General features: G+C 39.7%; 2 protein-coding genes and 1 non-coding gene across 4 annotated transcripts; 2 read left to right on the top strand and 1 right to left on the bottom strand.

Moving 5' to 3' along the window:
* Window positions 1–1,169: 1,169 nt before the first annotated feature.
* Avl9 (AVL9 cell migration associated) lies at window positions 1,170–49,839 on the bottom strand. The gene is made up of 16 exons (XM_038318736.1): window positions 49,553–49,839; window positions 42,265–42,385; window positions 40,906–40,991; window positions 39,481–39,552; window positions 35,915–36,004; window positions 34,937–35,003; window positions 33,848–33,888; window positions 32,903–32,941; window positions 27,960–28,029; window positions 26,391–26,929; window positions 16,887–17,021; window positions 15,045–15,264; window positions 12,463–12,580; window positions 9,986–10,039; window positions 9,464–9,552; window positions 1,170–5,898 (listed from the first exon to the last, which is right to left on the bottom strand). The coding sequence occupies exons 1-16, from the start codon at window positions 49,643–49,645 to the stop codon at window positions 5,783–5,785; spliced, it is 1,950 nt and encodes a 649-aa protein (XP_038174664.1). The 5' UTR covers window positions 49,646–49,839; the 3' UTR covers window positions 1,170–5,782.
* LOC119808519 lies at window positions 29,244–29,350 on the top strand. The gene has a single exon (XR_005284456.1). It is a non-coding gene; the product is annotated as a U6 spliceosomal RNA (small nuclear RNA).
* Window positions 49,840–57,365: 7,526 nt separating the features above from the next.
* Lsm5 (LSM5 homolog, U6 small nuclear RNA and mRNA degradation associated) lies at window positions 57,366–60,514 on the top strand. 2 transcript variants are annotated; one of them, XM_038319788.2, is made up of 5 exons: window positions 57,366–57,478; window positions 58,390–58,485; window positions 58,966–58,993; window positions 59,853–59,925; window positions 60,289–60,514. In XM_038319788.2, exons 1-5 carry the CDS (start codon window positions 57,433–57,435, stop codon window positions 60,319–60,321), a joined length of 276 nt encoding a protein of 91 aa, XP_038175716.1. In that variant the 5' UTR covers window positions 57,366–57,432; the 3' UTR covers window positions 60,322–60,514. The 2 variants fall into 2 exon arrangements, with proteins under 2 accessions (XP_038175716.1, XP_038175717.1); XM_038319789.2 differs by having other exon boundaries at window positions 57,401–57,478; window positions 58,373–58,485.
* The last annotated feature ends 11,575 nt before the right edge of the window (window positions 60,515–72,089 follow it).

Raw genomic sequence — 72,089 nt, forward strand, 5'->3', positions numbered from 1 at the left:
GAGTTTGGTTCCCAGCACTTACACGGTGACTTGCAGCCATCTATAACTCCAGTTTCAGAGGATCCATACTTCTGGTCTGTGCAGGCACCAGTTACGCATGTGGCTCACATACATAATACCTACAACAACTAAACAAAAAAACCCTGGAGTCCTATAGCCCAGTGCGGTGATGCATGCCTGTTATTCCAGTATCCACAAGGCTGAGGCAGAATGGCTGAATTTCTGGCATTGAGAGCAATATACCAGCAAGGGCTACTTAGTAAGACCTTGTTCTAATATCAATCATTTGAATCTTACTTTATATGTTGGAATGCCAGTGGCTCCTGGCAGCTGTTCACAGGATCAAGAGCCAAGAGTACAGTCTTCTGACTTCTTGCTAAGGCTATTCTCTGACTCCTGACTCCATGACCATGAAAGCACAAATGTGTGCTGGATGAAGGTTTGGTGATGGAGAAACTAGTTCAGTGTGTTTCCACAACCTTGTGTAGACTGTTTTAGATTATCCTTCATAAAGACCTAACCCTTAGGTCATGTCTGTTCCAGATGCTAACAAATTCAATAACTGTAACTCTTACTGTCCTGTCAGAGTGGAGACTAGGTAGCTCTTACCTGGGTGGGACAGGGACTCAGATTGAGTAGGTCCCCAGGATGAGAAAGGAGATGGTAGTGGTCATCTCAACATCTCAAAAACCATCACACGTCCCCAGGGAAAAGATATCATCTGCTTATTCCATGAAATGTATCACAAAGGCCTTGCTATGTACAACAGTTGCAACGAAACCAGGGTGCACAGAAAATGTGTATGGAACCCTCAGTGTAAGATTCTGAACCTTGAGAGTCCATGTGGAGAAATGGGCTGCCTTAGTGCAGTGTGCTACTTCCCTGGCCTTGTCCATGAGGTGATTTCATGACCAATCTCCTTAGTACTTGTGCAGCATCATGCCTGTGGAGTTCCACAGACGCTGTAGAGCTCTTCCTGCAGAGGGCAAAGCTAGAAAGCTGAGGTTCCACCATAAGCAATGTCAGGAGGAGGCTAAAAGGGCGGTGAGTCCTTGAGTTCACCTATGTGCTGCTTTCTTGACAAATGAAGACTGCACTGTTGCCCAGATGTGAAGGCCAAAAATCACACAGACAACACGCAGATAAGTCTAGGAGATCAATAGCAAGTGTGCAAGAGAAACAGGATAATTTTATTATCAGGTTTTGCTTAAAATAACGGTACAATAGAATCTCTATAGTTCAGCATGATTAGACATGATTATAACTTGAATATTCTTTAAGAAACAAACGACAACAGAAATGAACCAGCACAAACTACAAAATTACTAGAGGAAAGGGAAGCCATTTGTCTGATAAAATATGTGCTATAGCTAAACTTCCTTAGAAACTACTTCCCAACCACTAAGTACCTCACCAAGTCATTAATCAAATGCTTCCTATATTTAGACACTGATGATCAAGTGGACTGAAACATGTAATGCTTAATCTTGTTTTTTTCCATTTATAAAAGAACAGTATTTCAAGAAAATAAAATATTTTCTAAGCACAGTTTTCTGAAAACTTCAATGACCTTTTCTGGCTCAGTACCTGACTTGAAATGTTCAAATGTTTTTATTGCACACAACAGAAACTTGAGCAGCAAACTATGTGCACGAGAAGCTGATGAGAAACAAGATTGGAAACCTCTTTAAATTGTGTTCCATTTACATGATTTAAATATATAGTTCTCTATATCTTTAATCAGTATAAGTAAAAAGGTAAATTTCTGAACAGCACAGAAATACAAACATATTTAGAGCTTTACAAAATATATCCAGCCCCTTAGACATGCACAACCTTTTAATTTTGGAGTGTTATACCATACACGGGAACCAGTTTCTTCTTCATAATGTAGAAAGTCATTTTTATGAAGTTATCTTATATTAAAAAATAAAGATGCACATTCCTTTTCTCTGTCTCTGAAAAAAGTTTGTGGAATGTTGGAAATTATGGAAAAGCAATTTCAAAGCAATGAAGTCATAAGACTTGGAATGACAAAGTCTTGGCGGCTCATTATGTTATGAGGAATGATGATCACTGTTAAGTGTTTTGAGGAGTATTTTGTCATAGCTAAAAGCTACCAAGAGATGGCATGGAAATCCATGAATCCTGGGCTATTTTTCATCAAAGAACCAGAGTGTATAAATGTTGCCACTCAGGAATCTCAAGCAATGTCCCAATACACGAACAGGCTGGTGCAGTTAGCACCACAGACCAGAGCCAACAGCTTCTGCCCTAGCAGGCTGCCCTCTGTGGAAGCTGCAGCAGACATCTGCCTGTGGGTATAGATCAGGATGCTGACCTGCAGGACTTCCAAACTTACCAACATGGGAGGGAAAGGGGCCTCCATAGAATATATAGCTTCAATAAAACCTGCCTACCAGAAAAAGAATGTTACAGCTTCACTTAGAAATGTAAACAGCTGATTACAATTCTAACTTCTCTCTAAAGAACTCATACCTTAAGTAGGTTAAATACTGATGTCAAAATACTCTCATTCAAACTTTAAGTGCCCTGTTCCCCAGCCATATAATATCCCATTTTTTCCTAATTTGCTTTCTTCTTAAATTTCTAAGGAAAGCTATTCTAAAAAACAGTAACTGCTTAGTGCAAAACCTGGAAAGCAACAGGATTGAGGAAGCCCCTCTTGTGTTCAAGAAAGCTCCTTTTCATTCAAAAGGAGAGGAGAATTGCTCTTAAGCTTGGGAGCTAGCTAGTGAATCACGAATGGATTTGGGGTTGGACAGTTCATATTGGTTATGAATCAAATGTACACATAAAATTGCTCTCTGTCTCTTATACACAGCTTCAGAGTTTTTACTCATCTAGTCCAGACTCACGGCTTTAGCTCTCTCCCTTATCAACGTCACTGTCATTATGCTAGGAATGTAATGGCTTCCTTAAAACCACCTGGACAGCAGTGCAGCTACCACCAATGACTGCATCCTGTAAACCTGAAAAATTTTGGTTGACTTTTGCTCCCTCAGGCCCTTAGTTACACTAAGTTCTTAAACACATAAGCATTGTTGATCACCAGAGAAAGTGTGGGCTCCAACAGAAACATCTCTGGGGGCAAGAGTCAAAAGACCTGCTGCTGGTTCCAGGGCTCCCGTGCCAGCTTTGGAGATTACTCATCAGTTAGTCTCTCACTGGTGTGCGGGACTCCCTGGGCTAGGGCCGTATGTCCTGTTCTCCACAACACTGGCTACAGCAGTGCCTGTGCCAACAACAAAATGGTCCATGGCCCCTAGAAAAGTCAATGTTTCCCTGAACCTGAAGGAAGTAGACATATGGTCTTTTGACTATTCTAAGATGTTTTATATTCCCAGTTATTTTATGCTGAAAGCCAGTTAAGTGATCATTTTAAGAATTAAGTTTTAATTTACATTAAGATTAAATTAAAATATACACTTAGGCCTGACAGAATGGTAAGATCCTATAATTCCAGTTATTTGGGAGACAGAGGCAGGAGGATGGCAATTTAGAGACCTGTGTGGTAAGACTGTGAGATCCTATGCTGGGGGACCCATACATACACTCAAATGGAAATGTGATACAAATGCAACATTAAATTTCATTTAATTTTTTTCCTCAAACATATTCCAAGGTGAGTATTGCATTGCTTTTGTTTAAGTGACAGCAAGCATTTACCCAGTCATAAAAACCTGGTGCAAACTAAAGAATTATCACTTACTGGCTAACCAGGCAGGGCTCCTAGCAATATCAACTACCATAGGCCATCCTCATGCTGCAGCCACATGAGGAACACCTAAGAATCCCAACAGTCTCGGCACATCAGTGATGAAAGAGCCTTTCAGTTGAGTGTGGCTTTGCTTCTTCTCTTTTCAAATATTCCCTGGCTGAAGCAAATGAATGGTGTTCCCCCATTAATCAATTTATTTATCTCCCATTAGTCAACTGTCACTGGATTCTTTTGAGTTATTATGCTCAACTGGAAGCAGTTTGTATTTTGTGTGAAGTTCAAATTGCAAAATTTTAGAGATATTAGATTATGCCCTGTGTTCTTTACATAGTCTATAGGGCACCTTATAAGGAATGCATGAAATATAATCAGTGTCCTTAATTAGGCCCCTTATTTTCCCACTGCTGGTTAAATCAATGTGAATATAATGGTTATTCCACATGTCTTCTGTTACTAAAGGCAGACTGCTTCCCATAAGTAGTCCCTGAGAACACACATTAAAAATCCCCTGAAAAGCAAATGACAGTTATAAATGACAAACACATGGGCTCCAGCTGTGTACAAACTGTGAGAGGTTGGCCAATTCGTGCCTGCAGTAATATAAACTTTACCAAACAAGTGACTCATGGCATGGGTATGGGCTCATTTTCGTGCTTCTTACATTTCTATCATTTGAGGTGCGTGCGTACGTGCACGTGCGTGTTTGTGTGTGTGAGTGTGTAAGCATGTACACAACACACTGCCCACACAGAGGTCAGAGGACAATCTTCAAGAGTTGGGTCTTGTCTTCTACTTTGTTTTGAAGCAGGGTCTCTCTTGCTTCTGCCAATTCATTGCATACTCCAGGCCAGCTGGCTTGTGAGCCTCCCATCTCACTGTAGGAACACTGGATTGTAGATGTGGCCTTTCATGTGGGCTCCAGGGATCTGAACTCAGGTTGTCAGGCTTGCACATTCAGCAATTTTACTTACTGAATCATTTCCTTGGCCCACTTCTTGGTTTTCTAAATGTGAGCTAAGTTGCGGTTTACACTTAACCTTTATTGGTCACTTTGTCTGTCTTTTGAAGGTGGTAGAACTGACTAAAGGAGGCTTTTCAGTCAGGGCAGCAGGAAAGTCAAGTACCTTTGAAAGGCTCAGTGCAGAGTAAGACTAGGAGAAGGCCTGCAGATCTGCCCAGATCCAATGGACAACCGTTGACAAGAAACAAGGCACACATTTTAGATAACAAGGTGCTGCTGATTAAGACTGCAGCATAACTGGGGCTCATCATGCTAGCACGTGAGTCCTTAAACTACTGCTCTACAGCCATGTGCCAACTCTCCAGTGCTGCTGAGCCACCACTGCCTGCACAGTCACTGCCAGGAGGAGGGACGCAGAGTGGCATCTCTGCTGCCTCACATCAACTTTGTCAGAAAGAAATTCATATGAAATGACATCTTATCCTCAGAGTTTTTCCCTCTTGACTTTCACAGCTCTGAAAAGAAATGAGCTGGCAAATGTGTTGAGTGGGTAGAAGGCCCCCTCCACACCCCACCCCCACAAAACTTCACCCTAGAACTCAACAAAGTAATATAGGCTGGAATGCACATTCCCTACACTTTACAAGTACATTTTAGGGTTAACTTCAGAGAAAGTAAAATAGTAATATAACTTAATTTTAGGCAATATAAATTACTATGACTATCTAAATATTTAAACAGCAAAATAGAACAAAATATACATATGCAAAAAATCTAAACAAATGTACAATTCCAGAACTTAAAATTCACTAGAAGGTTCATTGTGTGCATTAATTAGGCTCAGAATGAAGTAAAAGTAGTCAATTTCACCCCCAACCTGGAAAGCCATTCCTGCTATGGTTGTGATTTCATCTGTTCAGCATCCTGTAACATTCATTTAGACAGAGTGCAACCGTCCATGTAAACAGTTTGTTATCTTGCTCCCTGGGTACGGACTCGTAGACAGAGGAGACCCTAGGAGCAGCAGATGAGGAGGGAGCATTACCCTTCAGAGAACACAGTAACTTCTCCTGTTGGCTTCAGGGCTTCCCGTTGGGTGGCTCAGGAAGACTCTGAGGGGTAGATGTGGTGAAAGTAGACAGCCATGAAGACATAGCTGTTTTTGCACTGGAAAAAGCTCCTCCCACTGACTGGCCTGTGTGAAAATAAAAACAAAAGAAAAAAACATATGAACTTAGTAAAAAGGTTTAACTCTTTTGCATCCTGGGAATGGAACTCAGGGAATCGTCTAATACCGAACCAAACCTCCAGCCTATACTTACTATTTTGTTAAGACAATGCAAACCCAACAAACACGAATAAGGTTAACTCACTGAAACACAGTAAAATGATACAGCTACTAAAATACCACTTAAATTTTTAGTTCAAAATAATCTTTGCATGGAAATGTCTTAAAGAAATCTGAGTAATTTCTTACCACAGGAGCCACACTAGGCACTCTGTATGTGTTAATAATAAATTTTATAGCCACAGCACTAGCAACTCTGTGAATTAGAATTAGCTGGAGAACTTAAAAAGTCAAACACGGGGATGGAGAGATGCCTCAGGAGTTAAGATCATTTACTGTTTTTCCAGAGGACCCGGTGCAGTTCCTAGCATCCATATCAGGAAACCCACAACAACCTTTAACTCCAGCTCCCTCCCAGGAATCCAATGCTTCTGGCCTCCATGACATACACACACACACACACACACACACACACACACACACACACACACATACATATACCTGCACATACTCATACATATGCAGAAAGAAAGACAGACAAAAGAAAGAGAGAGAGAGAGAAAGGAGACAGAGATAGAGAAACTTAAAGCAATCTGCCTGCCTCTGCCTCCTGATTTTGGGATAAAAGGTGCATGCCACCACCACACAAAGAGGGACTCTTAAATGAGAAAATGCTCCTAACAGATTATTCTGTAGGCAAATTTGTAGGGCATTTTCTTGATTAACGATGTAGGAGGGCCCAGGCCACTGTGGGAAGTACTACTCCTGGGCAAGTGGTCCTGGTGGATTAAAAAAGCAGGCTGAGCAGGGCACCGAGCAAACCAGTAAGCAGTGTTCTTTAATGGTCCTGGCTTCACCTCCTATCTTGGCTTCTCTCAATGGACCATGTCCCAGGACATGTAAGTCAAACAAACCCTGTCCTCCCCACATTGCTTTTGGTCATGATTATCACATCAGCAGAACCCTAAGTAAGATACCCGATATCTCAGTGTCTGTGCTCCAGTAACTCTAAGAACAAGGGCAGTGGACCTGGCAATTTGAACACGCCAAAGAAGAGCTATAAGGTGATTTCTTTATATAAAAAGGTGAAAGTAATTCAGTGACAAAATATATTCATATAACTTTTACTACAATAAACTGTTATAACTATCTCTTCCTATTATTGCTGTTAATCCCTGACTTGGCTAATTTACAAGCTAATATTTCATCACAGGTTATATGTGTAAGGAAAAACATGGCACGTCCACAGTTCTGAGTATTCTCTGGGATTCTTGGAATAGATCTGCTTTGGATGGGGGAACACTACTATAATGATTCATATGTCTACAATGTAGCTAAACTTTTCTATTAAGAATAAGTGTCGTGGAAGATTATTTTAGTTTCCTTTTTTTTTTTTTTCTTTTTTCCTCTGAGAAAGGATTTCTCTGTGTAACAGTCCTGGTTGTCCTGGAACTTGGTTTGTACAGTATTATTATTTGGGGGGGTACTTTTTTAGGGGGGGGGGAGTTTGAGACAGGGTTTCTCTGTAGCTTTGGGGCATGTCCTGGAACTAGCTCTTGTAGACCAGGCTGGCCTCGAACTCAGAGATCTGCCTGCCTCCCAAGTGCTGGGATTAAAGGTGTTATTATTATTTTACCTAGGCAAAGATGAGTTACATTGTTTCTATTGCCTTTGTTAACTATTGATGTAAAGCTGCTTTACATTTGTTTAATTATGTAAAGATGTACGAGCTAGCAAGAAACAAGCCTAAGCTAAGGCCGAGCATTCATAACTAATAACAAGTCTCCATGTCATAATTTGGGAGCTGGTTGTTAGCCTTCAATAAAAAGCATGGTACAATAAGAATTTAAAATAATAAATCAAATGTATAACCATACAGAAATAAATTCTTATATATAAATTTCCATTCCTCTGGAATGTAGTAAAGCTATGTGTTCTATGCATTTAAATGAGTCCACAGAGTCCTTCACCATCTTTCTACAGGTATAAGGACTATTAGCTACCAAGACCACTAAAAGGCATTTTCATATGGGACTTCTGAGCTGTGTTCAATAAAAGTTAGCTAAATAGATAAATAGTTCAGTAAAAGTTATCTCTGTTATGCGTTAAACATAAAGTATCCCAACAGGCTAATAGGTTTGAATGTTTTATCTCTGCATGATGGAGCTGTTTTAGGGAGGATATAGGACTTGGGGACCTGTAGTTTAGCAGAAGTGAGTTCTTAGGTAGGCCTTGGAGATTGTATCTATTTGTAGCTCTCTGCTTCCTGATTCACTAGGATGTAAGGAACAGCATACGCTCACACTGTTATGAATTCCATTATGATTTGCTGACTTGATGAACTGTACCTTAAGTCACAGAAAACTTCTCCCTTGAGTTGCTTCTGTAGAGTATGATCAAAGTGGTGAGAAAAGTAACTACTATGGTTTCTAGGTTTGCAACTGGAACAAAACAACAAGTTAAAAATACAGAAAAGAAGGGCTGGGTGTGGTGGTGCACACTGTCAATCCCAGTATTTGGAAGGCAGAGGCAAGATCATCTTTGAGTTCAAGGCCAGCCTAGTCTACATAACAAGTTCCAAGTTAGCCAGGGCTACATGGTGAGACTACATCTAAAAACAAAACCACCAACCAAAACAACAAAAAGACAAACAAACAAAAAGGAAAAAAGGGAGAAGAGAAAATAAAGAAGTTATTTTTTTATTCTGATTCAACAAGGAATAATCTTAAAACATTTTAAGTGGAAAAAAAAGCTAGGCTCAGAAGGATATATGTAATATGCAATGACTTACCTAGCTTTGGGTATCTGGTTAATACTGGCCTCATAAAATGAGGTGGAAAGTATTAGCTCATTCACGACTTTCTGAAAGGTTTTTTATACAATTTATGCTATTTCTTAAATGTCTAACAGAATTTCAAAGAGAAGCTTGTACGCTCAGCACCTAGGATGCTGAGTTAGGAGGATCCAGAGTTTGAGGCTAATCTGGCCTACAAAGTGAGACCCTGTCTTGACAAACAAGAAGAGGTTGAGTTAAGAGAAAGAAGAGGGCAGGAGGGAGAGAGGAAGAAAAGAGGAGGAAGAAAGAAAAAGTGAAGCTAACATGGGTGTGTTTAAATTAGAAACCTTGCACCAAGTTTTAATTTTTTCAGCAGATTCAGAGCTATTCTTGTTTTTAAATTCCTTATTAGTTTCTGCCTTTCAAGGAACCTGTCCACCTGTATTGTCAAGTCTGCTGACAAGTTACTCCCAAGCTTCCTTTGTCCTGTCAGTTGTTGTGAGTCCCCAGTGGTGCCACCGCTCCAGGATCTCTTTTACCCGTCTACTTGGAAAGCACAAATGCCTTCTTGAATTTTAAGACTGAAAAAAGACCCTTTTTTATCATTATATAATCCACAAATATTTTAACAAACTACACACTGAAAACAGAAAATGGATACATATGACAGCAGCTTCTGCTGAGGGTGTGCCTTACCGACAGCTTTTCCTGTTTGTACCACATTCCGGCTGGTTGTGACCATGACATTACCAATTTTTTTGCCACGTTCACTGTTCTGAACAGAACTAAGAAAAGAAACAATTTTTAAAAATCTTAAACATTTATGAACACCCACAACCAAACCACTTTATTATCATCCCAAATTAATATTGGAAAAATAAAAAGCAACATTATTATGAGTTAATACAGAATATGCTAAAAGAACACAGAAATGAGCTATGAGTGAGGACATAAAGATGCATGTCCTTGACAGACACGGTTTGCTCAGAGCAAGTCATCAAAGTAAGAATGGCTATATCCTGACATGTTTCCATACTACCGTGTATGGACAGAGTATTTTCACTTTAAAATGCACGCTGCTGAACTACAGAATGTTATGCTCATGGGGCTATTATTTGAAACACAAGTCCATCAAGAAGATAAACTTCCCAACTGGCAATGAAGCACATGGCATATACTCAGACAGAATAATTTCCCTTGCTTTCTGTGAGTACTCACTGTGAGAATCTGAGTTTCATGTCTGACACCGAGTACTGGCCTTGAAAGGGATGGCTGTAAAACAAAGCTTAAGTTTAGATTATGGGCATCGCAGAGCTGCAAAAAGAGCAGTCACAAGAACTGAAACCAACAGTGGGGTCCCATGCATCACTCCTAGTGAGCGTTAGAAGATGTGACTCAACAGCTTTGAGCTCCATCTTCTTTCCCTGTGTAATGGATAAACGTGGTTAGAGGGGGACTTAGAGGGGGACGTGTGTGCTGGGGTGTGTGCTGGGGATGGAGGTGTTAGCACTATCCCAGCACGGTGCTAACAACACCCATCCTTCATCTGGGATGGAGGTGTTAGCACTATCCCAGCACGGTGCTAACAACACCCTTTCCTTCATCTGGGGTGGGGTTCAGATCTTAATCCAGATTAAAAACACACCAGGAAATCAGGTGTGTAACTGATTTAGGCCACAGTGATGCCTGTACCTTGATCCTGGTTACCCTGTAAAGACTGGAAGAGCGAGGAGAATAGACAGTTCTTGTCTTACACTCGGGTCCCTTTTCCAGTGCTATGAAGAAAGTGAAATTCACTTTTTTACAAAATGCTATAGTTTTATTCAAATGACAGCAAAGTGTTGTGGGTCAAAGTGAGCATATAGAACAGGTCTTCTTTTTACAGATCTCAGGACTAATCTAACAAGTCACATAAACACGCTGTGGTTGTAGCTGGTATATCACTTGTCTAACATGTTCAAAGCCCCAATTCAATACCAAACAGTGCAAAATCACAAAAGCATCCCCAATCAGTCTTTTTCCCTGTTTCAGAAAGGCTTGATTTCAGGAGTGGCATGTGTCTGATGCTTGGTAATTTAGAGGATTCCTTTGTAGGAGCTGAAAAAAAAGTGTCACAGATCTCAAAGAACAGTATTTGGAATGTTTCAAATTACACTTCCTGATAATGAAGACTATCACTCCTACTTTCAATCTGGTGAAAATGTTTAAAATCTACTATCATGACTGCCTAATTACTACCCAAATAGGCCTCTTTGTCCTCAATCTTCTCCCCTTTTTGTTTTAAAAATGTAAGAACAAAGTATCTTTATTTGTTGTTTTCTCTATGTAGTTTAAAAAATATTTATTTTTTAAAATTAAAATATAATTACATTGTTTCCCCTCTTTCCTTTCCTCTATCCAACATTTCCAATGTAAATGGCCTTTCTCTTTCAAATTCATGACCTGTTTCTTTAAATGTGTACACACACACACCTTAGACTGCACAATGTTAATTATATGTATATGATTTCAGGTCTGGGGGCTCTTCCCTGGAGATACTTTTGTTCTCAGCATTCTGTCTGTAGTCTTGGTCTGGGTTTGAAGGCCCAGGAGGTTTCCCCCTTTTGTGTTAGCATGTCTATTGGCATCATCCTTGTTTTTTTGGTTTTGAAGACAAGTCTTGTCAGGTAGCCAGCCTACAACTCTCCTACTTAGCCTCTTGAGTGTGGGATTACAAGCATGTGCTACCATGTAGAGCTACACTTCAGTCTGCTTTTCAACTTCCATCATTTTAGTTTCATTATACATTTTGTCTGGGTACCATTTTATAATCCTTTAAAGCCCATTCTAGCTAAGTCTATGTACTAGCATTAAGATCTGTAGAGCTGGTTCAGGTTAACAGCATCAGATGCTATGATGGAGATGGAGCACATACTGTGAAGCTGACAATTAGCTTGACCCACCTTACAAGCAGAGTCACCTCAAGTGTCCCCTGCAAACCAGCTCACATTTCCCCCCACATAGCCTGGAAGATAGACCTTGTAGTTAGCAAGCAGACTACATTGAACTCTTAGTTCCTTCATTTAATGGCACTAAATTGATACCTGCTTTTAAACTTTTTAATATATTCAGATGACAATATAGGTTGTACTAGAGCCAAAAAAACCAAAATCACCAGTTAGAGTTGAACCTATTCATTTTCTTTGAGAGATAATATAAAGATAATAGATGTGTTCATCAATTGCTCTGAAACTACCTCCCTATTCAGTTGCATCTAGAAGTTGATACTGTTTAATCTGTACGTTGGAAAGTGTGTGTGTGTGTGTGTTTATCCTTTCTAGCATCAGTTAATCACATTTCCTCTCTAGCTAAAAACAATAAACTATAACACCAAATACAAATTTGATTTTGTATCTCTTTTTAATATAAAGTTGAATTTGTCCATTTCTTACCAAGAAATAAAGTTCAAAATAAAACGAAAAGAGTCAATGAATGCTTGTATCATTAAAAATAGTATTTCAGTTAGGAGTGGTGGTAAACACGTTAAATCCAAGCACTGGGAAGGCAGAGGCAAGTGGCTCCAAGTCTGAAGCAAGCCTGGTCTACACAGTGAGTTCCAGTTTAGGCAGGGCTACACAGTAAGACTGTCTCAATAACAGAAAGACTCTTTGTAAAGCAACCGCTTTCCATCCCACTAGTCTACAGGATGTGCTTACTTTGGGTTTATCTCTGAAAGTGCTGGGTGCTTATTGCTGTTCCATACCCTGTAGTTGTGAGTATTCTTCCAGGCGGCAACAAAAGTTGTCCCATAGTCTGATAACATTTTTTCATTATCTGCCAAGTAAAAGGTTGAAAAGAAGTTGAGCTGGACCACAGCCATCTGGGCATGAAGATTAGTAACCACAAAAGGTGAAAGCATAGTTTGAAATCCCACGCCCACATTGTGGGGACACAGCCTACAGGTGTCAGCAAACTTGGGTCTAGTTCCAGAAATCCTCTTAAGAAGCTGTGCAATCTTCAATAAGTCACTTCATCACTCAGAACTTCATTTTCTTAACTAGAAAATACGAGGACTGAGCCAAACATTTCCCAAGGCTCTCTACAATGCCAAAATGTTTTCATGTTTTTTTACTGTTACAAGGATCATATGACTTATTAAAGAAAAACTACAGACTTGACACTGAGCAGGCATACTGGCATAAGTATACGACAGGGCACTTAGGATCTCTTCACAAATATCTACAGAGTTAAGAACAAGCATGTAAACTGCTTCTTTACCCACGTTTTCTTTGTTTGGACTTTGTGTCACTATTTGGTGCTTCATGCTTGAGTAAGCATTGTACTATCAAAAGTCCTTAACACAGGATTTTCACATTAATGCTAAATAGCTCTTGCCTTTCTTGATACCACAGGGAAGTGTCAACACAGAGCATTTCTGCTTGGAGGGACAGAAAAAGTCTGGAGAACTGATCCAACTAGCTCTTGCCTCACATTTATCACAGGCATGCAGGTTTGCTATTTTATTTTTGAGACAAAGTCTTGCTATGTACTCAGGCTGGCCTCAAACTCTTGGGACTCTTCTGGTCTCAGCTTTCTTCTGCCTAGGCAGGTGATATCTGAGGCGCGTGCCACCATGTCTGCCTGTGTTTTTGCTTTGAAGGTGAAATGCAAGTAGCTTTTGTTAGTAGGAAAGGACTAGGAGACACACAGTTCCATCTACAGCATCAAGGTATGCTTCCACAAAATATTTCTGCAGTTCACACTCCATCCCTGATTGTGCTTGAGAATGGCCTTGAGCCAGGCAACAGAAGCCTCTCAACCAGATGGGTGTGCAAGGAAGGGCTTTAAATTGGAATATCTAAGATTATTGTTAAGGTAAAAACTAATTACTAGCTACAAAATGAGCTGGGCAGTGGTAGTACATGTCTTTAATCCCAGAAATGTGGGAAGCAGAGGCAGGTGGATCTCTGAGTTTGAGGTCAACCTGGTCTACAGAGAGTTCCAGGACTATCAGGGATACACAGAGAAACCATTACAAAAAAAAAAAAGAATATTAGCTATAAAATTAGCTATAAATTGTTCAGAACAGACCTTACAAGTATTAATTTATTTTTTTAAGTTGATTACTCATGAAGTAAAAAAACCTGGTGGCTATCTGGGTTTCCTTTTTTGATTAGTAAGTAAATTTAAGTTACAAGATTTAATTTTGATGCCTCTGCTCCTATATTTGTAGAGGCGACAGATACTTAAAAAATTCAACTAATACATGAGAAATTGATCATTAGTTTTGCTTTATAATGAAGGACATCACTGAAACCTGGATTTAAACCACCCTGGCAGGTGGGAGCGACGAAGACAACACAAGTAGCACGACATGGTGGACCCGCACTTTCACAGATAGTACGAGAAGGTAAACTGCATGCTGCATATATCTCATTGCTAGTTTTTTAAAAAAGTAATGTCATTTTCAGTAATGAATGACAAATGAAAAATATTTTGAAGTCTACTTTTGCTGCAAGTATTTGCCAGAGTTCCAGGGTAGAAACGGTCATTGCTAAGTTCCACTTTTGGCTCATATTATTTTCTAAGTAAAATAAAGCAGTTTTACCCAGGCAGAAAAAATATTTTTTTAGAATGGGTTAAAACTTTGAAGGCTTAGCCATTCAGAATATGATTTGCAATATTTTCTTTAAAAATATTTATTCAGAACCTGAAAATGTGTAAGCAGTTTATAAACAACTGCCAAATGCCATCATTCCCCTTGATACAAAATAGCCAGCAGTCCAGTTGGAGAAAACAATTAATATTGACTTAACATATGTTCATGCTTCTATCATAAAAAAAGAGTAAAACTGCCGGGCAGTAGTGGCGCACGCACGCCTTTAATCCCAGCACTCAGGGAGTCAGAGGCAGGTGGATCTCCCTGAGTTTGAAGTCAGCCTGGTCTACAGAGTGAGTTCCAGGACAGCCAGAGACATACATAGAGAAACCCTGTCTTAAAACTCCTCCCCCCAAAGGAGTAAAATTTAATAATAATTAAAAAAAGAATGGTCAGAGAACATGCTTAAATAGACTCATCTTTGTAAAGACTACTGTAAACCATAAAACCAAAGTCCAAAACAAATGAAAGAAAAGGGTTTGGCATTTTGGATCAAGTACTCAAAATGCCAGAGTTGTCACATCTGTGTGAGTAACAGGTGATTTTCTATAATGAATATCTCTTTTATGCAACTCAAAATATCCATAAGCATCAGAACATGAAAATTTATAGGAAGAAATGTGGCTGTGTGCTGCTTACCTAACTGCAGTGTAGCAGCCAGCAGAGCATGGATATAGACTGCAAACTGGGCCCGGATCCATTCGTCGCCTCCCTCCCAGCCTGTGCCATCCAGGAAGACGTCATCCCGGTTCTCAGTCACGTGCCTCACTAGGTAATCTGCGAACCTCAGGTCTGCAGTGGTTGGGTTAAGCAGCTTCCTAAGTTCTGGATCGTGGATCTGGATCAGTGCTTCTTCTACCTAGAAGAGTACCCAGGTACAAGTCAGAGCTGGGATACTCACACAGATATCCATGCCACATCTTAAGAAGAAAACTTTGGGAAACTGGAGTTGGAAAGAAAAAACAAAAAAAAAAAAAAGTAACAGTATTCTCAAAGATAAGTCTGAGTCAGGTTTTTACACTGACGTTTCTCTATTTTTATAAAAAATGCCTTTTTATTTTTAGAAAATATGGATAGCGGAGTATAGTTGACTCAGAGCACTTGCTGCTCATGGAGAGGATCTGGGCTTGCTTGACAGTGCCTACATGGTGGCTTACATCCATGGGTAACTTCAGTTCCAGGGGATCTGACACTCACTTCTGAACTCCACAGGCACCAGGTGTGCACACGGTACACATGTATACACATATGCAAGCAAAATAAGCTCATACAAATAAGTCTTTAAAAAAGAGTGACTTACAGAAAATACAAGTGCAAATAAAAACTTTGAACTATAAAAGTAATTCATGCCTTGAAAAATCTTCGGTAGTGTAAATATTTGAGGAAATATAGATTTATACACAATGAAACTTGGCCTTATAATAACACAGAAAAAAAGCTTAGTTGTAAGTCCTTTAAAATTTTCCATTTTGAGGGCTTGGATACTTCAGAATATTTTAAATACTATAACATTTTATGTACTTGTGAGGTTTTGCTTTGTTCTTTAGCTGCTGATGATTAAGCTTAGGACCTTAGGCATACTTAGCAACTGCTATACCAATATACCAACCTCCAAAAGGTTAATTTTGAATGAAATAATAAAATATCTATCTAATGACTTCTGAATGTTAAAGCACTCTGTGGTTCTCTTACCTGCACCCTCCTATCTGGTATATAATGTTTTTCCCTTCACTCAAATTTGGGATAATAATATAATTTTGAAAGCTGGATTTTTCAACTGTTATATTTCAACCATTTTCCCATAAAGTATGAAATTTCTGTCAGTAATTATAAAAACCTTAATGCAGTTGGTTCACTCAGGCTGGAATCCTTGCTCAAGCATTTACCAGTGTTTGAGAATGAGGAAAAAAAAAATCACTTAACTTGTGTGCCTTAGCTTATATATGTGCAAAATATAGACAGTACTTATCTTATAGGGCTATTAGGAAAGTCAGATCAGTTAAATAAAGTAAGGAGGCATAATGAGGTTCACCTTTAATCCCAACATTTGGGAGGCAGAGACGGGCAGATCTCTGAGTTCCAGGCCAGCCAGGACTACACAGAGACCCTGTTTTAAAACAAAACAAGAAATAAACCCCAGGGACTGGAGAGTTGGCTCAACGGTTAAGAGCATCGCCTGCTCTTCCAAAGGTCCTGAGTTCAATTCCCAGCAACCACATGGTGGCTCACAACCATCTGTAATGAGGTCTGGTGCCCTCTTCTGGCCTGCAGGTACACACACAGACAGAATATTGTATACAAAATAAATAAACAAATAAAAAAAAGAACTAAACCCCAAACAAACAAAAATATGTAATTAAAACTACTGGAATACAGAAAACATTTTCTTTATTAGTGCTGTTACTACGGCTTCATAATTATATTTAGGAAAGAAGTAAGTGAGTCAGTAGGCCAAGTACATACACTTAGACATAAACATACTTCCACAATGGCGTCACTGAGGTGCTTCTGTTGTCGAAAAAGGATGTTAGTAGCTCCAGCCACAAATCCCCGAACAGTGACATCAGAGAGAAGATGATGCTGCTGCAATGCCATGTAAGGCAAACACAGATATCCCTATGGATTACAAGAGCAACAGGAAATAGACAAGTCAAAAAAAAACCCAAACTCAGCTACTTCTCTTTTCAAGCTAAAAGCAGAAGAGCAAAGAGTAAAAGAAATGTCTACTTTCCCCTGCCTGTCTAGTTCATCTTGACTCACTAATATTCACAGAGGAATGTCTTGCCTTGACTGCAGTAAGTCCAGCTACTGATTCAGTAATTTGCTTCACAAACTGTCAAACCCCTGGCAAGGCTGTCTTACTTGATCACTTTATTTTTAGTTCAATTTAAATAAAGTCTGACTTTTTTAATTTAGGAAATTAAAAGTATTACATCCAATAAAAAGTATGTTCTTTAATAGGAAGCAGTTAAGAATTTTAACACATACCCCTGTACACAGCCACCAAGGTGCAATGAGAATAGCAAAGCATCCCATTTATTGTCCAGTGGCAAAAATGTCAAAATATTTGCTACAAACTAGTTAAAGCACAAGTTACACCGACAGTATCTGTGTTTAATTTCCTTTTGAAATAGCACTTCCTTAAAATTACAGTAAATCACTAACCCTCAGCAGGCATTTAAGTCTGCAAACCAACCAAGCAAAAGCCAGCCCAACACTACACAACCCTGAGTTAAAGTTGACGTTAGTGGTAATGATTTGTGCATGAAGGCAGGGCAGAACTGCTCAATTTTATTTTTAGCCTTATGTAGAACATAAATCATAACGCTTACTGAAAACCTATTCTAATTCAGAATCTTTCAGCAACAGGTTCTATTTTCCTTTCTGTGACTATTTCAACTGGGTTACTTACAATGAACCTTGAAAACACACACACATACACCCACACACCCACACTTCTTTTGCCCGGTAGTTTACCTGAATTTATTCTGCAGACATACCTGCTCATCTGTTGATATATATTTAAGTTATTTAATATAGCACTATAACTTCATGAAGAGTGGAGTAAATTTCTAGACATATAACATTCTTAAATCATCAAAAGTGATAAAGTTCAACTCCCAGATACGTAATATGTAATATGAAAGTGATTAAGGGGTTGAAAAGGATGGGCACAGACTGCCATTATTTGTGTAAAAGGGGTGGGGAAAATCTGTGGGAAGGCCTCACTGGTCAGAGGCTGCATTCTATCATAGCCTGGCAGCTTTTTTCCAAAGCTAGGGACAGTGGGACTCTCACTCCCTTCCCCAGCAAGACTTCTTGTTCTCTACCTGCCCTTATCTGGAGAATGTCCCTGGGCCTAGAGCTCCCTGAACCTTATCTGAAAGCTGCCTGGCAGGCCTGTTTATCTCTAGGGTTACCCTTGACACACTTTCCTGATAGAAGCCTCCCCTGCTGCACACAAGTAACTAAGACTTGTGCCAGGAGCTTTGTGATAGGACCCTGCTGCCTTGTACAGAGCCTTATGATAGGACCGTGTCATCTAATGCAAATTAAGATTTGCCCCCAGGCTCCCCAATCCTATATACTTCCTATACTCTGGAATTAAGCTGAGCAGATTCATCAAAGTTGTCTTTTAGAGGGCTGTCTGCATCTTCCCACAGCCGCTCAAACCCTGTTCCCCCACTCTCATGGACCAATGCACCAGCGATCTGGAGGAAGAAGAGGAACCACAAAACTCTATGCATTTCTTTATGCCATAAAATATCAACAGAAGGAAATAAGACATTGGTAATGTTAACAGCCATCATAGAAGGCAGATGGGTAGAAAGGGATGGATTAGGAAACATTTATTTTTGGTTCTAGAGATTGAATCCAGGGCTGTGTGTATTGCAGGCATACATTCTATATTCTCAGTAGAAAGTTTTATTACAGGTGCTTTGGACATTTTTATTATTGAACTATATAGAAATATTACATACTGATAGCACTGTTCAAAAGAGTTTAATATGTTGTCATTATTTTTCATTTCATGATGTTCAATTTAGCTAAACTCTTTGGGAGGTATTGGAATACAGTTGCAGAAGAATATAGGTCTTTTTCCAAAAAGCAGATTCCACACCTAAACCCATTCCTGGCTGACAACTTAACATCTGTATTTGAAATGACACAGTATTGATAAATAAGACAAAACCCCCACAGAACAATTATCATGTATAATTAATATACACTAATACACAAATTACAACAAATAAAAATCCCAAGCGAACAACACTGAGATATAATATATGCATATTTATATTCTCAAAAATATTCATAATGGTCAAGAGGTGGAGGTAATGAAAGTATCTACCAATGGATAAGTGAAAAATAAAGAGTAGGGTAGAATAATATAAGGAAATATTATTAATCTCTTCTTCACCTATTCAAACACTAAAAAAAAATACTCTATATATTCAGTTGTAAGTTGGGAAGTTAAGTGACTTTGTTTTTATTTTCCAAGACAGGATCCTAGTATATATTTTGGGCTGGTCTCAAAAGCAGGATTCCCCTGACTCAGTTACCAGCTGGGTCATAGTTATGTGCCACCAAACATGGCTGAGATAATTAAATTTCATTATTTAAAATTTTTTGCTTTAAATTGATAAATAGCAATTATAATGAAGTAACTTCTAATCATAGTTTTTATAGAACCTCAACTGATTTAACTAAATGACGTAAATGGAGAAAAAAGCTGACATATGAAATTAAACAAAAAGCAATCCAGTCTTTTCTAGCCAGCTCGACACTAACTATGGCAGGACGTGCCTGATTCCAGTACAAAATCGGGGGAAATGTTAGACCTAGTACTGAATTTTCACACCCTAAAATACTTCTGTCTCCTCTCACCCTCCCCCACACCAGTGCTTCTCTGCTCATTAAGGTGCATAGCAGCAGAACATAAGCTCACAGGCATGATTTAAATTTTTTTCTACCACTCTTGGTATCTACAATTCACTTCCTATCACTCCATGGGTCTCCTGCTTGACAGTTGCTTCTAGACTCATCATTTCCTCAGCCCCTCTGTTACTTCTGCATATTTCATAAATCAGCTCTCAGGAAAAGGTCAAAAACATTTGGCAATCTATTACCGCTACCGTCTACATAATAAAACTTACCTGTAAAGATGACACGGCATCATCTTTATCCAAGTTCAAATACTATAAATTAGGGAACTGGCTTAGCATGGCTACAGCCCAGTGATTCCCAGCACTTGGGAGGCATAGACAGGCGAATCTCTAAGTTCAAGGACAGCCTAGTCTACAGATTGAGTTCCAGGACGGCTAGGGCTACACAGGAAAATCCTCTCAAAAAAAAAAAACAAAAAAAAAAAACAAAACAAAACAAAAACAACAACAGAGCCCAGGCTATTAGCAGGTTCTATATGGTGGCTGATAATCCTGTCACCCAAGCTCTAGGGCTCTAGGGTATCTGACACCCTCTTCTGGCCTGAGCAGGCACTGCATGTACACACACACACACACATGCAGGCAAAATCTTATATGTAGAAAAATAAATCTAAAAGTAAAAGAACTCCCGAAGGAAAATAGCTTAAAGACAATCTGGTTTTAAGAACATTTCATTTTCCAAAGTTACTGACAAAAAGGTTCAGTATTTGTAGTTAGGAGTGCTTAAGATTAAGCAACAAATTGGGTTTTACTCAACACATAATAAAAGCTAAAAAAAAAATCAAGAAAAAATTGTTTACTTATCATAGTAAAGTGGTGAGTCTATCACATATATTTGTTTGTTTGAGACAGTTTTTCTCTGTGTAACAGTCCTGGCTGTCCGGAACTTGCTCTGAATTCAGAGATTCAACCTGCCTCCACCTTCCACCTCCTGAGGGCTTGGATTAAAGGCGTGTGCCACTATGCCAAACTCGATGTTGGTCTTCTAAACACAACCAATTCTTTAGCTCCAGCTGACCACTATCACTGTCCCAGCAAAGTAAAGGTTTCACTTTAGTGGTTCTGGCCTCTTGTTAATTGTACTAGATTCTTTACCCCAGATGACCAGATCTACATTCTTAACTCAAAATAACAGATAGACCTGCCAGTCTTTAAAGAGTCACTTAAATTTCCCTCTAAAAATTCACAAGCCAGTCCTCCATTGTCCACAGTGCTCTCAATATTAATTTCTAAGCTCCCACAACAGCTTATTAACTTCTGAATACTCAACAGCTTTTCCAGCCCTAAGTTCCAACGTTCTTCTATTGTCCTCCGCAAAACATGGTCAGGTCTGTCACAGCAAAATCCCATGAACCTCATACCAATTCTGTATTAATTACGGTTTCGATAGCAACTCAGAAAGGAAAGGGTTCATTTCACCTTACAACTCTTGGGTCACAAACCATCACTGAGGGAAATCAGGGCAAGAACCTGGGAGCAGGAAATGAAGCAGGAGCCATGAAGAATGTTGCTTATTGCTTTGTTCCTCGTGGCTTGTCCAGTCTACCTTCTTATACAACCCTGGTCACTTGCCCAGTGATGGCATCTCAAGCGGGTTGGTCACAATCATTTATAAGAAAATGCTCTTCAGTCTTCCCTGCAGGCCAATCTTACTTTTTAGTTAAGATTCCCTTGTCCTAGATACAACTAGGTTTTTCTCAAGCTGACAACAAAACAACAACAACAACAAAACAACCAACCAATACATGCAGACAAAACACTCATACAAAATTAAAGTTATAATTTGAGGGGCTGGAGAAATGGCTTATCTGTTAAAGATATATCTACTACTTAGTTTGATGAGCTAAGTCTGATTCTGGGAACCACATGGTAAAAGACAAACATTTCTACAACCATCCTCTGATCTATTCTCTCTCTCTCTCTCTCTCTCTCTCTCTCTCTCTCTCTCTCTCTCTCTCTCTCAAGTTTTTTTTTAAAGCACAATTTGTGACTACTTACTGAACTTAGTCATTTGTGAGGTGTAAGTTTTCTCCCAAGATTCTCAGATTTCAGCTTTAAGAACTATCTTAGTTTATTCAAGAAACTAATAAAGAATAAATTTAGAATCCCAGAAAAGCCAAAGAATAAGTAAAGAGAGCATTCTCTGATAACTCTTCAATACTGATTCAAAGGAACCACTTTTAGGAAGCTGAATAACAGCATTTTCCAGGAAGTATATAGTATAAAAGATATACAATGTTTGGCTTATGGTTCTAGATGGATGAGTGTTCATTATGGTGGGGAGGAGTGACATTATATGGCAGGCCTGGTGGTAGGAGCAGGAAGCTGAGAGCTTACATCTTTAATGGCAAGCAGGAAGCAGAGAGAACAAACTGGAAAGGGTGCAAGACTCTAAAAACCTTCCCCAAGAGAAGCATTTTCTCCAGCAAACACTACCTAAACTTCCCCCAAGCAGCACCACCACCTGGGACCAAGTGCTCAAATACCCGAGGCTATGGGACGCATTCCTTGTTCAAACCACCACTCCCTGTCCCCTATAAACTCACAGTCATATCATAATGTAAAAATGAATTTAGTCCAATTTTAAGTCAGCATAGATTTTCAACGTTTCAACATTATTTAAAAGTCTAAGGTCTCTTATAAAATCTCAAAAGAATCTCTTAATTGTAACCTCTTGTAAAATCAAAACATAAATTATATGCTTTTGATATACATTGGCACAGAATATACATTTCCATTCAAAAAGAAGAAAAGGGGGCATAGTTAGGAAATACTGAACTAAAGCAAGACTGAACCCCAGCAGGGAAAACATCAAATCCTTTAGCTCTATGTCTGATGTTGTTAACTTTAATTTCAAAAGGCTTAGATGGCTCTGCCCTTCCAGCTTTACAGCCTGTAACATATCTCTCTCTGTTTAGGATGGTTCTACTCCCTGTATGCAGCTCTCCCTGGCAGATGCCCTATGGCTATGGCATCTCTAACAGCTTGGGCTTTCCACTCCAAACCAGACTTCACTTTCTCAGCTTCATGCAGACCACAAGCTGCCTGGCCTTAGAAGCTCTCTAAAGCCAGGGAGGGAGAACCCATGATCCTTTACTCTTATAACCCCCATGCCTCTAAAGTTTGGCTGCCAGTTTGGGATGGGCCCTGGTCCCCTTAATTACATTAAGTAGCAGACTTTTTTTGGATATGATATAGTTTTAATATCAAAAATTATTTTGAAAGATTGAAACAGGCTTTATGGCCATGGCTACAGAGACTAGGGATTTTTATTAGAGCACAATAAATATTTCTCATGTATTTTCCCTAAAGATGAACATCTTAATCCAGAAAAGTAACAGTCCTGTTAAGCAGGGACACAACATTTTACCCAGATCATCTATTTTGGATGAACTACTGTAAATATCGCAATTAGGTTTCAAGATAAGGTCAGTCCCATACCCAGATTGCCACTGTCTGTGGACTGCAAACAATGGTCAATCAGGATAATAATACAGCATCACAACTGACTACCTGATTCCACATTAAGTAATCTCAGTTGAAGGGGGTAAGCTCTCACCCTCAGGCCAACCTCTCACTTCCAGTAGCAGACTTTTTTAAAAGCAGAAAAGGCCTTAGGTCTTCTTTCACAAGTCTGAAGTTTAGCTGGGTAGAGTCTTGCCCGAGGGCACCCTTGCCTTTATTATAGGGCAGAGCTGGCCTCTCCTTAATGGCATTAACTTCCTTACCTCTTTCAACACAAACCTTGGCTGCATTATTAAATTTTTTGGTTCACTTTAAACTGCACATTTTGTATTTATTTCTGCTCTGCTTGCTGATGTTAATCGTAGACCTGCATAAGAGTTATCAATATCAAGTCCAAATGGATCAAAGACCTCAACATAAAGCCAGTCACAAAGTGGGAAGTACACTTGAACGCACTGGCACAGGGAACCACTTCCTAAATATAAGCCCAGCACGACAGACACTGAGAGAAACAATTAATAAATGAGACCTCCTGAAACTGAAAAGCTTCTGTAAAGCAAAGGACACGGTCAACAAGACAAAACGACAGCCTACAGAATGGGAAAAGATCTTCACTAACCCCACATCAGACAGAGGTCTGATCTCCAAAATATACAAAGAACTCAAGAAATTGGACACCAAAAGATCACATAATCCAAAAAAAAAAAAAAAATGGAGTATAGACCTAAACAGAGAACTCTCAACAGAGGAATCTAAAATGGCTGAAGGACACTTAAGGAAATGTTCAACATCCTTAGTCATCAGAGAAATGCAAATCAAACCAACTCTGAGATTCCATCTTACACCTGTAAGAATGGCCAAGATCAAAAACACTGATGACAACTTATGCTGGAGAGGTTGTGGGGAAAAGGGAACACTCCTGCATTGCTGGTGGGAATGCAAGCTGATACAACCTCTTTGGATGTCAGTGTGGCAATTTCTCAGAAAATTAGGAAACAACCTTCCTCAAGACCCAATAATACCACTTTTGGGTATATATCCAAGGGATGCTCAATCGTGCCACAAGGACATGTGCTCAACTATCTTCATAGCAGCTTTGTCAGAGCCAGACCTGGAAACAACCTAAATGCCCCTCAATCGAAGAATGGATAAGGAAAATGTGCTACATTTACACAACTGAGTACTTACTACACAGCAGAAAAAAAATAATGACAGCTTGAATTTTGCAGGAAAATGGATGGAGCTAGAAAACATTATTTTGAGTGAGGTAACCCAGACCCAGAAAGACAATTATCACATGTACTCACTCATAGGTGGTTTTTAAACATAAAGCAAAGAAAACCAGTCTACAAACCACAATCCCAGAGAACTTAGACAACAATGCAGACACTAAAAGAGACTTATATAGATATAATCTACATGGGAAGTAGAAAGTAGAAAAAGACAAGGTCTCCTGAGTAAATTGGGAGCATGGGGACCTTGGGGGAGGATTGAAGACGGAGAGGAGAGGCAGGGAGGGGAGCAGAGAAAAATGTAGTGCTCAATAAATATCAATTAAAAAAACAGATAACTCTTCTTACTTGCAAAATTTTTTTTAAAAAGTTATCAATAACAACAATGCCAGATTCAATATTACATTGCTTTGAAATTGTCAAAGAAATTAGTCCATTACTTTAAATTTAGATTCACACAAGTTGTTAGGACAACTTTTCTGCTGTGATAAAACACCATGATTAAAGCAGGTAGCAGGGATAAGAAACTGAGAGCTCACATGTTCCATGGCAAGTAGGAAGCAGAGAGAAAGCTGGAAATGATACAAGGCTTTTAATCTCAAAAGCCCACCCCAGTTACACACTTTCTCCAGCAAAGCTGCACCACCTAAACTTCCTCAAACAGAACTGCCAAGTGGAGACCAAATGTTAAAATACCTGAGAATCTTAAGGTCAATTTTCATTCAACCACTACACCCATTTACTTTGTTTTCTATATAAAGTTTTACTTCATGAACAAAAGATGAGTGATGTATACAGAAAAACCAGGCTGTGCTCTAATTACCTGGAAGGCATATTTATCTTTTGAGGATAACAAGAATTTATGATACTTAGCATACAGGACAATAAATATGCATAGAGTAAAAAATGGAATGGATTTTTTTCTGTTACATTTTGAAAAATAATTCACAAGTAGCAATGGAAAAAAGTTTCCTGAATAATTTGAAAAACAAAACCATTTCAAATGTAGCAGTCCCAGAGTTTATCTTGGCACCGTTACTGGTTTGTGTCATCTTCAATGCGGTACTGATGTTTAAAAATGATCCTGAATCAAAGACTCAATTTATTTCAAACATACTCTTTGGGTGTTTTTTTTTCTTTTTCTTTTCTTTGTTTTGTGTTTTGATAGGATCTTGCTACGTACCCCAAGCTGACCTACAACTTGGGATCTTCCCAACTGCTAATATTACAAATATACATCATGATACTTGGAATGAAAGATTTTTCATAAAACAATAGTTTGGGGATATAATTACATACGTAGCAAAATAAAGTATATAAAATATATTTTAATAAGTATGTATAGTTAATATAAATTAGACATTTAGGCATTTTTTGTTCTAAAATGGAGGCTTTTAGAATTATTTCTTTTTTCTAAGATTGTCTCTCTATGCTGTCTAAGTTGGCCTTAAACTTCTAGGTTTAAGTGGTTTTCTGCTTAGTCTCCTTCATAGCTAGGGCTACAGGCTATAAGCACAGTATTTTAATACAAACTTAAAGTTCAGTCAGGATTGTGCAGACTTCTTGTTCATGGACTTCAGTTCATTCTTTGTTTTCAAAGAGAAGTCTGAATAGTCAAGAATAGACCTAATGCAATGACTGCTGGCCTTATTACCCACTGGCTTCAAAACTCTTTCCCTCTGAGTTATTTCCCCTTAGTTTTAAATATGGTCATAGATATAATAGCACTATACAGTCAGTATATATTTTTCAGTTTTTAAGGATAATTTTTAGAGCCAAAAAATGTGTTCAAACAGTTAAAGTTACAATTAATGTCCTCAATAAAGGATACTGCATTTTACCTTTGTAAAGATGGCCAGAGGCATGCCATATTGATCCTCTTCCAAACCAGAAATGAGTCCTGGTATCAGGACTACCTGCCTGGTGTTAGCTTGAGGTTGTACAGTAATTGGAGCACTGTCTGAGGGCACAGAGTCTTTCTGAAATAAGTTTGTCTGGTCTGACCCCATCTGTTCCTTTTCTTTCAAAGACGAGTCCTCTAAAACACTAGGATCCAAAGTTTCCCAGTCACTTTCTGAAGACTCTGGAGATGGACGAGGTGGGAGTTTCAAATAGCGGCCAGTATCATTGGGTTCTTGCTTTTTGTTGTTGTTATCTTCTACTTGGAAGCAAGGCTGCTCCATATGAAGGACAGTGTCTCCTCCATGGTTTCCTGAAATGATTTTTGTGACAGTTCCCATGCTGGTATTTGAAATATCAGAAGTGGACTCAGAAATAAAATCATCTACAGGGTGATTACTTTCCTGAAGCCCAACATCTTCAGACATACTCTTTCGGGGTCTATACTGAGAACAGTCACTGAGTCCATGTTCAATCATTCCTAAAATATAAAATATTGAAGAACAGCTTGGATTCTAGTAATCTAGAAGAAAGTAAGAGGTATATATCATGTTCCCGTACCCCTCCCCACACAAGGTTTCTCTGTAGCTTTGGTGGCTGTCCTGGAACTAGCTCTTGTAGACCAAGTTGGCCTTGAACTCACAGAGATCCCCCTGCCTCTGCCTCCCGAGTGATGGGATTAAAGGCGTGTGCCACCACCGCCCAGCTAAATTATGTTTTATAGAGTGGAAATCTATAAAATTTTTTCAAAAGCTGTACTGCTCCCGTTTTAATGGAAATTTCTATTACAAAAGAAAAGCTGAGTGTGACAGTATATGAATTAATCCCAGCACTTGTTAGGCAGAGGCAGGCAAATCTCTGAGTTTGAGGCTGGCCTGGTCTACAAAGTGGGTTCCCAGACAGCCAGGACTACATAGAGAAATTCTATCTTGGGGAAAAGAAAAGCAAGCAAGCAAGCAAGCAAACAAAAAAAGAGGTTAAGATGAGTGCCCAGATTAAGGATGCTTGCTGCCAAGTCTGAGTACCCACAACACACACACAGTGGAAGAAGAAAAGACCCTTCACCAGTTGTCCTCTGACCACCAGCATGCCATGGCTTATAAACACCCCCTCCCTACGACAAACACTAAATAATAAAATTTAACAAAAAACATAGGCTTATTGCGGGATATTTGATCACACTGTGTGAGATGTGTCACTGTTTTACCTCACCTGCCTAAGACACCTTCTGATTGGTTTAATAAACAGGTTAATTTAAGTTTTAAGAGCTAGCTGGAAACAAGCCTAAGCTAAGGTCAAACTTGCATAATTAGTAAGTCTCTGTGTCATTATTCAGGATCTGGCGGTCCAAAAAAAGACCTGCTACATTAGCAAAACAAAAACAAAAACAATCTATTGCCAAAAGAAAAATTAAGCAGAAATGTTACCCCTAATGAGTTTATCTTTGTATACTACTAAAAATCTAAATCCCCAATAACATTAAACAAAAGTAGCTATAACTATTCTCTTACCTGGAAAAAGGGACAACACGGTCATTAGTGCACCCACCAATTTATTCACTGGAGAAATGTAAAAAAGAACCTGAAATGGATTCAAATGAAATTAAATTAGAACATTCACAAGACTGTAATAATATAGAAAGGATTCTTTGCAATATGAGTAAATACTTAAAAACAAAACAAAACAAAAAAACCCTATGAGTCATGACTTAAAACAACTACAACAACAAAATCAGCTTTCCCACCCACCACAATTCAGGCAAAATTTGAGGTCTGCTGATGATTCAAAGGATAAAGATGTCTGGTAAGCTGGACTTAGTTTAATCTGTGTGTCCTATACAGTAGAAGAGCAAAACTACCTCCGAAAGTTATCCTTTGACCTTTATACATATGCTACAATAACTGTGTGCACACCAACATAAACCACACACACACACACACACACACACACACGCAAAGAATTAACTAGATTTTGGATCTGGTTAACTTCATATTTTTAAAAAAAATTTTAAAGTTTTTTATAATAAGTTTTAATAATTAAAAATAAAAATAAATATAAAAATACCTCCAGCAGACACTGAAATGACCATCGTAGATTGTTGGACAACAAAATATTAACAATATGGTAGATTTACTGTCCCATAAATTTTGATTAAGTTGGTCTGTCACCTTAACCAAATGATCAAATTTCATCTTATCAGAACAGAACAGTTGTGTCGTATTTGGAAGTAATGTTATCACTGATCTTGCTAAAAATGCTTAAATGTTTAATCTGAAACTAACCACAAGAAAAAAAATCAATCACATATTTAGTTCTATAATACTTGTAGATTCTTTTATTTTGGGTTTTTTGATTTATTTATTTACTTATTTACTATTTACTTACTTACTTATTTATTTATTTTTTGTTTTTTTTTGTTTTTTTTTTTAAAGATTTATTGATTTATTATGTATACAGTGTTCTATCTGTCTGTATGCCTGCAGGCCAGAAGAGGGCACCAGATCTCATTACAGATGGTTGTGAGCCACCATGTGGTTGCTGGGAATTGAACTCAGGACCTCTGGAAGAGCAGTCAGTGCTCTTAACCTCTGAGCCATCTCTCCAGCCCCATTTATTTATTTATTTATTTATTTATTTATTTATTTATTTATTTATTTTTTTTTTGAGACAGGGTTTCTCTATGTGACAGCCCTGGCTGGCCTCAAATTCAGAGATCCGCCTGCCTCTGCCTCCCAGGTGCTGGGATTAAAGGAGTTCGCTACCACTGCTCACTAGATTCTTGAAAAGCGCCAATTGAACTCACTTCAGCAGCACAGATACTAAGACTAAAACTATACAGAGATGATAAACATGGCCCCTGTGCAAAGTTGACATGCAAATTCATGAAGCATTCCATATTTGAAAAACATGCCAATCATGAGGACTGGAGTTCAGGTGCCAGGGTCCACGTAACAAGCTTGGCAGCACCCTCTGTGTGCTGTAATACCAGCTCTGAGGCAGGTAGAGCCTAGGGGACTGCTGAGGCTTGCTGGCTTCCTGTATAGCTAAAGAAATACAAGCCCCAGGTTAACAGAGACCCTGACTCAGAATGAATAGGTTGATTGATGAGGATATCCAATACCCTCTGTTAGCCTCAGTATGCAGGAGGTGCTCATAATTGTACATTCACCCACACAGATATATACAGTCAATTAAAAAGTGCCAATGTCATGAAATTAAAAAAAATGGGGGGGAAGAGGCAGGACTGGGGAGATAAGATGGCCCAGTGGTTAAGAAAGTACATTAGTTTAGCAGAGGGCCTGAGTTAGGTTCCCAGCACCCACATCAGGTGGTTCACGAATGCCTGTTATTCTAGTTCCAGGGGATCCAAAGCTCTCTCCTGAATTATGAGTGTACCTGCACTCATACATTCAGACACATGCTCACATATATACATAGTTAGAAATGAAATAGATCTAAAAAAATAAATGAATAAACAAAAGAATATGAGGTGATGAAACAATTAGATTTGGAGTTAGAGATGCTACCATTGAGCCATGAGGTCTCCTGAAAGAACAATTTGAGGTTAAGGGGAGCTAGAAAAGATAATATAGGATCCCTGACTGTTTCCTAGATGAAAATGAACAATTGCCTATGCATTTTATAAGTTAATAAAAGTCCCCTCAGTTATTTATTATCTTTACAAACATATTGAAAACTCTGCTCCTTACCATTCTTTAAACTGCAATTTTTATAGAAGATAAATTACTAAAAGACTGATGGGATAGGCCAGAGGTATCAGAGAAATAAACGCAAAGGCTAAAGTGCAACAGAAACAACATTTAGGATGTGAATTCTCAGGTAGTTACTCTGTAGTCCAGGCTGGTCTGAAACCTGCCACCATTCTCCTGCCTTAGTCTCCCAAGGGCTGAGATTACAAGCATGTGATACTGTCTTTTTTTTTTTTTTTAAGATCACCAGAATTTTTAAAAATTAAATTTCACTTAATGTGTATTTTGCTTGCCTGTATGTCTGTGAACAATGAGTGTGCCTGGTACTTGCTGAAAGGCCAGAAGAAGATATCAGGTCCCCTGTACTGGAGTTACAGATGGTGATGAGCCACCATTTGGGTACTGGAAACCAAACCTGGTGACTTTGGAAGAATAGCCAGTGTTCTTAACTGCTGAGTTATCTAACTCCAGTCCCTATGCCTGGGTTCCTAAACTTTATCTTGTGGTTCACATTTATAGCTGCTCAAGGACGTCTAAATGTGTGTGGAGGACGGAACGCAACAAGTATCTTTTCCAGTTGCTTCTCTAACTTGTTATGCTTTCAGACAAAGTCTCTCATTGAACCTGGAACGCACGACTGGCTTGCTGAGCTAGCCAAAAAGCCACAGAGACCCTTCCATCTCCTTTTCTCCAGCACAGAGATAACAGGCGAATGTTATTGTGCCAGTTTTTCACATGGATGCTGGGGATCCTAAGTAGAATAGAAATCCACACTCCAAAGTTCCCACAATGACATTTAACCGTTCTAGTGACAAAACATTTCTCTATTTCATAGTATATTATAATTACATTATTTCTGGACAAATTTTATTAAAGTTGTAAGAAATCAAAAGAAGAAATCAGCTTTTAGGGACATTATTATAGTTAGGAGTAGTAATGTATGCTTCTAATCCCAGGATTCAGAGGTTAGGGGTAGGGGCATTATGAGTTTTCAAATAGCCTGGGCTACATTAGAGATCCTGTTCGAAGAAAAAAAAAAAGGAAAAAGGACATAACATGTAGGAAAACTTAAGAAGTCTGTATATTATATTCTCCAGCCTTGTTGTTTCAATGACTCTATATTTGTTTATAAAATTAGGATCACAGAGGCTGGAGAAATAGCTCAGTGATTAAGAACACTCGCTGCTTTGGCCTATAAACCAGGTTCAGTTGGTGGCACCCATACGGCAGCTCATAATCATCTGTAACTCTAGCTCCAGAGGACCTCTGTGAGCACCAGGCACACATGTATTGCATACTCACATACAGGCAAAACACTGACATTCATAAATAAAATGTAAAAACTGGATCACAGTCTTATGGTTGGATAGCTTTTAACCTAATGTGCCTTGAAACATCTTGACAATAAAAAGTATTTGGGGATTTTTATTATTTGGAGTTACATGCAACACAAAAAACAATTAGCTACTCATTTTAAGTGGTTCTGTGATGTACTCTTTCAGGTAGTTTTGCATGCAATTCAGATTAACTCTGAAAAAGAAATTCTTAGTAGGAGAATTATTGGGGCAAAGGAATAATTGGCTTAAGGTAATGAGCCATATAAGCATAGTGCATGGCTGATCCCTCAACAACCTTTCTACCTTATTTGCACTAAATGCAGTTAATATGGGTTATAAAACTGGTTGTATTAAAGGACTAACTTCTGATTAGAATACACCAGAATTTCAGAAAACTTTTTCCATAAAGGATCAGACACATTTGTTTTGTGGGCCATATGATCTCTCACATCTAGTCAACTCTGCTCCTACTGGGTATAAATAACTACAAATAAGCAAATATTAGGTATTCTTGTTTATCAATAAAACTCTTATCATAGCTCAATAGTTAAGAACAGTTGCTGCTCTTGCAAAAGACCTGAGTTCAATTCCTAGCACTCACATTAGGTACCCTGTAACTACAGCTAGAGTATCTGATGTCCTGTTTGTGACTTCCACAGGTACTTGTATACACGTGCACATACTGACACACAAGACACACACACAAACATAAATACACACATATAAATACAAATAAAAATAAATCTTAAAAACAACAAACTTCTATAAAAGTAAGTAGTAAGCTAGAATTGGCTATGAGGCCCAGTTCATAGACCTGAAGTCTACAAAGATCATGGCAATCCCAAATTCCGTCTCTTTGTAGAAAAGAGCTGTCTGGAACCCAAATTTAAAGCAATTAGCGTGGGCAGACTTTTGGCAACAATTCTGAATTTAGCGGTGGGCATGCTGCCTGATGTGCCCAAACAATCTGAAGGGACAAATTCATATCCAATGGTTTGGAATGTGGTATTACGTCTGAGAAAGCAAACAGCTAAATTACTGCTGGCAGTTTCATGTATACAAGAGAGATCAGCTCTGAGTAAAATTAACTGAACTGTAGGACAAAGAGAAAGCACAAAGTTGTGATACCCTGGAAGCACCAAGTCTGACTGAACCAACACATTTCCTTTTCTATTTAAGTTAGTTTAAACTTCTTACGGTGACAGTGTAATTGAATACGCTATCAAACTGCCAACAAAAAGAGCACACAAATTTGTATGTTTACGACAGTAAAGAAAAGAATTTTGTGTTTCATTTGATAGACAAAACATGTCTTAACTCTAATCATTAATTCCCGTTATATAATATATAAGCAATGTCAATAAAAGCTAAAACATCTGTTCTTTCTTTCATCTTTCTATATCTCACCTTTTTTTCTAGAAGAATTAGCTTAAACAGGATCAAGACCTGCAGAAAGAAAAAGAAATGCTATGTTACTCAGGTCTATTATTAATGACTTGCCATTTTCTTTAATAAAATATAATCATGTTATATAATATTAAATAATTATAGTACTTAAGATACATGAGAAATTATGAACTTGAAGTGAAAAATTCAATATTACCTATGTCCTCTAGAAACATGATAATCATTTAACCTTTAATTGAAATAGTTCTTTTGGAAGAAGCAGTGCTATCTCTGTTTGAAAAATTTAAAGCTTCTGAAAAGGCATATATTTGAGGCTGGGGAGTGGCTCAGTTGGTAATGTGTGTGCTGACTATGTATGACAGCCCTGTGTTCAGATTCCCAGAACCCTTTAAGCTATGTATGGTGGTGCACACTTGTAATTTCAGCAGTCAGAGATGGAGGCAGGAAGATCAGAAATTCATGGTTATCTTTAGCTACACAGTGAGTTCAGGGATGGTCTGGGATATATAGCATTTACATGAATATTCAATAAAGGTTTGGTAAATAAATGATTAATGTGTGTATGTCCTAGAAAACATATACTTTAACAATAAAGATCATGATGTCTGGCACCAAAAACCAGAACAAAAGAAAAAAATAATTTGCATGGAAAAAAACCCCACTTTTAGGGAACAACTTTTCCCCACCCACACTGAGTGAAAATGCAAAGACTGCGAATAAAGGAATCAAAAGCAAACCCTATCCAGCAAGAGGTAATCCCAGACTTTTACCACACAAATATTCCTGAGGCCTCCAGCTCTGTATGGTTCAGAAGCTGTCTTAGAAGAGCAAAACCACAATTATGCCATCAGCTGATTGTAATGCTGCCCCAAGTTCACAGGAAAGGAACCCAAGAACAGACTTTCCCATTTCAGTACATTGCAAGTTGCAGGATTTCTATCACACCTTGTGTCGAAAATGAAGGACAAGATCTCGAGGAGACAGACCTACAATGTAAACAGGAAAGCTAAATGTGAAAGGAAGAGAATATCTAAAAAAGAAAATGAGAACATGCAAATATTTAAACATTTATGTAATACTTGGTGAAATACATATATACTCAGAAAGAGTATTGTCTTACACAATCTTCCCCAAGGATGAAAATGTTTAAAATATGCCCTGTCAGACACATTATCCACTGAGGACTTCAAATGTGGCCTTTAAATTTTATTAACTGAAATACAAATACAGTTTTATCTATACATTATTAGTGAATACTTCTTTAGACATTGGGTCTAACACTTACAGTCTACAAAAATAAACCACAGAAATTTAAAATCATGAAGCTTACACCTCAGTGGCAGCCAGTCATTTAAATGGGACTTCTGGTCAGTGTATTACATATAGTATTATTTCTGAATCACACTGTTTTCCAATCATTCATTTCAAACACCACAGTAAAAGAGAACACAATTTATAAGCACATTCTTATAACAGGACTATCAGGCTGACTTTCTGCATATGACTACACTGGTACTGGCTACTTCACATTGAAATGGAAACTGAGAATGTACACATTGCCATAGTGTTACAACCATTTCTTACTACAAAAGAATATTTAATGACTACCTCAGGCAACAATTGATTTTTTGAGCTGTCAAAATAGTGTACATTTAACAAATCCCCAAGTTGAAGAATCTCAGTCAAGAACTAAGCAGTACCCCACCCCTACCCTGGTAATTACACATATCAGCATTAACAGAAAAAAGTCCAGTACATTCTAAAAAGTTGAAATTCACGTGTGCAATGCCCATAACTGTCAGTACCAGTAAAAGATAATGATCAATCTCATAAGACGGCTAAGAGGGTATTTAAAAAAGAAGCAAATTTAAGAACTTAGATCCCATACAAAGATTGTATAAATATCTAATTATTTGTATAATATTCAATGAAATGCACATATGCTTAACAGTTCTGATCATGAAGAGCTACACATAACCAAATTTGGCCACAGACAACTTTGAGGACATAGCTTCTGACCTGCAAGTTACTTACCAAGATACACCTGAGATCCTTCTAATGAGGCCCCTCCTAAGGAACTGTTCATGTGCTCGTAGAGTTCCTGTGGAATGCAGACTGAGTTTAGAACCTTACACTGTCACTTTAGAGACTAAGCTCCTAGAAACACGATCAGAAGAGAGCTGGATAGGTTATTCTGCTACCTACTAAATTAAGCAACCATGGTCTCTGTAACCTACTAGTTTTCAGCACTCAGCTCATTTCTTCTCTTGTAAACATGAACAGTACCAGGAGAGTAGCTGAGCAAAAAGAACAAAAAGCTACTCAGGATAGTCTTTTGTTCTGAGCCATTTCAGAGCTTTAACAGGGACATAAATTACCTTCCCTCTGCTTTTATACTAAATTCTCCCCAGGGTCCAAGACAGATCTAGAACTGTATACTGATGCCAGTCTTGAGAAAAAATATGCTACCCTTCTTCAATAAAATACCAGGAACTAGAAACCAGATACTCAAATTCACAGTGCCATAGCAAAGCCCTTGTGTTTCACACTAGTTGTTTAGTCACTGTTTCCTCAGGGACAGTTTGAGTTTAGTAGCTGGGCAGCTCTCGCTATATAATCAAGGTTTTACGCAAATATATTTTAAATATTTATTTTTATTATTATATTTTATTTATATATTTAATAATATATTTATTATTTATTTATTATATTTTAAAGATAAATCTTAACATTTTTCTTAATGTGTACGTGTGTCCCTGATGAAGCCAAAGAAGACATCAGATCCCTAGGTCAAGGTTGTGAGCCATTTAATGTGGGTGCTGGGAACCAAACCTGGTTCCTCTGCAAGAGCAACAAGTGCTCTTAAGCACTGGACCTGGAGCCCAAGCAAATGGATTTTAACACCATGTTTTTCTTAAGCCACCAAGGACTATCCTGCACAGTACTACTATAAGAGCTACTTGATTCATTAAACTACTTTTCAACAAACACAAGTGTAGGGAAATTAGTTACCTTTAGAATAGAAATTTGGGAAAAATCTTTCTCTTCAAAATATGCATGTGTAATGAGTTGAAGTTTTGCTTGAAGTAAGCCATAAAGAGGCTAAAGAAAAAGAGAAACCATCATTAGGTTGATCATAGTAAACAACAGGAAAAAACAAATCCCTGTCATCTTTTAATTTAAAGATATCAGGGAGGAAAGTTAGTAACACCAACTGAGGGCCTACATACATAGCTGGAAGCTGTGATATTACACATTCTCACTCTTTGGCAGCAGGTGAAAACTATCTTGGCAAGGTGGTGAGTCAGGCTCAGACTCTGGGCCTTGGCTCCATCTTTTATCTGATTAATTAAGGGCCCTTAACCTTTCCATACCTCCTCAGTAAGCTGATCCTGTATGCAAAAAGGTGGAACTTCTACGGCCGTGTTAAGAATTAAATAACAGATAAAGCACTTAGCAGAGTCTGGCGCATACCAAGAATGTCAATAGTTATTGCATTCATTCTGTTGCGGTACTACCTAATCATCCTCAAGAGGTCTGCTTACAGAAAGTTGAACGTTGATTTAAGTTCACATCTTTTGTTTTCTGTCATTTGTGAAATGTGAGATCACCTAGTCTATTTCTTCTACCATAATATTACTTTGTATACTTGAACAAAGTTATTCTTCAACTGTTATTTTTTTCTACCCAAAATGGATCATATCCACCTTTCATTTAACATTCTTAAGACATTTTCTCATTTATGTGCCTCCTTCAGAATGCAAGTCATACTGAACTAGTTCCCTGTTGCAGAATATTTGTTTAAACTGTGAAGGTGCATCTTTGCCAAGGTGCCTTCTGACTGGGTTTAATAAAGAGCTGAATGGCCAGTAACTATCTATGCAGAAGAGGTTAGAAATTTCCAGGGAGAGAGGGGACTCTGGGAAGAAGAAAGGTGGAGAGGCCAGCCAGTCAGACTTCAGGAGGTGCAAGATGGAAAAGAGGTAATGCCATGTGGCAGAATGCAGATTAATATAAATGGATTAATTTAAATTATAAGAGCTAGTTGAGACAAGCCTAAGCAAAAGGCCAAGCATTCATAATTAATAGTAAGTCTCCTTGTTGTTATTTGGGAACTGGCTGGTGGGACAAAGAAAGACTTGTTACAGTCCCCATCCCTGTAAATATGAGTATTATTATTAAGTACAATATCATTACATTTCCATACCATTATAATGCACTATGAACAAGTGAACCTTTCTGATTAACTAAGCTGTTCTCATTTCATATGTCTCTTTTAGAGGCAGACAAAACTGGATTTTTGCCCTATTTTTATACTTAGTAATCTTACATATGAGAATTAGATGTTATTATTCTAAAATGTTTATTTATAAAGTTAGACTATAGCAAAGATATCTCAAGATTGTTAGGAAAATAAAAAAAGGCAGTGTTATATGAAATGTCTGGTAAGAACTAACACCTGACACAGATAGACACTTGGTGGTTTCTGTTATCCAAATTGTCCTCTGAAGGTGACTACTTGGGAAGCCTTCCCATAAGTATCTACTTTCACATATGATAGCCAATGTTTCGGTTAACTGGCCCTGTATACAAATTAACTGAGGTGTATTTTTCAGGCTATCCTTCTAGAAACTGTGAATTATTATTATAATTATTAGAGTTATCATGACATGCTGGTGCACATCATTAATCCCAGTATTCATGAGGCACAGGCAGAGGCAGAGGCAGAGAGGCAGAGAGGCGGAGAGGCAGAGAGGCAGAGAGGCAGAGGCAGAGGCAGGTGGATGGACCTCTGTGAGATCAAGGCTAGCCAGGCACACACTAGTGAGATCCTGTTTGCTCCTGCAAGGAAAAAAAGTGTATTATATATTATAAATTATTATTGTTCATAGTTTCTCTTCACCCACTTCTCCATCTCCTTTTCCTCTTTAGATAGTAATAAATCCCAAATAAGTCCTATCTTACAAACCTGGATTTACATTATTAAAGACTCTTTATTTGGAGTTTTGAGACAAGGTTTTTTTTTGGGGGGGGGTGTAGCCTGACTGCTGACTGTCCTGGAATTTGCTCTATAGACCTGGTTGGCCTTGAACTCAGAGACCCACCTGTCTCTGCTTTCCACAGTGCTGGGATTAAAGGTGTGTGACACCATCACCAAGTTAAAACTTTTTCTTTGTTTTGAGACAGAATCTCATTATGTACTTCTGGTTGACTGAACTCACTATACAGACCAGGCAGGCCTTAAACTCTCAAAGATCTGTTTACCTCTGTTTCAAGTACTGAGATTAAAAGTGTGCCACCATCATAGTCTATACAAAGAGTATTTAAACTGCCTGTGGATAAGGAAATTAGATAAGAACACAAGAAATAATCAGACAAAACCTACATATATCTGGTAATTTGGTCAATAAATCATTTTCAATCTTGGTTTGGAGTGACTGCAGAATGGTTACGATAGCAATCATAAAATATAGATAATTAACATAATATAGATCTAGACTCTTCCCCACAATGGAGATTTTTGGAAGGAGGAGGGGAACTAAATTTTACTGTAGAATTAGGCATTTGATATAAAGGTGTTATCATCATATTCATCATAATAGATACTGAATATTGTAAATTATTCAACTGAGGACTATGAAAACCAAAAATGTCACTGAATTTGTACTTCCTTCTTTCCTTCCTCTGACCCTTTTCCCCAACTCTTCTTTTGTGGTGGTGAGGAGCAAAACTAGAACTTGAATAACAGATAAACATCTCAGCTACTTATTTTCTTTTAAAAAATAAAAATAAGCTGAGTGGAGATAGAAGCTAGAAGTGGAGATAGAAGGATCAGGAATTAAAGCTATATAGAGTTCCAGGTCAGGCTGGGCCATGAGACTCTGTCTTAAAAACAAAATGACATTAAAATGGGACACTGGCATTGGCCTAACTGATACAGGTGTTTGCAACCCGATGATACAACCATGATGACCCAGATTTGATGCCTGGAGCCTACATAAAGGCAGAGGGAGAGAAGTGACTCCACAAAGTTGTCCTCTGACCCTCACATGTGCACTGTGCATGCACTCCTCCCCCACACTAGCAGTACAATTTAAAAAATAAATTACATGTTTAAGTGTGTAATTGTTAATGTAATGTCAACTTGAAAAAAATGTACGTAGAAGAAACACAGCTCTGAAATAGTTATAGTATGTACAGTTTTACCATGTCATTGGCTTTTCTCAAACACTCAAATTTAAAGTATATATTAAAGTTATTAAATGTCTTCACTGCAATAGTCATGAACTTCTATATTACAAATAAAATTAGAGCAATTATGATATTTGTAAAGTTATTAAAACAGCATTTATCCAAAGTCTTGGGGACAAACAAAAATAGATAAATGAAATATAACGCTGCTCCATTTGGATTAAATGTCAATTTGCCCAGCAGAATACAAATAAGAGCAAACTGCAGGAAGCAGAGGGCCCAGGAGCACATGGGCAAGCACTCAACTAGCTTTAGCAAGTCCTTATTCTAAAAACACAAGTTCTGCTTTGAATGTTTATATGTAAGAAAGTTAGAAGATCTCTTACCAGCTTGCTCAAAACACAGACACTTTTCTGAACAGTCTCTCTGGTGATGTCGGCTTGCCTTACTTTTAATGCCTATTATGAGTAAACAGTTATTTATTAGAAATACTTCATAGCAGCATTTACAAAACAGTTTCGATATGAACCTAATAATTAAATAGAAAAAAAATCTTGCATTCAGTTAAATTAAAGAACTTCACAGTTAATCTCACATACATTAGTTGAATGTACCTGCTAGCCTTGCACTGAATGTCATTAGCTAGGCACTGGGTGGAATAGTAAATGGACAGCCCCACTGTCCTGGAACTTACAGGTAGATGGAAACTGCTTTATGTTCAAGTCACACACCAGACCAACCATTCAATGAGAACAAACCCATAAAAACTGACTGAATTAAAAAAGATTTGTTATCTCTCAAAAACATACCTATCAGAAATCCAAAAATTGAGAGTCACAGGATGGAAATCAACCTACCAAGCAAATGGGAGCCTTCAAAAAGCAAATCTTGCTAGATTCATAGCTGTGAGAGTAGACTTCAAAACTAGTCAGGAGTGATAAAGAAGGTCACCATACCACAAATGTGTTGTTAGGAACTGATACTCAAATTTACTTCTGGATGTACTTCCTCTTTTCATTAGTAAAGCTATTGAAAATGCTGTGATATTTTCTTTTTGTACATTTCTATACAATTAAACACTTCCATGGAGTTTAATTTTTAATATGATTTTGATGCCTTCCATTTTTCATTAGTTCTCATTATGTAAATTTAAATATGCTCATAAAAATAATGCATGACAAAAAATCCACACAAACAAATCATAACAAAGCCGGGCGGTGGTGGCGCACGCCTTTAATCCCAGCACTTGGGAGGCAGAGGCAGGCGGATCTCTGTGAGTTCGAGACCAGCCTGGTCTACAAGAGCTAGTTCCAGGATAGGCTCCAAAGCTACAGAGAAACCCTGTCTCGAAAAACCAAAAAAAAAAAAAAAAAAAAAAAAAACAACAAACAAACAAACAAAAAAACCAAATCATAACAAATGCTGGTACCTATGTGGAGAAAGAGAAATCTCGCTCACTGCTAGTAATGGCGCAAATTATTATGGCCATCAGTATGGAGGTTACTCAAAACCCTAAAAATTGGGAGCTGGAACACTGGCTCAACAGTTAGGAGAGCACACTGCTCTGCTCTGGCAGAGGACCCCAGTTCTGTCCTAGAACCCATGTCAGGAGGCTCACAACTACTGATCACTCCAGCTCTATAGGACTGAACACCCTCTTCTAGCCTCTTCAGGTACTTGCACAGATATACTACACTGAACATAAAGACTGTGATGCCTGAAATGACCAACATCTGGGCAAGGGTTGGAGGTGCTTTTTCCTGCTGCTGCTGCTGCTGCTGTTGCTGCTGCTTCACCAGCAATTATCATACCTTGGCTTCAATTTGTCGATAGCAAGAGATACCATATACTGTGGCTCCATTTCCATTTCTGGGTGGTAAGTGAAAAAACACAGTATCTAAGAGATACACAGAAAAATGTAGATAGTGATGTTAATTACTCATTACTGAACAATCAAATGTGAAGTTTTAATGCAGACATTAACACACAAATGATGACACAACCAGGTGAGACTTCTAACATCACAAACTTTCCCCCAATCTTTATAGTACATGTCTGTCACAAACCTATGAGATAACAGGTAAAATCGACTGTACAATTATAGAAAATATATGCAGGAACTGTTCCAGACTAAAGGAAAGTCAAGTCATAAAAATTGATGGCAGCATGTAAATGTTGAGTGGATACAAGAAATTCTGGGAAAACTGGGAAAATCTGAGCACACACTGGATATGAGATGATATTATAGGATTATCGTTAGATCTTAGCTGTGATAATACATCTGAATGCTAGGAAATTATTATATCCTTAGGGGGTGCATGTACTAAAGTATTTAGAAGTCGAGTGTCTGTCATTATTCCAAATGACTTTGGAATAAAAAAGAGACAAAACTAAATATACACATAAATATAAAGAAAATCTTAATTTAACTTTCCCACTAGACTGAAAGCATCCACAGCAGAAAAGTTAAAATGAAAAGTATTTCTTAGGTCTCATATCCTGTAATAAAGCTCATTTTAAGCTGCATAGTAAATTTTGATTTATTTTATAAGGTAAATATTAAATATTGCAATAGGAAAACAAGTAGTCAAATTACATTGAATTTAGTTTAATCAAAGTAAAAAGGTACTTCATTAGGTCTGGCAAAGCACTCTTATATGGGTGTAGAAGACTCAGTGAAAATGTCATTACACTCTTCTTTGAGGACACAAACATTCTCCTCATGCAAGCAAGCGACTTTTAAAGCACAGGGTTGAGCAATGAGTCAAAGAATCAATCTCAGCTGTATTCAGGTGGGCACGAGAGAACAACCTAGTAGTCTGAAGCTGGAGCTTTCCAGGCCATGAGTAGTTAGTGCAGGTAAGTCTCCATTTCTACCACTGAGTGGAGTCTGAAGCAGGATATAATTGCAGGCACAAACCCATTAGCAGCTGTCCTGTTCTGGCTATACCTGAGTGCTCTGGTCAGGAGGAGAACCAAGGGTCACTGACTACAGCCCCATCACTCTCTGAAGCTTCTCTAGCGCACACCTCACCTCCAAACAACACATACACATTTTATAAATAATCACAATAGGCTCAAAGGCTTTCATTTACCAAAGAATTCAAGACTGTTACGGAAAAAATTTCCAAAACTGCACCTAGTAATTGGTCTACAATTTAATGACATACCTTCCTGATAGTTATGCGCACCATCTGGTAAGGCGAGGAAAGGCAAATACTTCCATTCTTCAGGTAGAGTGTGACTGTCATGTCCATCTCCTGGAATCAGTGGTGGGTAAGAGAACTCAACCTAAATTGGAAAAATATCTTAGCCAAACAGAGACCAAAGGAAGAATTTTATACTAACAAACAGTAATGCTCTTGAACCCAAGCACAGGAATTTATAGAGTATTTCCTGCTTACCTGAAATGTCTAGTTGTAACTCAAAATGCGGTCTAAAAGTATAAAGCTAAGCCAAGAGAACTTCAAGTATCTCACTTAAATAACCAACCCACGAGGCCAGACCTACCCTGATTCCAGTCATTTCACACATTTATTCTGAAGTGATAACAGGAGGAAAGACTGCAACAATGGCTGACTTCTAAAAAGCAGAAACAATGACACTCTAAATCACAAGGAATAACCTTTTCTTTCTCGTTTTATGTGTACAGGTGTTTTACCTACATGTATGTAAGTATACCATGTGTGCCCTTTTCTAGTGGTTACCAAAGAAACAGGAGGTGGGGTCCCAAGCTGAGTCTGAGGGAAAGAAGGCCCTATCCTCAACTGCCTCCAAGCCTGTTAATTCCTATCTAGCTATCTAATAGGAAACATTAAGACTGCCATGCCTTAGTGTTTAAAATAATATAGAAAATATAGAAAAACAGTGAAGGCTATGTTGAGGCCCATTAAGGGAAAGCTACTTTCTCTGGGTCAAAATAATAGAATCTGAATTATGCCTGTGGTGGAAGACATGATATTCTGATAAGCTCCAAAGATTAGAACATTATATACTCCAGGGCCAATAAAATGATTCAACAATTTGTAGCCAAAACTAAAAACTTAAATTCAATCCCTGAAGTCCATGTATTGGAAAGAGAACTGGCTCCCCAAGTTGTGTGCCTGGTCTGTCAATCACCTTGCCAGAAGACTGCTCCTTAGGAAAGCTGGTTTACCTGAAGGCTGTGGCGATGGGAAAAATGATCTCCTTAAGATCATGTACATCTCCCAGAAGCCACACTCCCAAAAAGTTGCTTACTGCCCTTCCATTATGTAGCACTACTAAGTCTGCCAGCATTTCTGACTCAATCAGTATAACTTTCCCTTTTCTACCTAGTTCTTCTTTGGATACAGTCCAAATGCTGCAGACTCTCTGGGCCTTTTTACTTTTTATGAAGACTCCTCCACCCCCATTTATAGCTGCTTGCAGACTTCCATGGCTCAACCCTCCTGGTTTCTTGGACTCTAATTTGAAAGGTATGTTTTTTAGAGCCTATGAGATGGCTCAGAAGGTTAAAGACATCAAGTCTAAAGACTGGAGTTTAATTTCCAGGACCCTTAGGGAGGAAGGAGGGAACTGTTTTCAAGTTGTTTCCTTTAGACGTTGCCTGAAATCAGACTATTTGACAAGAAATTATGTGTTTCTACAGTTAATTTGCTAGTTATAGTCTAGACTTTTATTTGTTCTAGTACATAAACTATAACTGTTAAATTGCCATTGCTTTTTTTTAAATATTACTTATTTTAATCAGAGTCTTACTATGTAGACCAGACTGGCCTTGAACTCGGAGATTCACCTGTCTCTGCCTCCCAAGTGCTGGAATTAAAGTTAAGTGCCACTATGCCCAGCTCTTTTTTTTTTTAAAAAGTCACTTCATGAGTACTGTATTTACATAATTTCTACCCTCTCTCACTCTCCATTCCAACTCCTCCCATGTCCTTCCCTCTCCTTATGATTTTGTCTTTATTAATGTTACTTTACACACACACACACACACACACACACACACTCACATGTGTGCATGTTTTCAGGCAAATGTACATATAAATATAACCTGCTGAGTCTATTTAGTGTTGCTGTTGTGTATACGTGTTTAAGGCTGAGTCCTGGGAATGGGAAACCTATTAGGAACTTGTCCCTGGAGAAGACTGATTCTCCCTCTCTAAGCACCCATTAACCACCTATAGCTCTTCATAGTAAAAGGAAAGTAAAACCTCCATGAACATATATAAAATTAAAATGTATTTTTTTAAAAAAACAAGGCAGGGCCTTTTCTCTTCCTCTTCTTCATCTCCCTTCCTTGGCAGCAGCCAAATTTTATAGCTTGTTGATCTTGTTTGTTTCTTTCCTTTCCCTTTCTTTTCTTTTTCTTTTCTTTTTCCTTTTGGAGACAGGGTTTCTTTGTGTAGCCCTGGCTATCCTAAACTGGCTCTGTAGACCAGGCTGACCTAGAACTCAGAGATTTGCCTGCTTTTGCCTTCTGAGTGCTGGGATTAAAGGCGTGTGTCCTATTTAAAACCATTCTTTTTTTTTCAAACTCTAAAGAAAAGGTCCTTAAACTTCCTTCTGAGTCAGTTTCTAAATTGTTTTATTAAAAGACTAAAAACCCACAAAAGGAAACCTCAATTTCCCTGGTAAAGTTCCAAATGTTTTGCAATTCTGCTTTTTCTTCCCCTGGAAATAGAGGGGGGCTAGAGAGATAGCTAAGAGGTTAGAGTACTTGCTGCTTGTCCAAAAGCTCAGGTTTGATTTCCAACACCCACATCAAGCAGTGCGCAAGTGCCTGTTACTCCATCTCCAGGAAATCTAACACCCTCTTCTGGATTCCACAGGCACCTGCATGCATTATGAATATATATACTCTCTAGCACATAATCTACACACAACATAAATAAATCTTGGGGGAAAAAAAGAAACACAGAGTCTTGAGGAAAGGGTCTTAAGGCCCCACCCATCTCTGAGGAGCTACTGGCAGTTATAGTTGCTGTGGAATGGGAAGGGATCTTTTTTATTTTTTATTTTTTTTAGCAATATAGCCATTAAGCTGCCCAAGTTTCAGTGAATTACTTCCCCATCCATGCTTGTGCAGTGGGTCACACACACAAAAACAACAAACAAATCATGAAGGAAGACTTGTTGAGAAGAAAGGGTTCAGTGGAGGGAATGAAAAAGAATAATGGATGAAAATGACCTAAAGACTTTACATACTTATGTGATGCTGTCAAAGAATAAAGTAAAAAAAAAATAGTTTGGTAAAAGCATTCAAGAGTTGAAGTTGAGCTGTGAGGTGATGGCACATGCCTTTAAATCCAGCACTGGGGAGGCAGAGGCAGGAGGATCTCTGTGAGTTTAAAGCCAGCCTTCCTATAGAGTTCCAGAACAGTCAAAGCTACAGAGAAACCTTGTCTTGAAAAACCAATAAATAAATAAATAAATAAATAAATAAATAAATAAATAAATAAATAAATAAAGTTGCTAGCTATGTATACAGACCAGAAATTCTACCAGAAAAAAGGTCAAAAGCAAAAATTTAGGGTGGTCAGATGGCCTAGTGGGTAAACATGCCTGCAGCCTGACAGTGCGAGCATGAAGACCCGGATTCCATCTCTGCAACCTATGTAAATGCTGACACAGAGAACTACACCACAAGCTGTCTTCTCACTTCAACACATGGATCATGCCCCTTTCCATGAACACTGTATACACAATAACAAACTACTGCAGAATATTTGTGTACATTATAAAGATGTGTCTCTGCCCAAGGCACCTTCTTATTGGTTTAATAAAGAGCTTAATGGCCGGGCGGTGGTGGCGTACGCCTTTAATCCCAGCACTCGGGAGGCAGGGGCAGGCGGATCTCTGTGAGTTCGAGACCAGCTTGGTCTACAAGAGCTAGCTCCAGGACAGGCTCTAAAGCTGCAGAGAAACCCTGTCTCGAAAAAAAAAAAAAAAAAAAAAAAGAGCTTAATGGCCAATGGCCAGGCAGGTGGTTTAGAAGGGAGTTCTGGGCAGACAGAGAACTCTGGAAACAAGAAAGGTGGAGTCACCAGCTAGAATTGGAGGAAGCAGGATGGGCAGTTCAGAGATGACGTAATGCCATGTGGCAGAGTGTATATTAATATAAATTGGCTATCTTAAATTATAAGAGCTAGTAGGACAAGCCCAAGCTATGGCCAAGCTTTTATACTTAATAATAAATCTCTGTACTGTTATTTGTGAGCTGACAGCCCAAAGAAAAATATGACCACAATAAAGTAATTTTAAGGTTTGGAAAATAAATGCTCTCAACTGAATTTTTAAAAATTAAAAACTACAAAATCAAAGAGCTTGCGTGATACATACTTGATTATTTAACAAAAGATTATGGCAATCTGATTTGTGGACTGGCCCAGCCTGGTAAGTATAGCTCTCACTCCTCAGAGAAGTGCCCCTCCCCAACCTTTTTGCATCTTTACAGAAATCCACAATATGTCAGCATGTACAGAACTGACCATGAGGTACCCAATCCCAGGTGACAGATCTACAATACAATCCCTACACCTAATGCTCAGGGAACATGGTAGAAGAGGAGTGGAAACATTCTAAGAGCTGGGCAGTGGTGGCACACACCTTTAATCCCAGCAGTCAGGCGGCAGAGGCAGGCAGAACTCTATGAGTTCGAGGTCAGCCTGTTCTACAGAGGGAGTTCTGGGACAGTCAGGGCTACACAGAGAAACAGTCTTGAAAACAACAACAAAAGTCAGAGGACAAGGACATCTGCTGTGAGGCAGTATCTTAACAGGGCAGCCACACACATGAAATCTCAGTAACATGGTTGCCTAAGCAAGATCTGTACAATGCCAATGCCAAAGCAGATGGGGGAAATCTCACTAGGCCCCACCCCTAGATGAAGAGCTAAGGGCAACTGAGCTGAGATGAGGAGACAGTCTTCTTTGGGGACTAGTTCTTGGTAGGTTATCTATTCAAAGCGCTCCACCCTAAAAACATATAATGAAACATAAAATGAACTCAGCAGGTTAATTGTGTGTGTGTGTGTGTGTGTGTGTGTGTGTGTGAGAGAGAGAGAGAGAGAGAGAGAGCGCGAGGGAGGCAGGACACAGGCTTGCAAACATGTGTAACAGTAACAAAGTTGAAACATGAATTAGAGGAGGAGAGGCACAAGAGGAATTGCAAGAGGAACAGGAGGCTTAGAATTATGTAAATAAGTACTCATGTATGACATTAAAAAAAAGAGCATGACATGCTGAGAAAAATATTTTTATTTGTTTGTTTTGAGATCTCTCTACAATGTAGCCACAGCTGTCTGGAACTGACTGAGTTCCAGGCTGGCCTTGAACTCACAGAGATCCACCCAAAACCCAGAACCTTGTATTCACTAAGCAAGCACTCTACCACTGAGCTACATTCCTCCAGCCCAGGATTAGGTTCTTGGTGCTTTGTTTCTACAATACCCTGGGAAGGTACAATTTTACAAAGGTGAGTAATAAAACAAGCTAATTTGAGCATCAGTTGGGGAAAAACTCAACTAGAATTTTTTCATTGAATGAATTTATAATTCATTCAATTATTATAAATTATCTGGCAAAAAAAAAAAAGGAGAAGGGCAAATTTGGGAGCTATTTGTATTTGCTGGTTTTGGAGTAGTGCTATACTTCTGCACAGAACTCTGTTTACAGAAGCAGTCACGTTTACCTGTGTGCTGTAACCAAAACCTAAAGGCAAAGAAATGACACAGGATGCAGGGTGCTACTGTACTGTGCCTTCCCTTTTCTGCTCTCTCGTCTTCATGAAGCACCACATATGGTTTCCTCTGCGGAAATACAGCTTACCAATAAAACCAGTGAGTCAGGCAGAAAACATAATAAAATCTAGACTTTCAAATGACAGCAAGAATTAGGAGACTCTACCCTATCTCTACCAATATTGATGTTTTCTTCCTTTTCAGAGCTCCACTGTGTAGCTTTGAAGCACATTTCCACATCATTCTTTACCTAGAAAGACCCCACTGGCACACACAATGAACACACATGACACAGAAAGCATTCTGACTCCAGGGCTGGGTGTTTTGGCTTTTGTTTTTGTGTTTTTGAGACAGTTTCTCTTCGTAACAGTCCTGGCAACCCTGGAACTTGCTTTGCAGACTAGGCTGGCCTCGAATTCACTGAGATCTGCCTGTCCAGGGCTGTTTTTTAGTATGATCTCAGCAATTTTTCCAGTAAGATCTTTGTCAAGTTCTGTTACTTTACTCCTATCTTATAAAGCAACTAGTGAGTTCAATGGCTATAGTCCTCAAGTACTAAATAATCTTCTTTTTTCGAGACAGGGTTTCTCTGTAGCCTTGGAGCCTGTCCTGGAACTAGCTCTTGTAAACCGGGCTGGTCTCGAAGTCACAGAGATCTGCCTGCCTCTGCTTCCTCAATGCTGGGATTAAAGGCTGTGCCACCACTGCCTGGCCAGTACTAAATACTCTTAACATCACATGCGATAATGCTACTTTCTCGTTAGTGTCATTCTGTCTTTCTAATCTGAGGACAAAGGAACATAATATCTTAAAGTTAACAGTCTTTTTTGAAGGGCCTAAGTACTCTGTCCAACTAACAGAATCCTTTTACCTCAGACTCCCATTTGCCACCACACTGGGCTTGAAGTTAATAGCATGCACACACCCACACACCACACCACACCACACACACACACACACACACACACACACACGCCACTATCACCTCTTCACTCCCTTCACTATTGTTATCTTCTAACAAACTGTACTTTTGTCAGTAAGTCTTTTAATGTTACATTCTCTGTGAAAAAAGAGAAACCAAATACTTCGTTATCTACTAGTAGTAATTGTTTTTTCGGTACCTTATTAAGTATTCAATCTACAGCCACTAGCACATTATGACATCATTGCCTTCCCGAAGGTGTTTGTTCTATTTTGCTCCTCTGCGGTCAACACAAAGCAAATGCTCTTTTCCCACGGTGGGTTGAAGAGCCAGCTAAGAAGCTAGTACCAGTCCATCTGCACTTACTGCTTGCCAAATTACATTTTTATTTACCGCAATTGACTTGGAGTGTCAACCTAACGAAAAGAATAGCTCTGGGCAGGATCAAATCTTAAAAGGCAGACGAGAAGGGGGCGGGGCCGATCGCCAACCCTAAACTACAGAGTCTAAGGCTTGCAAGAGATAAACAAAGGAAGCTGATTCTCCTGTGCGGCGCCTGCAAGCCCGTCAGCCTACTTGAGCATTCGCGTGGAAACCCACAGCTCACCACCTCCCGGCGTTCAAACGCCGAGCTGTTCTTCAAGACTTCCTTTATGGGTAGCCACCCGGCAGGTCGGTGAGGACTGACAGATCACCGAAGGCGCGACCGTCACTCTTTCTCTCAGCCCGAACCCCCACTGCTCGTCGTGCAATTCTCGGAGGAAGACCGCGCGGCAGGCCGCGGGCGCCAAGCAGGGCGCGGGCCGGTCCTCACCTGGCAGCCCTTCTTGTGGTGAAAGCCGACCACCACGATGTGCAGGACGGGCCCGCAGGGGGCGCCGTCGCCCTCGCGGCCAGCCTTCTCCATGGGCGTCCGCCGCAGGCCCGCACCGCGACTCCAACCGCCGAGGCCGGCCCGCACGACCCAGAGCGGCGGCCTTCAGATGTCAGCCTGAGCGCCGCATGTGCGCCGAGTCGCGGGCTCCGAGGCCGTCGTCCAGCTCCCACACCTCCGCGCAGCCCCACGGGGCCACCACCGCTCTGCTTCATCCGCTTCCGCAGCTTCCGGGCTGTCACCTGACGCTACGGCCGCCTCTGGCGGCGTGGGGCGGGACCCGGACGCCTCCGTCCGGGCGGGGTCTGAGGCGGCATGGGCGGAGCCCGGATGGGGGCGGGACCAGAGGGAAAGGAGGCGGGGCGGGGGCGGGGCTGTATTGCCGGAGGGGCGGGGCTCCCGGGCGAAGGCGCGGCTGGGCGGGGTGGATGCTGACCCTCTTGGACCCTTTTGCAGTAGTTAGTGGCGAGGTCTAGGGGTTGTGTGTGCTTGAGGGTTACACCTGCTCCTTTCTTCTATGTACTTTGTCAATTCACTTGCTTCTAAAATCTATTTTTCCTTCTTGAAATCTCCTTCCTCCTTTCTCAGCTTGACTTCTTTACAAACGTGTTTTCTCTTCACTCTATAAATCTTTTTTATTTATATTTATTATATTTATTTATTTATTTATAAAAATTTCCACCTCCTCCCATTTCCCTCCCATTTCTTCCTCCTTCTCCAGTCCTAAGAGAAGTCAGGGCGCCCTGCCCTGTGGGAAGTCCAAGGCCCTCCCCCCTCCATCCAGGTCTAAGAAGGTGAGCATCCAAACAGACTAGGCTCCCCAAAAGCCAGTACATGCAGTAGAATCAAAACCCAGTGCCGTTATCATTGGCTTCTCAGTCAGCCCTCATTGTCAGCCACATTCAGAGAGTCTGGTTTGATCACATGCACTCTATTAATCTTTTGTGGAATCTCTCAACCTTGAGTTTTAAATGTTTAACAAGGAGGTGTATTTATGAGGTGTGGTATTTTGTGTACTCAACGTCTAGATTAAGTTGCTTTCTCGCTCAATGTTTTCTTTGGTTTCGTCCTAGAGTTTTTTTCATTTAATTTTTATGTGTAGTCCCATGTAGTGGCATCATGGATAATGCCAGAATTTGATGGACTGGGGTAGGAAGGTTGCAAGTGTCAAGCCAGTTTGGGCTACATAGTGTTAGAAATGTGCTCACAAGGTAAAAGATTACAACTCCAACTTTAGTGAACCAGCAACACTTTGTAACTTCAGATCAGGCCAGACTTGGTGGCACAGGCTTTAATCCCCGCACTCCAGAGGTAGAAAGGCAGGAGAATTTCTGAGGATGAGGCCAGCCGGGTCTACAGAGTCCAGAGCGAGTTCCAGGATGGCCAGGATTGCACAGAAAAAATGCTGTCTTGTAAAACAACAATAATAATTAATAACAATAATTTCATATCAGTAGAGTCATAGTCCAAAAATCATAGGAGCAAGCACGGATCAGGATGGCCTCAGCCTTCCATTCCTAAGGCCAGGTAGTGGTGGTGGTGGTGGTGGTATGAATGGTGGGGCCTTAGCCTGAGGTTTGATTTCACAGTCTACTCCTGATCTGCTAATTTAGAAAGTGATCAGAAAAGGAGAACAAAGGCAGAGCACAGAGTGGGCAGTGTTTAAACCCAGTACACCTGGCTAAAGTACCTGGGGCCGAGAACCTGTTCAGAAGAAAAGGCAATGGAGAGTTTAAGGTTAGTCTAGGCAAACAGGCCTGCAAAAATAAATACATAAATGATATGTAAGAGTTTGGAAGCAATTTAAGCCTTGAATCACAATATCTTTGACAAAAAGATTTACATTTAAAATGATTATTCTAGTACCATGACTAAAAAAATGTGTGTGTGCCCATTTTTCATTGCCTATTTACTATAACCGGCATAAAATAGGTCAGTTGTTCCAAGGGTTTTTAAATGCTTTGCTGAATGAGCTACAATTTCAAAAAGCATATTGCTTAAATGCTACTAAAACTATTCAATGTTTTTCAATATGTTACTATCCATATCCTTTTTATATTACAAAACTATTGACAGTGCTCATGACTTCATAAAAATATACTAATCCCAGCATATAGAGTACGTCAACATGTATGTTACACTTTTATGTTAACTACTTGATTTTTACTATTTTAGTCCCTTTTTAAAAAACAATTTATTTTTATTTTATATGTACTGGTGTTTTGTCTGCATTCATGTTGTGATGATGTTAGATTTGGAGTTACAGATGGTTGTGAGCATCCATGTTGGTGCTGGGATTTGAACCGTGGTCCTCTGGAAGTTGTGAGCATCCATGTGGGTGCTGGGAATTGAACCCCCATCCTCTGGAAGAGTTGTCAGTGCTCTTAACTGCTGAACCATCTCTCCAATCCCTCATTTTTACTATTTTCTTGTTGTGAACTGTGTTACTATTTTCCACAGTTAGCATAGCTAAAGTTAAGTCTGATTTCACATTTTTGTTTGAAATGTGTGAATAGATTTCTGTCTCCAGTAAACATCAATATTTAATTCACTGTTTGGGAGACAGAAATATGTGTCACTTTGCTTCCTAGAGCGATCTTGTGAGATTAAATCATCTATTTATAACTATTATGCTTAAACGTTCTAAGAACATATTTAAAGTCATGCTGTATTTAGTTACCATCTGACCAGATGCTGACCATAAGTGACTTAAAGAAGACAGGATTTATTTCAGTTCAGGGTTTGAGAAGATACAGCACACCAAAGAAGGAAGAGACAGAAGATTTCATGGGCTTCAAACTGGTTCATGTAAAAGTTTAGAAAGGCACCTCCCTTTTATTAGGTTTTTTATGTGTGTAGTTACATGTTCATGTTCATGTATGTGTGCACATGTGTGTGGAGGTCAGAGATCAATGTCAAACATCTTTCTTCAATTGCTTCTCCACTTTATTTATTTACAGGGTCTTTCACCGAAGCTAGATTTGACCCGTTTGCTGAATGGACCAGCAAGCCTTAGAAATCTGTCTCTGCTTCCCCAGCACTGGAATTACAGATGTGAGTCACTATTCCCAGATTTTCTTACATAGGTGCAAGGTGATGAACTCAGATCCTGCTGCTTGGTGGTAGACACTTCACCAACTAAGCCATTTTTCCAGACTCTGCATTATTTTTTTAAGTAAATTGCATCACTGTAGAATAAATTCATGACCAGGATATTATTCCCAAGGACAAATGCCTCCTATTTTCAAAAGTATTGACTTGGGAGAGGATCCCAAGTCTGGAAAGAACTAGTTAGCGAAAACCAAGTATGTTTCTGTACTTTGCTTTGACAGGAAATTTTGATTGTGTTTATATAATGGCATGTAATGTCGGGGGGATTTAAAATGCTTTTCTGAATATATAACATCTTGAAAAGCTTTTCCTAGGAGCATATACCTTGTGATGATTCATAAATTCCATTTATACCTGCTCTGTAAGGAACCACGGTGGGGAGTGTTCTTTGAGACAGGAGCTCTGGCGTGATTTCCAACCCACTGGAGTTGTAACTGGAATCAGCTGTCTGCTTCTTGCCTCAGGAAAGATCATGATGGCACAGAACTGCTCCCATCCAGTAATCTTGTTCATTCCACTGTGTAAATGCTATGCACTCACTTTTCAAAGGTTTTTTTTCTTCTTTTTTTGTGGCATTAAAAATTGCTAATGTTGCTGAGCCCAATGGTGCAGGCCTTTAATTCCAGCTACTTGTGAGACTGCAGCAGTAGAGGAGAAAGTTCAAGGACTGAACTATAGAGTGAGTATAAGGCCAGCTTGAGTAGCTTAGTGAGATGCCTGTCTAAAACAAAACAAAGCAAAAAACAAAACGTGTGCAAAAGCGCGCGCACGCACACACACACACACACACACACACACACACACACAAACAAAACAGGTTAGGAACATAAAGCTTAGTGGACTCACTGGTAGAGGACTTTCTCGCTATGTATGAGGTCTCTGCTTTCATCCCCAGCACTGCAAAAAGAAAATTGCTAGTGTTCTTTTTGTTCATATCATGGGAGACTTAAAGCATTAAATGTATTATTCTTTTCCTGTGAAAATTAAACAGGAATAAAGATAGAAAAGAAAACCCAGAAAAGAAAGAGTCTTCATAAATGAGCCTATATTTAGAACCTTACAAAGATTAAGGAGTCTGCCAATGGGCATAAATGAGATAAGAGAAAATTCAAAGAACATTGTTTAGACCAGATCTAGGCATGTGGTAGCTTTAGTGCACCAAGCAAGATACATTGTTACCTTCATGCAGTTTATGGCTATAAAGAAATCTTTTACATTTATTTTGCCTGTGGGCATGCGTAGGTTGGAGAGGAAGGACAACTTTTGGGAGCTGGTTTACTTCTTCTACCTACTGAGCTCCAGGTATTGAGCTCAGGTCATCCAGCTTGGCAAAATGCAGCTTTACCGATTGAGCCGTCTCACCAGTCTCCAAACAACAACGTTTAATTAACAAGCAATTGATAATGCTATTGTATGTAGTCCCTACCCTAAGCCAAACATCATGTTAGTATTAGGAAGCAAAGATCAGTAAGTAACAATACATCAACTATAATACAGTTTGCTATGCACTAGATCTCGTCCTGACCAATTTTCATAGGTTATTTAATTTAATCTTTCCCGTAGGCGAGAGAGATGATTCCATGGGTAAGAGCACTGACACCTTTTCCAGAAGGCCTGGGTTTGATTCCCAGCATCTACATGGTGATTCACAACTGACTGTAACTTAATTCCCGGGGATCTGATGCCTTCTCTGGCCTCCATGGACACCAGGCACAAATGTGGTACACAGACATTGGGCTTGTTTGAATAAGAATGGACCACATCGACTCATATATATGAATGTTTAGTCGCCAGGGAGTGGAATTGTTTGAAAGGATTACAAGGATTAGGAGGCGTGACCTTGTTGCAGTAGGGTGGCCTTGGAGGAAGTATATCACTGGGGTTGGGCTTTGAGGTTTTCAAAAGTCATGCCAGGCCCAATCTCTTTCTCGTGGCCTGTCAGGATGTAGCTCTCAGCTCCTACTCCAGTGTCATGAGTGCTGCCATGTTCCCCCGCTGGGATAATAATGAACTAAACCTCTGAAACTGTAAGCAAGTTCCCAATTGTCTTGGTCATGGTGTCTCTTCATAGCAGTAGAACAGTGATTAAGAGAGACATACAATGAGCAAAACACCCATAAACACAAGGAAGTAAATAAATAATGAAAAATATTGTGCTTGCCACGAACACCACTGTTTCTAATAGATAAATTGAGATTTTAAAAAGCTTAAGTAATACACCCATAAATCAAATAATTAGTAGAAATTGTGATGGGCTAATGAGATGGCTCAGTAGGTAAGGGTGCCAAGCTTGTTCACCTGAGTTTGAGCCCTAGAACACACATGCAAGAGGAAAGAACATATTCTTTTAAACTGTCCTGTTACACACACACACACACACACACACACACACACACACACGGATATGTTCACTCACATGGTGCACGCAAATGTAATCCTAAAAACATTTTTAAAGCTTTTTAAAATTGGGATGGTTGAATTAGTATAAACATCATTAAATTCAGAAAAAATGGATTTAATCTCAACATTCTTAGTCTTGAGGAACTCAGTCTTTTAATGGGAGGTAGCTTTGCTAAATAATTATATAAAAGACACCAAAATAGCTCTGACAACTATTAACACTGCTGCCAGCCAGTGATAGATAACAACAAGACCACACAAGTCAGAATATATAGATTATCTCTGAGAAGGGTGTGGAAACAAGAACATGAACAACATCTTTACCAGGACATGGAGTAATATCATAATATCATAAAGTTAAATGATAAAAAAATTGGTGAAGATTGGGGTTGTTAAGGAAATATATTTGAGAAGGCACGTGTTTTATGCTAAATGTAAGAGAAATGTGTATGGTTTAAGAACAAAATCAGTAAGAGAAGCTTGGAAGTGACACATACCAACTGCACATAATGTCCCCTTCACTTGGAATGCTACCTTTGTCTTTTTTTTTTTTTTTTTTTTTTTTTTGGTTTTTCGAGACAGGGTTTCTCTGTGGCTTTGGAGCCTGTCCTGGAACTAGCTCTTGTAGACCAGGCTGGCCTCGAACTCACAGAGATCCGCCTGCCTCTGCCTCCCGAGTGCTGGGATTAAAGGCGTGCGCCACCACCGCCCGGCGACCTTTGTCTTTTTAATCACCATGCAAGATTAGGCTCCTGTCAATTCCTCTGCAAAGCTTTTCAAGTTGATAATGTGTAGCCATGGGATAGTACTTAACTTCTTTAAGCACAAGGAACTTAATCATGACTCTTTAAATGAAATTTTTAATAAAGATTTTATTGATTTATTATGTTTACAGTATTCTCCCTGCATGTCTGCCTGCAGGCCAGAAGAGGGCACCAGGTCTCATTATGGATGGTTGTGAGCCATCATATGGTTGCTGGGAATTGAACTCAGGACCTCTGGAAGAGCAGCGAGTGCTCTTAACCGCTGAGCCATCTCTCCAGCCCTAATCATGATTCTTGCCTCAAAGGATGGCTGTAAAAAGTATATTTGTAATTGCCCTGGCACCTAGTAAGTACACAGGATTTATGGAATGGGGGTGGCTTGAAATTGAGAATGGAGTTGAGTTTCCCAGGATCCCTAGAGACATTGTTTTATATATTAAATTTCATGGAGCTATATACATAAAATTTATTATTTGTCCTTCTTCCCACACACTCTGGTAAAGGGCTTTTCTGTACATTAGTTTATATATCCAGCAAGCTGCTAGTCAAACGGTATTCACAGATTTTTTTTTTTTTTTTTTTTTCTCAACGAAGGAAAGAAGGGTGCTTACCAAACTGTGTAAAAATGAATGCGGTTCATTATGATCTCTCATATTTAGACTGTTTAGCTTTAAGTTCCTCAGATAAAAATGAGACAGATGAAGGTAAAGAAATTTATCTGCTTTCTATTTTTTTTAAGAGGTCCAAGCCTAGCGCCTCATGAATGCTAGGAAAGCACTCTAATACTGAGCTAGTTAGATGTCAGCTCTCTTTAGTTTTTATTTCTTGTTTTGTGTCAGGCTCTCACAAGTTGTTCATGCTGCCAACTGTGTCCTCCTTCTGTCCGTTAAACACTCCACACAGAGGCTTTTTATCTATTTTCAAAAATGTGTGATAGCGCATTTTCCATATGTGATGACATCAACATACAAAGTGACATCTAGTGGTTGCCTGTAAATCATTCACTGATATCAACTTTAAAAGCCTGTAATAAACTAGACTTCTAGAAAGGGAAGAAGAAATTAAGTAGTAAACAAAACAAAAACAAGCAAACAAAACCTGGTATAGAGTATTTTAAAAAAAATGTTTCGTATGGGTTTTCAGTCCTCCAGTCTTCCTTAAGAAAATGGGTGGTTGTTGAGGAGCACACAGATAGGAAATCTGAATTGCTTTTACTGCTCTGAAGAAAGATCCCGGCTTGAGATGCAACCTTCTAGAGGAAAACTATCCGAATCAGAGATCTCGTATGTTGTGGTCTTCCGGAATAGAGGAGGCAAGCTATCTCTAAAGTTTAGCAAAACGTCTGGGGCACCACAGGCGCCTTTCAGAATTGTAGCACCGCTAGAGGTCCGAACTGTTCTATCGAATCTCTCGGCGATCCATTTGGACCCACCCGATCGCAAGATCGGCATCCTATTAGCTTTGTCTGATCCGGCTGCTGAAAAGGGCGGAAGCGCGCTCTTTTAAAGTCTGCGCCGGGAGCCTTAGCCCACTTCCGGCGTGGCCATGGCGGCTAACGCGACTACGAACCCGTCCCAGCTCTTGCCACTAGGTAAAAGTCTTGCTTGGGGAGCGGGCGGGTTGCTGCAGGTCCGCGCCGGGGGCCGAGGCGGGCCCGGCCGTCCGGCCCTTGGCGTCGCCGGGAAGACAGACCGTTTTACCTGTGGCTGGCGAGGGTCCCTCTCAGTGAAGGACGCCCTCGGCCTTCTTTGTGAGCCCGCCAGTTAAGATGTCGTGGGTAGCCGTCCCAAGTCGCAGTTTGGCGTTTTCGGTCTCCAGGTTTGGTAGACCCTGTGCTGTGTCTGGTTGTGTGAGGAGGGCGCCACTGTCTACAGCGAATCTTAAAAGAGAAATCTGGAAATGAGCCCCGTTATTCATGAATTTATCAAGCAGTCCCCTCACTGTGCCAGAGTACTGTTGAATAATGGGCTTAAATTACAGCCCTTGCTTTCGGACAGCACACTGAAAAACATGGTACCGAGCAGTGCTAAGTTGGCTGCAGAGATGCTCGGGTTGGTCTCCAAGCAGAGGTAAAGGCGAGGTGAGAGAAGTGACAGGAAGCTGATGTCCATAAAAATGCCCTCTTCCCTGGGATGTTGAGGCGCTGATGAAGTTAGTGAATGTGGCTGTGAGCGGAAGTTTTCGCAGTGTCCACTCCAATATGTGTTAGATACTGTTCATCCGTAGAAACACTGACGAGGAAAATCTATCAAGTTCTCTACCTTTTGGTGTGTGCGTTTACATAAATTAACCAAATAATCCAAATAAAATCGCAGTCATATTCATTGCAGCAAAAAAAAAAAAAAGTAAGGCAAACATTTGTGCTAATGGTAGAACAGAGATTTGTGTAAGATGTAGTAATTGAATGACTGCTTCTTGCTTAATGATACGATAATCATAAAGTAAGCACTCCAATGTTTGTTGAACTAATAAGTGGGCAAAACAGTCCTTTTCCTCCCCCAGAGCTTGTGGACAAGTGTATAGGATCAAGAATTCACATCGTGATGAAGAGTGATAAAGAGATTGTCGGGACACTCCTAGGATTTGATGACTTTGTCAGTATCCTTTCAAAACTGGTAACAGTACAGGTTTTTTTTTTTTTTTTTTTTTTTTTTTTTTTTTGTTTTTGTTTTGTTTTGTTTTTCGAGACAGGGTTTCTCTGTGGCTTTGGAGCCTGTCCTGGAACTAGCTCTTGTAGACCAGGCTGGTCTCGAACTCACAGAGATCCGCCTGCCTCTGCCTCCCGAGTGCTGGGATTAAAGGCGTGCGCCACCACCGCCCGGCTTGGTACAGGTTTTTGAAGTTGTATTCATATAAGAGCTCTAGCCAGATGTTGGATTTCTGTTATTACATTAAAACATTTTATTTTCTGGGAACTTTGTAGCATTTTAAGGGGTGTGCTTGCCGAGAGAAGATAGTGTTCTTGGCAACAGCAAACCTTTTGAATTTGCACCATCGTGTTGAACATATTTGGAACCAAACCAAAACACAAAGCAGGATAAATCCAACCTTGTTTATTTTCTTAACAACAAATTTCAGATATGGTGTTGGAAGATGTCACAGAGTTGTGAGTAGCATTAAAAATTAAAGAATGGGGACTTGGGGAGGAAATCCCTTTAAATTCAAGGCAGGCCCCTTAGACGCTTTTCTTTTGCTGTGAAGAGACAGCATGACCAAGGCGGTTTATAAAAGAAAGCATTTACTGTGGGCTTGCTCACAGTTTCCGGGTTAGGGTCCACGACTTTCATGGCAGGGCGTGTGGCAGCAGGCAGGCAGGTGTGGAGCTGGGGGGTGGTAGCTAAGCACTTATATATTGAGATAATCACGAGGCAGAGTGAACCGGGTATGATTTATTCTTTTGAACAATCATAAAGCTTCAAAACCCACCCCCAGTGACACACCTCTAACAAGACCGCACCTCCTAATCATTCCCAATTTTTACCAACAGAGGACCAAGTTTTTCAAACGTATGAGCGTGTGGAGGCCACGCTCATTTCAAAACCATAGCAGAATTAGTATGATTTATAAAAAGTATTACCTGTTAGGATTCTTTTAATACTGAAACTTTATTTACTAGTATTTGTGAGGTTGGGTCAGAGGATTATCATCTTAATGTTGTTTTTTCCTGAATTTCTAAGAAATTCATGTGAACAAGCTTTATAGTGACTATATTTACATTACCATTATTCAGTGGGCAGACTGTATTTCTGAAAATTATTATAATTATATGAGTTCACATTTATTCATATATAAGAATAACAGTTTTGGTGCTAAGGGTTGAAACCAGGTCCTTCTGCTTGGCCACCCAGGTGTAACTGCCACCAAGCAGTTCTCCTTACCCCAAGAATAATTTCTAGGGAGGGAAAGTGTTTCCAAAATACTGCCTTTGAATACTCGTTTATCTTGATTCCATTCTGTTTATTTAGTGAAATTACACCAGAAGGAAGAAGAATTACAAAACTAGATCAGATTTTACTAAATGGAAATAATATAACGATGGTAAGACTTTTAACATTTTTTTCTTTTGAATTCAGTGTACTTTTATGGGGGCAGAGATTATAGAACTGACTAACCACCGAGGATGGGAAGGGAGCTGTGGGTGACCAGTGCCCCGCCCGAAGCAGCTACTGAAAGAGCACTGGTTCTTAAGATTAATTTGCTTAATCTTTTAGTTCATCAGGAATCATTTTTGAACCTCTTAAACATGAATTAATGTTGGGATTACTAACAGATATTGGTGACTTGGAGAAGATGGAAATTGAAGGATGGGGGAGAGGCAAAGGTGACTTTGGTCCGTGAGGAACACATGGGGTTTTAGAAGGTATGATGGTGTTATTAATAAACTCTTTTTCTCTAATGCAGCTGGTTCCTGGAGGAGAAGGGCCTGAAGTATGAGTGGATTTCCTTGACTTATTCTGGCTTTTAAAAAACCTTTATTGTTTAGATTCTATAAAATGAAGTTTCCGTTAAAAGGAAATACTTTGAAGATATACACCCATTTTTCTAAGCTAATCATGGTTATTTTGGGAAAGGAAGAGTTTTGTTTTGTTTTTTAAAGACTTAAAAAAATAAAAATGTTTTTGGTTAATTGAGATTTTATTTATTATTTTGAAATTTCTAGAGGAACAAATATAGTAATTTTGATACTTGGTTTCATATTGATTTCTGTTTATTTTCTTTCTCATTTATTTGATTTGGGTTGGGGGGGGCACGCCATTTTATTCAGAGGCTTGAGGGTGGGGACGAGTGGAAGAGGTCTATTTGAGCTGATGTCTGCCAATAGTTGGTCTTCCTGGCCTTTTTGGCCAAAGTGAACTTAATTCTAGTTTTTTAGGAAAGATTTTATTCCCTTTTACTCTATGTCTATGAATATCTTCCTGTCCTGTAGGTCTGCTTTATGTGTAGTGTCTGCAGAGGCCAGAACAGGGTGTTGGGTCCACTGGTATTAGAGCTAACATGGGTTGTTACCTGCCATGTGGGTCTGCCAAGAGGAACAGGTGCTCTTAACTGCTGAGCTGTCCCCCTGGCTCCTGAACTGAATTCTTAAACAACGTCTATTCCAAAACAAAACGAACTTTGATTTTAAATATATCATTTTAAAAAAACTTTAATTATCCTTAAGAAAATTCAATTCAAACTCTATATGTTTGAAGGAACCTTTCCACATTGAATTCAGTTTTATTAATTCCTATTAAAAACATAAATATGTGTGCTGTATGTGCATTGTAGAAGTATAGGAAAGCAGAAAGTATCAATCACATTTTATATTTTCCTAGACTCTCGTTTATTTTTTTAATGTGTGTGAGTGTTTTGCCTGTGTGTATGTCTGTGTACCACTTACCTGCTTTGTACCCATGAAAGCCAGAAGATAGTATTGGATCCCCTGGAACTGTGGTTGTGAACCTGTGTGGATGCTGGGGATGAACTGGGCTGTCTGCAAGAGCAGCAAGTGTCTTTCCAACTCCATCTTTTCCTATACTTAAACAAAACAGTTATTGTGGGTGTGAATATGTGGGTGTGTGATTGAACATGGGTAGAGGTCAGAGGACAACTTTCAAGAATCAGTTTTCTCCCTGCTATCATATGGGTCCTCAATATTGGGACTTAGGTCATCAGGCTGGGGAGCAAGCGCCTTTGCCTGTTGAGTGCTCTCACCCACTCCTATCAAAGTTTTTTGAGTGTGTACATTTTAACAAAACCTTATCCTAAATATTTAGGTTCCATATAAGTACATTAAAAAAAGACTAAATGATGAGTATTTTCTGTGTCAAGTATTTCAACAGTAATGTCTACATAAAATTTTATTAAATGCTTTTTACAATAAATTAATTTAGTCTATGCTTTATTGACCACAGTAATTTTAGCTAAATCTTTATAATCTTGTTTTTCCTAGAGTAAGTTCATGAGTATGTTTGTCATATTGCCAACAGAAAGTTTGTATCATACTAGTCCAGTTTTTCAGTACCCTTTACTTCCATGTCAACATTTAACTGCTCTCTTTTTTCTTATTCCATGGTGATGAGCAAAACCTAATTTTAAAACTTTAAAAACCTTACTTTGAACTTACTTATATTTTATGTTATTTGAGGCCTTACTTTTTGCACACAGGGTCTTGCATACCTTCTCGGCTGCCTTGGAACTTGGCGATCCTGCCTCAGTCCCCCAGCACTAGGATTGCAGGCATGTTTCGTCACACCGAATCATATAAAGCCATTACTTATTTGTCTTTAAAAATGAAAACAACAACAAAAATAACTTGCAGAAATTTTTGTGAGGTTATTTATTGTCAGAGTCCAATCCCAACATAAACTGTCTCTCTGGACCTGCGTGGAGGCCGCAGGAATAATTGAGACACAGTTTACACAGCAATATCAATAACATCCACGGTCTATAATTTGTCTTTTAGTGGTATTTTTGAAATAATGTATTTTTATATAATTATATTGCTCTAGGCCTTATTTTTCTTGTGGTCCAAATTGATCAGAAAGTCCTTTGCTGTGGGGGAAACATACACACACATTCTGTTAGGGTCTTACGTTTTCTTTAAATCTTAACAGGAATTTTAGTGCTTCTGCTTTTAAGAACAATTTTTAAATTTCTAGAACAAGTTACTTATTTGGCTTACAAGGTATAAATATTACTACCTTACATAATTTCATGTTAACTATGGTTTGTTTAGCTTGACTTTTCCTTTTGGGACAAGCTAAATGATATAACACTGGCTTTCTCCACCTTTTTACTTTTAATCCTAGAGAAATGTGCAACCCCCCTTTTTTTTCTGCCAAGACCGAGCACCCTTCAGAGAGCACATGCGCTTAACTTCAGTATGCTGTATGTTTTATAGACGGTTGCCCATGTGGCTACAGGAATGAGGTTGCCTGCCTACTAGGTCTCCTAGTCTGTTTTATCTCAGAGCTGAGAATCAAATCCACATTCTTGTATGTTTTTGGAAAGCACTCTTCACTGAATGGTATACTTGTGCACTCTTTAACAGAAATAAAATGGATATAATTCCTCTCTGTTTACACTTTTATCCCCAATTTGTTTAGAATAGGTACTATCTGAATTTCTCATCCTTGGCACTGTCAGGATTTCTAACCATGAAATATGAGTAGGATATTCCTTTATTCACTGCCTGTTTAGTTAAAGCAGGAAGGTCTTCAGACACTGCCACTTATCCTGAGTAATCATTTGGGATTATTGACTGAGACCCTTCTAGATAAGTAGGTACTACTTATTATTGGACTCTCTGGAATTATCTAATATTTATTTAGTCAAGGACCAGGAGCACTGAATTAGGTAACTAAAATCTGGGGAGAAAGTGCTGTGACAGAAGGTTTCAGCAGGGCAAGATAGTTTTAATCTTGAAGGATGCTGAAGTGGGTGCTAGCCATACATGATCCCTACTTTGGCAGGTTGGTTGCCTCTGGAAGGCTGATGACACACTAGAGCTGTACCTGAGCTCCCTGCCCAGCTTGCAGGCAGCTTCCACCAGAGTCTGCCACCCCCAGGGACTGTTCACTGCTTTCCAACCTTGAGGAGAGTTTTATGAATCTTGTAACTTGCAGGAATTTTCTGAATTTCTGGAGTATTAGGCATCTCCCTGCAGGAAGGAATGTTTCAGTTCAGAGGAAATGGCTATGCAACAGAAGTAGGGGTGTGACCAATGAAATGAAGAAAGATTAGTGAAAAAGGCAGAACGTACAGAAATTGATTAAAACGAACTGGGACATGGGCCACTGCTGCAGGAATAGACAGCAGAGAGAAAGGCTGCTTCAGACAAGGTGCATCTGAAGATAGGTCCTGACAGAGATTCTGGTTCTCCGTAGCTTATAGGAGTTCAGGCTTCAGGATTTACGCTGGGAAAACATACATTTGCAACACCATATGCAGGGTCTGCTGTGGCTTTGACAATGTGAGCCTTGGGACTCTGACATTTTACATGATGGAATCATGAGCTGGGGGTCTGGAATGAGTTTTCTAAGAGTTTTCTAAGGTGTTGGGGTTGGTAGTAATCTTTTATGTCCAGGTAATGGTTTGGTCCCACTAAGAAAGGAAGCATTGGCTTGAAGAGATGGCTCAGCAATTAAAAGCATTTGCTGCTCTTTCGGAAGATCCTACTTTGGTTCCTGGCATCTATATCAGGTGACTCAACTTCCTGTAACTCCATCTTTGAGGTATGAGCCCCTCTTCTGCTCTCATTAACAACTGTGCACACATCACAGACACGTGTAGACAAAAATAATCTATAAAAATTAAGCAAAGCACAAGTAATTAATTGGATGTCTATGAGTAATGGTGTATATCTGGAATCTCAACACTTGTGCTGCAGCAGAAAGTTTGCTGCTTGTTTGGGGTTAACCTTGTACAGGTAGTGAGGAAAGACAGAGCCAGCCTGGGCTACAGAACTAGCCAAACAGCTTTTTATTTCAAACAACAACTCAAGAAGTGAAAAGATAAACCACAGAGTAGAAAATATTTGTGAATCAAATTGCTTATTAGAGACTTACATGTAGTCTGTAAAAGAACTGAACTCAATAAGACAGCTAGAAAATGGGTAGATTATCAAAAGCTAACACAAGGGTCTTAGGGTTTCTGTTGCTGTGATAAGATATCATGGCCAAAAACAATTTGATGAAGAAAGGGTTTATTTAATCTTATAGCTTGTAGTCTGTCATCCAGGGAAGTCAGGGCAGGTAATTGATGCAGAGGCCATGGAGGAGTGCTGCTTGCTGCTTGCTCCATAGGGCACCTGCCCAAGGGAACATGAACTGTGGTCAGATTGGCCGGTCTTTCCCACATCAGTCACTAAGAGAATGCACCACAGGCTTTCTGGCCACTGGCCAATTTGATGGGGACACTTTCATACCTGAAGTTCTCTTTTCGGATGACTAGCTTGTGGAAGGTTGACATAAAGCTAACAGCACAACTGACTCCTTATTAACTTGACATACAAACACATTACTGTTAAACCATAACTTTTTGTTTCTTGTTCATACTCAAGATATGTTAATTTTACAGTACAAAGTTCCACTTTTTTTTTTTTTTTTGCAAGACAGGTTTCTTTATAGCTTTGGCTATCCTGGAACTTGCTCTGTAAACCAGACTGGCCTCAAACTTACAGAGATCCACCTGCTTCTGTCTTCCAAATGCTGGGATTAAAGGCATGCGCCACCACTACCCGGCTTAAAAGTTCTACATTTTTTAAAACATGTTATCAATGTTTAATGTTTTAAGGATTCAGTAACAAATCAATTGACGATCTTTTAAACTGGCTTCATTTCCTCTGAATTTTTCTAGGAGTTAGAAATTTACCATTACACTTTACTGCTTTAGAACTGTCAGATTTTACTTCTTTTTTAAATTTATTTAATTTATTAAAAATTTCCATTTCCTCCCCTCCTCCCATTTCCCTCCCTCTCCCCCTACTCCCTCTTTCCCTTCCCCTCCAGTCCTAAGAGCAGTCAGGGCTTCCTGCCCTGTGGGAAGTCCAAGGTCCTCCCCCCTCCATTCAGGTCTAGGAAGGTGAGCATCCAAACAGACTAGGCTTCCACAAGGCCAGTCCATGCAGTAGAATCAAAACTCAGTGCCATTGTCCTTGGCTTCTCAGTCAGCCCTCTCTGTCAGCCACGTTCAGAGAGTCCAGTTTGATCACATGCTCCATCAGTCCCAGTCCAGCTGGCCTCGGTGAGCTCCCATTAGATCAGTCCCATTGTCTTAGTGGGTGGATGTGCCCCTCGCGGTCCTGACTTCCTTGCTCATGTTCTCTCTCCTGCTCCTCATTTGGACCTTGGGAGCTCAGTCCAGTGCTCCAATGTGGGTCTCTGTCTCTATCTCCATCTATCGCCGGATAACGGTTCTATGGTGATATGCAAAACATTCATCAGTGTGGCTATAGGATAAGGCCAGTTCAGGCACCCTTTCCTCTGCTGCCCACGGAACTAGTTGGGGAAATCCCCTTGGCCACCTGGGAACCCCTCTAGAGTGAAGACTCTAGCCAACCCTAAAGTGGCTCCCTTTGTTAGGATAACTTCTTCCCTGCTCCCATATCAGCCCTTCCTCCATCTCAATTATCCCATTCCCCCAAGCTCTCCCCAAGGATTTTACTTTATTAGACTTAAAAGTCTAATACCTTGGGCTGGGCAGTGGTGACACACACTTAATCCCAGCATTTGGGAGGCAGAGGCAGGCAGATTTCTGTGAGTTCAAGACTAGCCTGGTCAACAAGAGCTAGCTCCAGGACACAGAAAAACCCTGTCTCAAAAAACCAAAAATAAAAAAGTCTAACACCTTTAAAAATTAAAATTTTAATGTTATCACAAAATTTACTTCCAAATATTTTGTTTTTAGAAAACTTTCTGCAGCCAAAGATACTTAGGTTTGAATTACAGTACTACAAGGCACATACAGGACTCAACTGTGAAACACAAGAGATACATTCCCTAAAACAGGATTTTAAAGTCCTTGGTCTACTGGAAATACCACAAAGTCAGGTTTAAAACACTGCCCTTACAGGATCATGCACCTTCTGGAAATTCACTCACCTGTGTGTGTAAATAATCCTTTAAAAAGACACTAGTTATTGAAACCAAGAGCCATGCTGAGGACAGCATGCACAGAAGGCCCCAAGTTTAGATTGTCATTGCCTCCAGAGACTGGTCATCTTTACTGTTTTCAAAGACTTGAATTTAATAATGGGGTAATTCTACTAGAAATAAAGATTTTCATTTTTCTTAAGATAATATATAATGTATATGTATATAGATGTATGTATGTATATATCAATTCTTTTATGACGAATGCTAAATGGATTTTTTGTTCAGTAAAACTGAAAATACACCACTTAAGTCCTACCAAACTTAATGCAGCTTAGGTACACTTTTTAGGTACACTTTTTAGGTACACTTTTTTCCTCAACATTTTTGGTCAAGCACGTCTAAACATAAATGCAAATGGAAGTTTAAGAGGTAGATTTTTTTTCCATAACGCATTTTGTATTTCAAGAAAATGAAAACACCAAGAGTATTTTCTTAAAGTATTCGGGTCTCATGAAAAGACAAATAGAAGATAGATACGCTATTGGTCACAGCCTGACATTTTAACAGCCGTAGTACTGGACATTTTGTGGCCAGATGCATTTTCAGTTCTCTCAGAGTCAAAGTATGAGCTTGCCATCTGTATTAAATCTTCCTCCAGCTGGCCCACAGCTTTCTGGTGGGTCATTGTCATCAAATCCATTGGACCAAAATGAAGTTCTACATTTCTTAAAGGTTCAAACACTCCAAATGTTTGGTCTTTCTAAAACATTCAAAGTCTTTGAAAGTTTCTCTAGGAATTCTAAAACTTCCATAAATTCTGGTTTCTTACCTGTGGGCTCCTGTAAAATGAAAAACAAGTTAAATGCTTTCTCACTCCAAGTCTTACACAGGGTTGCTGTTGCTGCATTAAACACCATAACAAATGCAGCACGGGAAAGATAGGGTTCGTTTGTCTTAAATCTCAACTCACAGTCCATTGAGGGAAGCCAAGGCAGGAACTCAGAATCCGTGTGGGAACCTGAGGCAGGAGCTGATGCAGAGGTCATGGGGGTAGGGGAGGTTCTGATGGCTTGCTGAGCCTACTTTCTTATAGATTTCAGCAGCACAAGCCCAGGGGTGGCACCATCCTTAATGGGCTTGGTCCTTTCTCATCAATCACTAAGAAAATGCCCACAGGTCTGCCTACAGCCTGATCTTATGGAAGCATTTTCTCAACTGACGTTCCCTGTCAAATTACTAACCTGTGTCAAATTGATAAAAAACAAACAATTGACTTCTTGTCAACTTGACACAGACATATCACTGTTAAGCCATAACCTTTCCTTTTTTGTTCATTCCCATGAGCATACATTAATATCAACATTATAATATAAACATTAAAATATAAAACAAATATAATATAGAAGTCATTTTTTTATTTAAAATTTTCTTTCATTTTACATACCAACCCTATTTCCCCCTCCCTCCCCTCCCCCTCTTCCTTTCTGCCCATCCACTCCTCAGTAGGGGTAAGGCCTTCCTTGGGGAGTCAACAAATTCTGGCATACCAAATTGAGGCAGGACCACACCCCTCCCCCCATATCAAGACTGAGCAAGGTATCCCACCATAAGGAATGCGCTCCTGAAAGTCAGTTCAAATATCCAGGAAAGGTCCTGGTCCTTCCCCCAAGAGATCGAACCACATAATTGTCATCCACAATCAGATGATGTAGTTTGGTCCCATGTAGGTTCCCCAACTGTTGTTCTAGAGTCAGTGAGCTCCCACTAGCTTGGGTCAGCTGTCTTTGTAGTTTTCTCCATCCTGATCTTGATCCCCCTTGCTCACATGATCCTTCCTCTCTTCAACTAAACTCCAGGAGCTCAGCCCACTGCTTGTTTGTGGGTCACTGCATCTGCTTCCATCAGTCACTGGAGATAGATTCTATGATGACAATTAGGGTAGTCACTCATCTGATTAAAGGGAAAGGCTGGTTCAGACACCCTCTCCATTATTGCTAGGAGTCTTAGCTGGGGTCATCATGTGGATTCCTGGGAATTTCTCTAGCACTAGGTTTCTTCCTAAACTCACAATGGCTTTCTCTATCAAGATGTCTCTTTCATTGCTCTCTCCTTTTGTCCCTCCCCCAAATCGACCTTCTTAATCCCATTCCTCTCCCTTTTTACCCCTCCCCAGCTTATCCAGGAGATTTTAACTATTTTCCCTTCCTGGGGCCCTCCATTTGTTTGTCCTTCTTAGGGCCCTCTTTTTTGCCTAGCTTTCCTGAGCTGTGAATTGTAGACCAGTATCCTTTGCTTTATGTCTAATATCCACTTATGACTGAGTACATACTGTGTTTGTCTTTCTGGGACTGGATTACCTCATTTAGAGTGTAAACACTCCAAAATGTGAAAGTTCCGCAGTCTTTGAAAGTTCAAACACTTAAAAAGATTTATTATCAATCCCAGCACTTGGGAGGCAGAGGCAGGAGGATCTCTATGAGTTTGAGGCCAGATCTACAGAACAAGTTCCAGAGAAACCCTGTCTTGAAAAGCCAAAAAGAAAAAAAAAAAAAACAAAAACCAAAAAAACCATCATCTTAAAGTATTCAGTTATTTTTTTTTAAATCCAAAGTCTATGTAAACTCAATTGTGGGCTCTGTAAAACAGAAAATAAACACTTTATGTCACGAAGGAAGAACCAGGGCACAGTAACAATCTGAGCAAAGCAAAGTCAAACTCCAGCAGTGTAAACAACTCAGTATCCAGTGTCTGGGATCCACTCATGGTCTCCTGGCCTCCTCTGAAGGGCCTGAGTCACTGCTCCAGCTCCATCTTCTGTAGCCAACACAGATTATCTCCTAAGGTCAGTTCGCTTCCTATCCAAGGCTGATGTTGGTAGTTGTTACATGGTTCTGGCATCTCCAAAATGCTGAGGTCATTTGCTGCAACAGGGCTGCTCTTTCACCAATAGCTTCTCTTGGGCTCTCTTTAGTGACTCCAGCCTTGTCACACAGTGCCAAGCCTCAACTCTTTTCCAAGACCCTTTCAGAGCTTCAAAACCAGAGCCACCCAGGTGACTTAGACTATCAAGTTCAGTTGCCAGCATGAGGTACAATCTTAGCCACCTCTAGAACACAATTTGTGTGTGCCAACATTGAGGAAAACACCTTCCAGAAGATTTTACTTCAATGGTGTTGGTCTCTTCTTAATCACTGCTAATTTCTCAGCTCCCACTAACCAGCATCATGTTTCCCAGCAAGCAGAGCTTTCACTGTTGTGGTTCTGGCCTCCTGTTAACCACAGCTGAGTCTTAAGCCTCAGCTAACCAGAACCACAGATTCTTACTCAAAATATGCAACAGCCCCAATAGAGGCTTTAAGTGGCTCTCAAACTTCCCTCTGGAACTTCACAAGCCATCACCTGCATTTTCCTCAACACTTTCCTCCTCCAAGCTCCCACAGAACAACTCACCAAGCTTTGGGCACGCAATGGCTTTTCTAGCCTAAGGTTCCAAAGTGACTCCCCAATCCTCCTTGAAACAACATGGTCAGGTCTGTAACAGCAATACCCCATGCCTTCGTTATTCTGTGAAGAGACACCTTGACCGAGACAACTCTTATAAAAGAAAAGCATCTAACTCGGGGGGTGGGAAGAGGCTTGCTTACAGTTTCAGAGGGTTAGTCCATTATCATCATGACAGAAAGCATGGCAGCAGGCAGTGGGCAGGCATGGGGCTAAGAGCTTACATCTTGATCCACAGGCAGGCAGTCAGGCAAAGAGAGTGCATGGGCTTTTGAGATCTCAAAGCCCACCTTCAGTCATACACTTTGTCCAACAAGGCCACACCTACTCCAACAAGACCACACCTCCTAATCCTGCCCAACTGGGAACCAAGCAATGAAATAAACCTATGGGGGTTATTCGCATTCAAACCACCACACTCCACTTGTGGTATCAATATCAAAATACGTAGTCTGGATCAATCATGGCTCCCTAGAGGAATGGAACTGTGTACTGGCTTGCTCTCCAAGGCTTGTTCTTGCTTTCTTATAGAACCTAGAACCAACTGCCTATGTGTAGTACCACCCACAATAGGCTAGGCACTTCTACATCAATCAATAATTTAAGATTTCCAGGCAAAAATGGGGAGCTTGGGGGTGGCGGTGGGATGGGGGTAAGAGGAGATGGGGAGAGAGAAGTGAGAAGGGGAGGATGGGGAGAACTTGGGGGAATGGGACAGTTGGGATGGAGGAGGAGTGGATATGGGAGCAGGGAAGTATATATTTTAAGTAAGGGAGCCATTTAGGGTTGGCAAGAGACTGGACTCTGGAGGGGTTCCCAAATGTCCAAGGAGAGGTCCCCAGCTTGTTCCTTGAGCAGCTGTGGAGAGGGCGCCCTATACTATAGCCACTCTGATGAATATCTTGTATACCACTATAGAACCTTCATCTGGCGATGGATGGAGATAGAGACAGAGACCCACATTGGAGCACTGGACTGAGCTCCCAAGGTCCAAATGAAGAGCAGAAGGAGAGAGAACATGAGCAAGGAAGTCAGGGCCGCGAGGGATGCACCCACCCACTGTGACGGTGGGGCCGATCTAATGGGAACTCACCAAGGCCAGCTGGATTGGGTCTGATGGAGCATGTGATCAAACTGGACTCTCTGAACGTGGCTTACATGGAGGGCTGACTGAGAAGCCAAGGACAATGGCACTGGGTTTTGATTCTACTCCATGTACTGGCTTTGTGGGAACCTAGTCTGTTTGGATGCTCACCTTCCTAGACCTGCCTAGGAATGGAGGGGGGAGGACCTTGGACTTCCCACAGGGCAGGGAACCCTGACTGCTCTTTGGACTGGAGAGGGAGAGGAAGAGGAAATGGGGGGAGGGGGAAGGAAATGGGAGGAGGGGAGGAGGTGAAAATTTGTAATAATAATAATAATAATAATAAAAGAAAAAAAAGAATTTTAAAGTAAAAAAATAATAATTTAAAAACGCACCATAGCTGGGCAGTGGTGGCACACGCCTTTAATCCCAGCACTCGGGAGGCAGAGGCAGGCGGATCTCTGAGTTCGAGGCCAGCCTGGTCTACAAGAGCTAGTTCCAGGACAGGCTCTAGAAACTACAGGGAAACCCTGTCTCGAAAAACCAAAAAAAAAAAAAAAAAAAACAAAAAAAAAAAACAAAAAAAAAAAACAAAAAAAAAACAACAACAACAAAAAAAAAAAACGCACCATAGGCTTGTTCACAGGCAAATCTTTTTTTAAAAGATTTTATTTATTTATTATGTATACAACATTCTGCCTCCATGTGTGCCTGCAGGCCAGAAGAAGATGCCAGATCTCATTACAGATGGTTGTGAGCCACCATGTGGTTGCTGGGAATTGAACTCAGGTCCTCTGGAAGAACAGTTAATGCTCTTAACCACTGAGCCATCTCTCCAGCCCCGCAAATCTTTTTTTTAAAAAGATTTATTTATTAAGTGTACAGTATCTGCCTGCATATGTCCCTGCAGGCCAGAAGAGGGCACCATATTTCATTACAGATGGTTGTGAGCCACCATGTAGTTGCTGGGAATTGAACTCAGGACCTTTGAAAGTGTAGCTAGTGCTCTTAACCTCTGAGCCATCTCTCCAGCCCCCAGG

This window comes from Arvicola amphibius, chromosome 2 (assembly GCF_903992535.2).
Source record: "Arvicola amphibius chromosome 2, mArvAmp1.2, whole genome shotgun sequence".
Classification (NCBI taxonomy): Eukaryota; Metazoa; Chordata; class Mammalia; order Rodentia; family Cricetidae; genus Arvicola; species Arvicola amphibius.

What these genes read in the sequence shown, in the direction of transcription:
- Avl9 (XM_038318736.1), bottom strand. Translation starts at nt 49,645, where the DNA reads ATGGAGAAGGCTGGCCGCGAGGGCGACGGCGCCCCCTGCGGGCCCGTC. An exon ending in TCCTTCATTTTCGACACAAG is followed by an intron (nt 32,942 to 33,847) that starts GTGTGATAGAAA and finishes TTCTTTCTGCAG; the next exon opens with GTCTTGATCCTGTTTAAGCT. An exon ending in ATGAAACTCAGATTCTCACA is followed by an intron (nt 9,553 to 9,985) that starts GTGAGTACTCAC and finishes TTCTTTTCTTAG; the next exon opens with TTCTGTTCAGAACAGTGAAC.
- Lsm5 (XM_038319788.2), top strand. Translation starts at nt 57,433, where the DNA reads ATGGCGGCTAACGCGACTACGAACCCGTCCCAGCTCTTGCCACTAG. An exon ending in GTCCCAGCTCTTGCCACTAG is followed by an intron (nt 57,479 to 58,389) that starts GTAAAAGTCTTG and finishes TTCCTCCCCCAG; the next exon opens with AGCTTGTGGACAAGTGTATA. An exon ending in AGGATTTGATGACTTTGTCA is followed by an intron (nt 58,486 to 58,965) that starts GTATCCTTTCAA and finishes AACAAATTTCAG; the next exon opens with ATATGGTGTTGGAAGATGTC.